Below are 52,596 nucleotides of genomic sequence, written 5' to 3' on the forward strand. Positions count from 1 at the left end.
GTAGATTTGCTGGGCATCGCTGAGGTTTTTCCTTTAAGTACAACTATTACAGTGCCCGTCGGAAGTATGCATTCATATAGTGGGCGCTTAAGGAGAGTTGTCAATTACGGGCATAATAACAACATACTCTGTAGCATTATTAAGGGGTATATTTGCAGGTGCAAAGTAAAATAACGTGTGCAATTTCCCTGGTTTAATTCTATGAGACATGGGTATGATGAATGTGTTGGTTTTTTTTACTCATTCTTATATTTTTTGTTTTATTTATTGTTTGTTTTTACCATTGTAGTGTTATTCTATGGAGTCATTTTGTGTTTATTTTTATTATTTTTTTTGATGTAGTTCTGTTGTCATTTTAGTGTATTTTTGTATAAATATTTAGTTTTGTGTATATTAAGTCATTTTCATATTTTTGTTGTTGTTTGGTGTATTTTTCTGTAATATATATTTTTTGGAGTCATTTTGAGTGTTTTTGGAGCATTTTGTATATTTTTGTGCATTTCTGTTGTTGTTTTGTGTAGTTCCTGTATAAATGTAGTGGCAGGTGTGTCGTGAGAGAAACTGCAGTAATCAGGTGACCTTCACTATGTTGCAACATGTAAACACTTAGATCTGACTCAGAGCGTAACACTACAGTCAATAACACCCTATGGACGGGTGTCGTGACACAGACTGTAACCGAACTAAATCGTGGTCTGTTATTCACGCAACACTCACATAACTGCACGCATGTCACGTAGATGGTGATCGATAGTGAAGCCCACCTGATCGATGTGTGTGTGTGTGTGTGTGTGTGTGTGAGAGAGAGAGAGAGAGAGACAGACTCTCTACCTGAGACTCTAATCACGCGCCGCGAAAAAATGTGCCGCTTTCAACACAGCAGCCATTGCCGTCAATAACTTCCGGGTGAGGTCTGTCCGGTCTAAATAGCGAACGGTCAAACTAACATGAAAATAAACGTTTCGAAATGTCATCACCAAATGAATAACAGTAAAGAAGTATTTTTCCTCAAAATAGAAGTCCACGGGTGCTGTGAAATAGATATAGATGGTGCGCTAGCGCCCCCTCACACCCTGAGGTCAAAAGTTGAATAGGTTTCATTTCGGGGCCGTCCAGAAGTGAAATAAAATTAAAATAAACATTTTGAAATGACCAAATTACTCCAAAATAACAGATACACACACTCGGGGTATTTGGAACCCGTCGACCGAGTTTCAGGTCCAAGTCGCACCGCGTCGGGGAGATATTTGTTCCACACACACACACACACGCACACACACACACACACACACACACACACACACACACACACACACACTAAAAAAACACAGAATATACAAGAACCACAGTACAGATAGAAAGAGAAAAAACCATGTTGGAAAAAAAGAGGGAAAAAAACGAATTATGTTGTGTTAACAGTTGAAATACAAAAATGTTTTCAACATGATCACCAATAGATATATATGGAAATTGCCGCATCAGGTTTTGTTGAAGAGGAAATGCAGCATCAGCCAGGAGCACATGTGGTACAGCGATTATAGTTCCTTGAAGGTTGGCTCCTACGTTTTAAAAGACGAGTCGACCACCTTCGCTGTCTTTTCCATCTCAGTATTAACAAACGACAACAATTTTCCTCTTCTTTGAGGAGAAATAGGAGAAGTAGACGCAGTCTCGCCGTCATGTTGTAAACAACGGCTACTTCTTCTACTGTACTTTTGTACCGTGGTTGGCGTGTGTTTGTAACACATTGCCCCCTGCAGTTTGGTAGCGGAAGCCGCTCAAAGTTTAAATGCAACATGCGTTGTTTCGTGCAATTCCGTGCGTCTCATTTCCGCGCAGCACGTCAATGCGTCAAGCAAGAAACAGCCTACACACACACACACACGCACACACACACACACACACACACACACACACACACACACACACACACACACACACACACACACACACACACACAGTGAACAAAATTGGGGAGTTACATACCATCTCAGACAGCGTCTGACTTCTAGAAACACTTTCGTTCTGAAAGCACTTCGACGAGTCGGTGCTTGTTGTGATGAATTGTCAAGACCAGTGTTGTGCTAGTTACTGAAAAAAAGTAACTAGTTATTGTTACTAGTTACTTCATTAACAAAGTAACTCATTTACTATTTTGATTACTTACACCAAAAAGTAATGCGTTACTGGAAAAAGTAACTTTTGAGTTACTTATTTATTTTGAGTCATTTGTGTCCGTACAGCTTCATATTAGTGCTGTAGTGAGTAATATAATAATCCACTGTTGATCAACTGCTATAAAACAATCATAAATGATGTGCATATAAAGCACAAAACAGCTGCTCCAAAATTAAAACAGTAATTTTTAAGCCTTAGCACAGTAATGTAAAGTAAGCTGTGCATATTCCAGGTGCACATTCTGCTGTTGAAAATGCTTATGAAAATAAATGTGGAAAAACAAATTCACAGCATTTTTCTCAGCTACACAATGCTAAACATATCAGGCTAATGAGCTGCTGTTAGCATTGACTCAGCAGCAGCGAGAGGCTGCATATTTACAACAACATGCCGTGCAATAGTTTGGCTGACCTGTCCCTGGATAACAGTCACAGTCCGTTAAAATCCAGTCACAGCGTTAGCTTAGCTTCACTGATGTATCTTTTGGAGACGAAAATAATGTGCATATTTCCACTCTGAGAAGCTCGTCCTGCTCTCGCATTGACTCGCCATGATTGGCGCATGTGATGTAAACAGAAACACGCTGACAATGCTTCTTCTTCTACTGTTTTACCGTGTTTGGCACGGCATCCCGCAAAAATATGTAGCGCCACTGTAAACAGGCGCTACATAGGATTACTATTGCAACAACACATCATCAGTAGGGTAAAACTAACCTGTCTCACGACGGACTTTGCAGCTAGCAAAGTAACGGACAAACGCACCATATTGTAATGGTAATGACGTTATTTCTTTAGAAATATATTGAGTTACAGTACTAGTTACTGTCAAAAGTGACATTGGTGCGGTAACGCGTTACCAGCCAACACTGGTCAAGACCCGCCTTACGATGGTTCTGATTGGCTTATTTATTGTGTGATGCCTGTCGTGGTTGGTTAGATTTAGGCACAAGGAGAAATGGATTGGTTATCAGTCAATCATTTACTCGAGCTACGGCAAGCCATGAGGACCAAAGTTCATTATCATGAAAAAAATAAAGAGTACTGAATGGGGAAATATAAGCGTGAAAAATGTCAAGTGTGGCATGTGGTGTGAGAATGCGTCAAATTGCGTGACTGTCACACTCAAAGCGTGAGGCTTGGCAGCTCTGCAACTAGTTAACTAGTCGAAAGCAGAGGGGTATTCCATAAAGCGGGTTATGTTCAAACTCTGAGTATGTTCAGGCTCAAATGAGGGAGACTGAGTATCCCATTCCTAAACGTGAGGTATGTTATGGCAATGTTATGGCAACAGGTATTATCAAAAAAACCCTGGGTTTTGATGCAGAGTTAGACATAAAAAACTTTATTGACTACTGCGTCACAACAGGCAAACAGAAGACAGAGAGACACTCTGTGCAGGAATATCAAACAGTGCCATCTATAGGTGAAATTACCACACTACAACACTCCCACTTAATTTTACACTGGTATTTGAAATCATTCAAATAATAATACAGAGCCAATGCTCTCCTTTGCTCACACACCAAAAAAAAAAAAAAACTTTTGTCATTGTGGCTTATAATTTTTTTTAAACCAAAAAAAACTTTAACATTCACATTTACCTTCAGGAAAACAATTTTGTTTACAGGGATTTTTTCCTGGAACTCTTTTACAATTACAATCACTTTTAAGAACATTTTTGTTTACAGCTATTTCACTGGATCTCTTTTAACAATTTTTCTTTTTTCCCTTTTATTACTTTGACCAGGCAGCGTTCGGCGTTCACCTGTCAAGCACAACCTCTTAAGAAGAAAAAAGACCACTCGCTTCTCTCAGTTTTTCAAACCTCTGTTTAGCCAAAGGCTTTGTCAAGATATCCGCTTTCATGTCATTTGTTGGACATTAACATAGCTCTATTTGTTCATTCTGTACACATTCACGGATGTAGTGGTAGCGAATGTCTATGTGTTTAGTTCTGGAGTGATCAACCGGATTCTTTGCGATTGCGATGGCTCCTTGGTTGTCTTCCATGATCACTGTGGGTGTGGCCTCCATTCCAAGATCACACAGTAAACGTCTCAGCTACCTTCTTGAGCAGCTTGACTGAGTGCGACATACTCAGCCTCAGCTGTTGAAAGTGCAACTGTTGCCTGCTTCTTGTTGAGCCAGCTCACGGCTCCTCCGTTTAGTAGGAACATGTTGCCTGTTGTCGATCATCCTGATCTCCAGCCCAGTCAGCATCTGAGAATTTGATCAAAGCTCCAATCTCTGACCGCTCATACTTCAGTACAAAGTTCACTGTCCCCTTTAAGTATCTGAATATCCTCTTCACAGCAGTCAGATGTGTAGCATTGGGATTTGCATTGAACTTTGATACAGCACTCACAGCTTGAGCTATGTCTGGTCGTGTGGCCATTGCAGCATACAGCAGACTTCCAACCATTGACTGATATTCTTGTTGCTGTACTGCCATATTTTTCAGTTTTACATTGACATCAGCAGGAGTTGCTACAGGATTTGCATTGTTCATTCCAAATTTTTTCAGAATGGCTTCTATATAATGCTTCTGATGGAGCAAGACACATTTATTTTCTTTGTCTTGAACCACTGAGATGCCCAGGATATAGGACAGCTCACCCATGTCTTTCATCTTGTAGTGCTCCTTGAGAGCAGTTTTCAGCTCTTTCATGCTCTCAGTTGACTCTGTAATCAAAATGAGATCATCCACGTAAACTGCGAGTATTTCAAGCTCTTTTCAAGCGAGTATTTCAAGCTCTTTTCTTGTTCTCACAAATACACAGTGCTTTGTTTGAAGTCTGTGAAAGCTTTGCTCCAGCAACGAGAAGACTGCTTCAGTCCATAGATTGATTTTTTTAGTTTACATACCAGATGTTCTTGCCCTGGTTTGATGTATCCCTCTGGCTGCTCCATGAAGATTTCTTCTTTTAGATGTCCATTGTGTTCTGCTAACTCTAATCAAACTTGTTGTCATTGATATTTTAGCCTTGAAAACACTTGTTTTAATTTTTTACCGTAGAGTTAAACGTACGAAGGTTAAGTAAAAAGCAATCTCGCCTCTTATAGGCAGTGTAATCTCCTTAAAAACTTCCTTTTGTCCTTAGCTTAGCTTAGCTTAAATTTAGCACCTATGGCTTCTCTCTCCTCCCCTCCGCTCTCCTGCCCGGTGTGTCAGATGTTTAGTTACTCCTCGTCCACCTTTAGGGACAATGGTAGTTGCATAAAGTGTAGCGTACTGTTAGATATGGAGGCGAGGATCAACAATCTGGAGAAGCGGTTCCGCACCCCTGATACCAAAACCAAAGCTAGCAAGCAGGACCTAGCCGGTGCGGACCGTGCTAGCTCTAGCTTAGCCTCCCCCCCGGCCAGCAATGAGTGGGTTACTGTCCGTGGTAAGCATAGTCGAAGTTCAAAAAGCCGCTCGGGACACCACCATGTTCACGTCTCAAACAGGTTCTCCCCCCTCCGTGAGGACAACACACTCACCGGGGAACAAACTCTGATAATTGGCGACTCCATAGTGAGAAACGTGAAGCTAGCGAAGTCAGCGGGCAACGTGAGGTGCATCCCAGGGGCCAGAGCGGGCGACATAGAATCAAATCTAAAGTTGCTGGCAAAGAGTAATCGTAAGTTTGATAGGATAGTCCTCCATGTCGGCACTAATGACTCCCGACGTCGTCAGTCGGAAGCAACCAAAGTGAACATTGAATCAGTTTTTGCTTATGCTAAAACAATGTCGGACTCCGTAATTTTCTCTGGTCCCTTACCAAATCTGACCAGTGATGACATGTATAGCCGCATGTCATCATTTAACCGCTGGCTATCGAGGTGGTGTCCAGAAAACGAGGTGGGCTTCATTGATAATTGGAGATCCTTCTGGGGAAAACCGAACCTGATAGGAAGAGATGGAATCCATCCTACTTTGGAGGGAGCATCTCTACTATCAGAAAACATGGCACAGTCACTGTTATGACATCTCATGAATGAGACCATGTTACAGAGGCGGAGTCCTCCACGCCCCTCTGCGCTTGCCTTAGGACAGTTTCCCTCCCATTGCTATTATGATAGCTGTGTTCATCGCCATGGCAACTGTTGTGATGGTGGTGAATATTATTTTATGGAGACGGTGTCTGTCCCCCGACCCATATTTCACAATGATTTTAACATAAAATCAAATAAAAGAGCTATCAATTATAAAAATCTGAAAAAAATTAAAATCTCAAATCTAGAAACACCAAAACATAAAACCATTAGATGTGCTCTATTAAATATTAGATCACTGAGATCCAAATCTCTACTAATAAATGACCTTATCTCAGAAAATAACTTTGATTTATTCTGTTTAACTGAAACATGGCTGTATCAAGATGAATATGTTAGTTTAAATGAAGCCACTCCTCCCAGTCATTTAAATACTCATATGCCACGAGACATAGGCCGTGGAGGTGGTGTAGCAGCTATTTATCATTCCTCTCTCCTAATCTATCCTAAACCAAAGGCCAATTACACTTCCTTTGAAAGCCTGGTTCTAAATTTATCTCATACCAAATCAAAAACCTGCCAGCCAGTCTTATTTGCGATAATTTACCGTCCTCCAGGCCCTTATTCTGAATTTCTATCAGAATTCTCTGAGTTTATATCAAACTTAGTCCTCAGTTCTGATAAAATACTGATAGTAGGAGATTTTAATATCTATGTGGACAAAGATAGTGATAGCCTGAGCTCAGCCTTTATGTCCCTAATAGACTCAGTTGGCTTTTTTCAAACTATTAATGAAGCTACTCATCGTTTAAATCATACTCTTGATCTTGTTCTAACATATGGCCTTGATATTAATGAACTAAAAGTCTACCCTGAAAATCCTCTGCTATCAGATCACTTTTTAATATCTTTTAACATCATCCTAGAGGATCTCGCACTGTGCAATAAAATAGTTACGAGTAGAAATCTGTCCAATAGTGCTGTGGCTAAATTTAAAGAGGCCATTCCTGCTGCCTTAAACTCAGTGCACCATCCAATAAATAACTATGATATTAATTATAACCCCTCTCAACTGGATTTGCTTGTCGATAGCTCTGCTAGTCTACTAAAATCCACCTTGGACTCAATTGCCCCATTGAGGGAAAAAACTATTAAACGTCAGAGGAAAGCTCCGTGGTTTAGCTCTGAAACTCACACACTCAAACAAACAACCCGTAAATTAGAGAGAATGTGGCGCTCCAATAAAACAGAGGAGTCACGAATACTCTGGCAAGAAAGTCATAGTAAATACATGACAGCCTTACGACATAGTCGATCTACATACTATTCCTCACTAATTGAAGAAAATAAAAATAATCCGAGCTACATTTTCAGCACTGTAGCCAGGCTAACACAAAGTTAGAGCTCTATTGAGCCTATGATTCCTCTAGCCCTCAGCTGTGAGGACTTTATGACATTTTTTAACGATAAAATTCATAAGATTAGAGATAAAATTAGCCACTCCCTGCCTTCACCGGGGCCTGCTGTACCATTAAATGTAAATAGGCCTAACCTAAACTGTTTCACACATATCAGACTTCAGGAACTTAACTCTATTATTTCATCCTCCAAACCATCGACCTGCCTTTCAGATCCGATCCCAACTAAGCTGTTTAAAGAAGTTGTTCCCCTGGTCTGCCCATCTTTGCTGGAGACAATAAATATATCCCTATCAATAGGCTACGTGCCACAGTCCTTTAAAGTAGCTGTAATCAAACCCCTTCTCAAAAAACCTACTCTTGATTCCAGCACTTTAGCAAACTACAGGCCTATATCTAATCTTCCTTTTATTTCAAAGATTCTTGAGAAAGTTGTGGCGGCTCAGCTCTGTGAATTTCTTCAAAACAACAGCCTGTTCGAGGACTTCCAGTCAGGTTTTAGAGCTCAACACAGCACAGAGACTGCTTTAGTTAAAGTAACTAATGATCTACCTGGGCTTCAGATGAAGGACGACTCTCAGTGCTGGTTTTATTAGATCTTAGTGCAGCTTTTGACACTATAGATCACTATATTCTACTAGAGAGATTAGGTAGGTACCAGTTTGTACACGTGAATAATAGGTCTTCTGTGTACACTAAAGTAAGCTACGGGGTTCCTCAGGGCTCTGTGCTAGGTCCAATCCTCTTCTGTATCTATATGCTCCCCCTTGGTAATGTTATGAGAAAATACTCTGTTAACTTTCACTGCTATGCTGATGATACCCAACTGTATGTATCAATGAAGCCAGGTGAGACAAATCAGCTATCTAAACTTGAGGCCTGTCTAAAGGACATTAGGGCCTGGATGGACCAAAATTTTCTTCTTCTCAACTCAGACAAGACTGAGGTCATTGTACTGGGCCCACGACACCTTACAGAAACCTATGCTAGCCTAACTGCCCTAGATGGCATTACTCTGGCACGAAGCACAACTGTTAGAAACCTTGGGGTTCTATTTGATCAGGATTTATCCTTCAACTCTCACATAAAACAAACTTCAAGAACTGCCTTCTTTCATCTCCGTAACATTGCTAAAATCAGATCTATCCTGTCTCAGGGCGACGCCGAAAAACTAGTCCATGCTTTTGTTACCTCTAGACTGGATTATTGTAATTCTCTTTTAGCAGGCTGCCCGAGCAAGTCGCTTAAGACATTTCAGCTGGTTCAAAATGCTGCCGCACGTGTACTGACTAAAACTAGGAGAAGAGATCACATTACTCCTGTATTAGCCTCTCTGCATTGGCTTCCCATAAAATATAGAATAGAATTCAAGATTCTTCTTCTCACTTATAAAGCCCTAAATGGACAGGCACCAGCCTATCTCAAGGAGCTTGTAGTGCCATACAATCCCCCCAGAACACTACGCTCTCAAAATGCTGGACTACTCGTTGTTCCATTTGTCTCTAAAAGTAGTATAGGAGGAAGAGCTTTCAGTTATCAGGCCCCACTTCTCTGGAACCATCTACCAACCACGGTTCGGGGGGCAGACACCCTCTCTATCTTTAAGGTTAGGCTCAAAACATTCCTCTTTGGTAAAGCTTTTAGTTAGGAACCAGCTCATAGCTCATAATTAAGATGCAATAGGCATAGACTGCCGGGGGGGGGGGTCTGGCATGCTCGGTTGGAGAGAGGTTGGAGAGGGCGTTAAGAGAGAGGTCATTTAGGCTAGAGAGGGACCGGAGAGGGTCCCATTCCTCTCTCAAACACTCCCTCTACGTATGCTTCTTCCCTTGTGTGTTTGCTCCTGTACTCCTTCTGGCTTTTGTCTTGCAGGTCCGTGGGATCCTTAGTGTGGAGTTACAGAGTCTCAGCAGCTCTGTCTCCACCCTCTCCTCTGCACACACCCAACACAGCATAACGTGGATGGCTGTTCATCATAGGAATGGGATCCACACAAGGTTCCTGCTGCTTAACAGAAGGTTTTCCTTGCCGCCATGATGAATTCATGTTGGGTGTGGGATACATATGTATGTGTATATACGTATATATGCATATGTGTGTATCCATAAAATGAAGAGTCCGTCCTTAAGACTGCTCTACTGTAAAGTGCCTTGAGATACCATTGGTTATGATTTGGCGCTATACAAATAAAGATTGATTGATTGATTGATTGATTGATTGATTGATTGATTGATTGATTGATTGAGGAATGCAGTGACAACATCCATCTGGTGCACATGTAGATTGTTTTGAATAGCAAAGGAAAGTAGTGTATGAATAGAGCTAAATCGTACTACTGGTGAGAAAGTCTCATCATAGTCAGCACCATACAACTGTGAGTAGCCCATGGCGACGAGTCTGCACTTAAATCTTTCCACTCGTCCATCACGATGATGCTTAACTTTAAACACCCATCTTGATCCTACTGCTTTTCTTTCTTTTCTTCCAAATCAGCCGCTTCCTGCCATTTCCTTTTATCAGGACTCATCATTGCTTCTTTCATTGTTAATGGCGCTGTCGTACGACACATATTGGCATGATGATCAACAATAACTATGTCAGCAAACTCATCATATCCAAATCTCCTTGGAAGCTTCCTGGTTCTGCCACTTGTTCTTACAGTGGCATCATTAATGACCTCACCTTGTGTATCACTCTCGGTTTCCATGGTTACCTGGTTGTCTGAGCAGGATACTTCTGATTCCTGACTCATGTCAAAGTCTGACTCGTTGAAAACAACATCACGACGAATTAGAACCCTCCTTTTCCTTTCATCATAAAGGCAATAGCCTTTAACATTGTTTGCATATCCCACAAAACGTATTTTTACAGCCTTTTTGTCCACCTTCCGTCTTTTTTCATCTGGGATTTGCGCATAAGCAGCACATCCAAACACCTTCATGTGACTCATGTCAGGTTTTTTTTCACACCATCTCTCGAAGGGTGTCTCCTTTTTCAGGACAGATGTGGGCAGTCTGTTCTGTATGTAAGCTGTTGTGGCTACAGCCTCTGCCCAGTAGGTCTTTGGCAACTTAGCATGTGAAAACATACTTCTTGCTGCTTCAACTAATGTCCTATTTTTTCTTTCTGCAACACCATTCTGTTGTGGCGAATGAGGTACAGTCATTTCATGCTGGATACCTTGAGCATTCAAATATTCTTGAAACTCCTTTGATGTGTACTCCCCACCATTGTCTGTTCTCAGCCTTTTAACTGTCTGTCCACACTCATTTGTGAATATTTTTTCAAATTCTTTAAATTTGTTCAGCACCTCATTCTTATGTTTCAAGAAATATACTTTGCAGCATCTAGAGTAATCATCAATGAAAGTCACAAAGTATTTTGTTCCACCTATTGATTCAGTCTGCATAGGACCACAGACATCACTATGAATCAACTGCATTCTGTGTTTGGAAGAATTCCTCCAATCGGCTTGTATGGTTTTTTATGCAGCTTGCCTTCCACACATCCTTCACAGAAAGGAACCACTGTTTCTACAGAGAGATCTACTCCATTCACCAGATCTTTGAGTTCCTTCAGCTTGGTGGTGTGACCGAGCCGTTGGTGCCACAGGCTGGCTGCTACCGATGCATTATGACAGACAAGAACACTTTTTTCAACATCCAACTGATACAGTCCATCTGCTCTTTGTGTTCCCATTCCCTGAAGAGCTCCATTTTTTCCACGTGTTTAGCAACGAGACTTCCTGAACTGCACTGTATTTCCTTTCTTGGTAGCTGCTCCCACTGAAAATAGATTCCCGGACAGCTTTGGAACATACAGCACATCATACATTTTGACATTTTTTACATCACTGGTTTTGAATGTCATTTTCATGTAAATGTTTCCTATTCCTAGGGCGTCAACTACTCTGCCGTCACAGAGTTTCACAGACTGCATTTTTTAAAATTCTTGGATCTCTTGAAGAATTTCTTTATTACACGTCATGTGCTTTGATGCGCCCGAATCAATCAACCATTCACTCTGTTGTGATCCGTCAATCAGATTTGCCTCATTAGTGACAAAAGCACTTTCATTTTCTGCATTGTCACACACCATGCTCTTAGCATGGTGTATTTTTCTGCTCCTCCTGACCTGGAGTTATTCTGCAGATTTCCTGGAAACTGCTGATGCACCAGCTGACGTAACAACACTGTAGCTTTCATTAGAATTCACCTGCTTTTGCTCTTCATTTATTAAAGCTTGTTGAACAAACTGCAGTGTCAGACTGTCAATCTTTGTTTCTAGTGCAGTGACAATGGTTGCATAACTTGGTGGTAAACTGCCTAAAAGTGTTACAGTTTGGTCTTCTTCGATTACAGCTCCTATTGCTGATAGCTGATCAGTGAGCGCTTTCATTTTCTTTAAATGTTCATTTAAGTGATCTCCTTCCTTCATTTCACATCGGAAATATTTTTTCTTCAGGAACAGTTTATTTGCTAACGTATCTCTCTCAAAATGAGCTTTCAACGTAGTCCATGCTTCTTTGGGAGACTGGCAGCTTGTTATAAGATACAAATGGGGTGTACTTACATTCAGCACTAGCATAGAGAATGCTCTCTCTCTCAGCTTGTGCATTGGCATTAGCATCTGCGGCTAACATATCCGTCTCCGTTAGCATACCCCATAGCCCTTTAGCTTTCAGCAAGTGCTCCATCTGAAACTTCCATGTCGCCCAGTTCTCCGGTCCGCTCAGCTTGTCTATAAACAGCTTCTCATCCATTGTGCAGTCCCACAACACTGTTTATTCCACACAGCTCTGTGTAAAGACAGCTTTTTTTAGCATCGACCTGGGCCCATAACCTGATGCAGAGTTAGACATAAAAAACTTTGACAACTGCGTCACAACAGACAAACAGAAGACAGAGACACACTCTGTGCAGGAATATCAAACAGTGCCATCTATAGGTGAAATTACCACACTACAACAGGTTTTACCTGGCTCCGCCCACCTGAACACCATTTCTGAACACTTTAATGAACCTTAACACTCTTCTCTGAAACACATTGGTAACATCACACACCATAGGCGTGCTCACGTCATTATTAAAGTTGTGTTGCTTTGTTTTTTGTGCAAACGGTAGTTTTCTTTATAACATTGTGGATGCAGAGCATTAAGTGTAAGACACTGAGAGGTTGATCTATATTAAAACATCTACTGACGTCTGTAGTAAAGTTCCCTCCTGCTCTTGGAAGCGATGGGTCTGGGGTTCGCGTCCCGCTTCAGTGTTTTTTTATGACATTTTTTAGGATGTCGAGATGACTGACGACAATATTACATTAAAAATCAATATAAATGATGCGATATCAAGCGGCAGCCACTGTCTTTATATCCAGTGTAACAGGAGGGCTCTCTATGCAGCCATCCTATGCAGCTGCCACGTCTCCTCAGACACATTTTATTCATATTATTCACCACTCGTCACGCCACTGAAGCAATAAAGTGATGAAGCGACCAAAAAGTGTGACTAATTACGGGTGATTTAAGCCACTCTTGTCACTGAAGACTGAACGCACCTTTAGAACAGGCTCATATTCCTCAAACACCAGCTTATTTCACCCATCTGGGTGAATAAATCACTCTCTTCCGGTTGGTTGCCATGGCTGCTCGAGTAAATCTCTTATCCATTGACGATGGCTTTTTTTTTTATCGCGCCCATGCACGTAAGTAACCCAAGGTTTACACACTCAGGGTTGATTGACCCACTCCATACCAGCTGTAATGGAATCAGATACTCAGAGTTTCCCATCGCTAGGTATGTGTTACCATTGCGGGATATGTTGACCCAGAGTTTATGGATAGACTCAGAGTTTGTTAACCCTCTTTTCTGGAATACCCCTCAGATGTCCGCTAGTATGCGGTTTTGTCCACTACTAGTTTACTAGTGCCAGTATTCCACTATGTTATTACTGAGACCAAAAACACTCCTGCTAGTTTAACTAGTTGACATTGAGGCACTTACTAGTTTACTTGTAAACTGTATGAGGCGTTACTAGTAAACTCGTACAGTAAATCTGTTCTCAATAGTGTGACTAGTTAACATTTTATCATTCACTAGTTTAGTAAACATTTCTGAGCCTCACTAGTTTACTCTTACTAGTTACCTAGAACACTAAAATAATTCTTCACTAGTACAACTAGTTGACATTATGAGTTTAATTAGTAAGACAAATTTTTATTAGTTAACTAGTAAGATGAAGACGTATCAACTAGTTTACTTGTTTAAATCCTTTAAAACAACTAGTTGACTAGTGCGCAATATGTAAATGAAGTGAGTGGGGTTTTAACAAAATCCTGGGTTCTGATTTGTTATTTTGAGAACCTATTGGAAGGCTTAGTCTTCACTTATTCCCCACTCCTCAATCATTTTAGATCCAACTAGTCTACTAGTAAAACAGTACTCATAAAAACAATGCAAGTGCAACTAGTGGACATATATTCTCTTACTACTTTACTAGTGAACATTTAGAGCCTCGCTAGTATGACTCATAAAGCTATCTTCAGTATAACTAGTGAACCTTGCTTTTACTAGTTAACTCAAACAGCATATCCTAAACTAGTAACTAGTAAGGATAAAAATAGTCAAACTAGTTGAACTAGTGGACATCTTGGTCTAATTAGACCTCACCAGTACAGGAAACTGAGCTTTGATATTAAAGATATCTAATATATGCTCATTCGGCTTTCCATACACAGAATAAATCCTTGAAATTAGCGAAATAAAAGGTAATCTAGATTTGTAGCATAGCACAAATTTTGGTGGTATGCTACAAATATGTATGTCTCTAGTTTTGTATGACTAGAAACATACTGTATACACAAAATGGGAACAAAATGAATCCAAAAAACCACACGAAACAACAAACTTAGAGCTTAATATGCATAGTACTCCAAAAAAAACCAAAAAATAAATAAATAAATAAATAAATCAAAAAACACAGAGACATAACTCAAAACAAATATACACAAAAATTTACATGAAAACTTAAAAAAAAAAACAAAAAAAACAAAATGGCAGACATACCAAACAAGAAATATACATAGAATAACGTGTAAAAAAAAAAAAAAAAAAAAAAAAAAACTATACAAAAAGGCACAAAACAACTGAGAAACCTGAAAATCAAATTTACATCATCTCTGAAAAAAAAAAGTTCAAATAATGGGGTTGTCACTCACGCATTCATAAAATTCTTGGGACCCGTTTGCAAAATCCTGGCTCTGTCCAGGCTAACACAGGCTGTATTGAAGACGTTTTGCCCTCTAAACCTTAATCAGAGTCTGAAGATATTCAACACTGAATATTGTGTTTGTAAAACTTGTATGTTTAAAGGAACAAACCCATATATATTTATTTTGTAACCGTCCCAAAAAAACATTTTGGGGGAGTTTCAACTAAGATATTATTCTATATAACTTGTGATCCAGAATAATTTTTTAATACAGTACAGCAAATAATAGAGGATTGAGATAACCTGCATTCAGCTATGTTTATAGGCTTAAGGTATATTACTTTGATAAAATATGTAAAGAATGAAGACTTTATGTGGTAAATGAGGTCATTCTATAACAGTCTGGACATGGTATGACTTTATTTTAACGCGGTACATTTTGTAACTCACCAGTCCATCAAAAAAAGGGAAAATAATCCCAGCATCATGCGTTTGCTTAAACAATGGGATTTATAGATTGCCACACACAGCAGGAATGCACCTTGTTCTTATTTACATGCTTTGAAAATCTTGTCACACGTTCTGCAAAGTGTCTATAAAAAAAGGGGCGGAGCAACATGCACATCACTGACAGTACAGACGCTCTGCAGGAGGTCAGTCCACCGCCTGGAGTCCTGCATGGAACTGTTCAGCTTCAGTGATTGTTGTTGCTTAATAACGGCTCAAGCGGAAAAATAATTCACCAAATGTATAAAGATGAGGGGAATGAATGAGAGCTGTAAATAAAATGTATCCACTTCATAAAAACACTGACACACAAACAAAGAATGACTAGTTCACATTAACAGTGTGTGTCTGCTAATTAATGCTAACTTTTGTTTTTAGCTTCAAAAGTTTCCTTTCCTCCCTCTGAGAAACACATGTAGGACTCACAGTGCCGACGCCATCATCCAGTTTGAGTAGAAAAGCCAAAGCTAATGTGAAGCCTCTTCCATCGTGAGAGCGCTAATGCTAACACTGTAAAGTGTGATCATTCAGAATCACACAACTTGTGCCTGCATGATCAGAAGACTGGTAGCTCATCCCTACTATCACAAAGGCACTCGTGTCTCCATGACGATGACAAAGATGATCAATAAGAGGTCAAACAGCACTGACCGTGGTCAGAACAAAACTGTTCAATGGCTTTCATACGAGAAAGAGAGTTTGAACATCATCTCACTGAGCATCAAGGAAAACTTCATACTTAGCGAATAAGCCTAATGCTAATACCTTAGCAGGACACAAACAGGGAGAATCTCAGAGAGCAGCTTCAAAGATCAGGAAACAGATGTGCTCCACATCACTGCATACAGTACATCTGCAGCTCCAGCACTGCTCGGGGAGTGTGTGTGTGTGTGTGTGTGTGTGTAACCATCAGAAGGAGTGAAGTGTCAGTATTTGACGGTGCAGCCAAACCAGGACATGAAAACAAAGTAAAAAATAATAGAACATTTAATTTACCCTTTCATGTGTTACAATAAACAATTTCCACAGGCCCACAAAGAAAACGACAAACAACAACAACCACGTCACCATGCCCCTCCCACCATGATGTGTTCAACCCCCAAAGGATGTCACTGACTGCAGGGAGGAGACAAAAACAGAACTTAAAGGAACACACCACCATCCTTTGGCCTGCACACACACACACACACACTCGCACCTTACTGCTCTTCCTCACACTGCCAGGAGGGGACGCTATTGCACCATCAACCACCCTTGTTCCTGCTGCAGACAAGCCAGTGCTTGTTGGACATCAATAAAAAATAGATATAAAAAAAGTGACAAAAACAGGTTGGAGGCCGACGCAGATGCATGGCTCAGTCGATTTTGACCGCAGCGTAGATTTTCCTGATGAACATGTAGGCGGCGTAGAAACCAATGGTGCCCGTCAGTAGCCAGAAGGACAGAACCATGAGCGCCGTGTAGCCGAAGTACAGCAGAGACGGAATGAACTCCACGATGTCCAGCTGACACAATTCAACACACAAAAAAGTGACACGATTCAACACAAATAATAAACCAGAACACGAGCAGGAGGAAGTCAAGCTGAAATAATTTCATCTACTCCACATATTACTCTCAAGTGTGATTAGATTCAAGAATGAAACAAACTTTGTCGCATCCAAACTATTCTTATATTGTATTTTAGTTTAGATCAAACATATAATTTAAAAAAAAAAACCAAATGCCAAAAACCCAGAAAGTGAGAAAGAAATATACAAAATGACAATAAATACATAAAACCACAAAAAAACAGAAACTGAAAAATATATTAAAAATGACAAAAAAAAAAAAAAGCACAAAAAACAAATTGTACAAAATGAAAACAAAAATACATAAAATAACACACAAAGTCTTTGTTGATTCTTCTGTTAATGTTCTGATTGGTCATTATTCTAATGCCGGTACGTACCTTGTTTATAAAGTAGAAAATGGCGTAAATCAGGACGTAGAACGCAGAGCCTCCGGAAACCAGGAATGATCTCCACCACCACCTGTAGTCCTGATCCAACACAAAACATCAACCGTTACACAATGTCCCGCCTAGTGTCAAAACACAAAGCAGATCTGTGCAGATCTTGGGAATATTCCAAAATATTAACTTTTCATGGGAATTATTTATTGGAATGAACCAAAAATTGGGAGTAATTTAAAATATTGTATTTTAAAACAAATACCATAAATATTAGCATCCATGACAATGCAATTAAAAACATTTCATTAAACAGATGTTTTTATAATTGGTGGCTGCATCCAACATGGTTGCATATATCTGTTTTCAGATATAATGTGAACACATTGATGTTACTTTTCTTTAAACACAAATCAAACTTCGGCAGCTATTAGATGGGAGGGTTTTAAAGCATATATAAGAGGGCAAATGATTAGTTCCACTAGTCCAAAACAAACAAATGTCAACATAGAATGAATGACTTAGACTCCAAAATTAGGGAATTAATGAAGGCGTCTATTCTGGCCTAGTGATTAAGTACGCTGGCCTTGTAATCAGAGGGATCCCGGTTCAAACCTCACCTGGGCCATCACTGTGGGATGTTGAGCAAGTCCCTTAACCCTGAACAGCTCCCCAGACGCCGCAAAATGGCTGCCGACTGCTCCCCAGGGATGGGTTAAATTGCAGAGGACAAATTTCAATATGTATGTGTCACAACATATATACATGACAAATAAAGGTTTAAAGCCCAGTTTAAATTAATTTAATTTATATAGTTAGAAAGAAAGCTTCCGAGTTTGATAACATCGGAAGGATGTTTTTGGATTTTGTTAGAAGTGGTGATATTGAAGAGACACTGGAGATGTAAGGTCATTATGAAAGTACCACATTTATTATGAGGAATGCAATTTGAATATTTTATGCTATTCTTTTCAGGTGATCTTTTGTTTTTATATGTTTTCATGTTAACTTTTTTTATTTCATTTTTTACTTATTTTTTCTTATTGTTATTTATTTTTATTCCTTATTTGATCATTACTGTTGATACTGCCATGTGTTCGTGTTGGGGGACTATTCAACTGTGTCGGTATATTGTAATATATGTTCAATGTATAAATGGATAAAGCAATAAATACATGTTTAAAAATTTAAATAATAAATAAAATAATTAAAAAACAACATTTCAACTGGAGTTGCATAGGAATTTTCAAAATTGGGAATTCTACATGGGAAAAAGTTGGGAAGTTCAAAAATTAAAGCCAAACAGGGCTCCACACAAACTTTTCCAGTGGTGGCACAAAATTTGGTCGTACCCTTTTTTTTTTAGCGGGGAGGGGGTTACAGCATAGCCATGCATGCTGATGAATAGTTGACCTAACTGGCGTACCGTAGTTTTGTATGAAGCAACTCAAGATATGCTATTTGCAAAATGTTAACCTAACAGTAGTATAACCAACTTAGCATCTGCATTGCTTCACCCTATGGATTCTTTTAAAGAATGAATAGAGGTGTTAAGCACAATGGCAAGCTATGAGCGGGTCATTTATAGAGTGACAGGGAAGGAGGACATATTTAAGGAGATATGGGACCCATTCCTGTTATAGGATGGAAATGGAAATTTAATTTTACCTTGATGATAATGTGTTTGAATCAGATGCATGAAGCGAGAGTCAGGGTGTTGTTTTTTTTTTGTGTTTGTTTGTCTGCTGTCTGGCCTGAGTGAGGTTTTTTTGTCAGATACTTTAAGTTTGTACCTGTTTCTATATACATGTATATAAGTGAGGAATAATTCTTTAAAAATATGAAGTAAAATCCAAAACTCAGACCAAAAACACTGCTGCTACAGAAAGAGCAGGAAAAAAGAACACAGGCAGGAAACTGCTGACACTGTTAATGCATAAAAGTGTGAGATTATACAAAATTAATCCATCAGATGATACAGTGCTCTGTTTCACTTTTATTACATCCCAGAAGGGTTTCAGATGTCGTCACTCAATTTATCACACACACACTGAGATGAGAGCGCATTGTGTGTTCCTGCTGATGCTGTCAGCGTCACTATAGCTGTGCATATGTATGTATGAATGAAAGATTGAATGATCAGGGTGGGTAGAGCGCTGGCTGGTGGAGCCTGGAAGTCGGTGATACGGATGGATCATGCATTCTAGGTAGGGTTGTAACGATTCACTCAACTACCGATACAATTCAATTCACAATACGATTCTCTCATTATTTATTTTACAAAATGATACTGTAGACAAATGACTGAAAAATAATTTTTTTTTCTTCGAAAATAAAAATAAAAATACTGTACTTTGTATTGTTTTTTTATCTTTCATTGTCAAATGAATCCCTTGATAAACTATGCAAAACAATGCAATTTAATTTAATTAAAAATAATTCCTGAATAAAATAAATAAATAAATAAATACAAATTCATTTAAATTCTGGCTCAGCAGTAAAATGTGCAAAACTGCATAATAGTTCCTTTTCTTTTTAAAAGTGCAAAGGAAAATGTATTTTGTGAGTTAACAATTGAACTTCAAAACAAATCTGATATCTACTAAATAATACAAATAAACAAACTATGGCTTTCATTCTCCCTCTCTTGTTTCTCCCTTTCCTCTCTGTGCCTCTCTTACCTTGTCCTTTCTTTCTCACTTCTTTCATTTTGTCTTGGGAATGCCAAAATGCTTCCACACTTCTGATTTAAAACATGGTGGTGCATCCTGAATTTCAAATTCTTAATAGATAGCACTCTTTACTGTATAAAAAAATAAAAAATAATCTTTTTTTTCTTTAAACTAGTAAGTAATACTTAGTGCCTGTCGTAAGTATGCATTCAAATAGTGAGAGGAGCTTAAGTAGAGTTGTCAATTATGGCCAAATGAGTATGTGTTTTGAAGGTTGGATGTACAAAGAGATGTACATACTCTGTTACTGTTATAAAGGGGTATATTTGCGGGTGCAAAATAAAATAGTGTGTGCGATTTACCTGGTTTAATTCTATGGGACATGGGCATGATAAATGTGTTTGTTTTTTTTTTTACTCTTTTATATTTTTTTCGTTTGGTGTATTTTTCTGTAATGAAAAATACACCAAAATACACTGTATTTTTGTATCTCTGTTGTGTTTTTGTGCATTTTTTCTGTAATTATAGTTTTTGTTGCCATTGCAGTGTAATACTGGAGTCATTTTGTGTATTTTTTGGTGTAGTTTTGTGCATTTCTGTTGTCATTTGGTGTATAAATATTTATTTTTTTGTGTATTTTGAGTCATTTTCAAATTTTTTGTTGTTTGGTGTATTTTTCTGTAATGTTTGTTTTTTGGAGTCATTTTGTGTGTTTTGGAGTCTTTTTGTATATTTTTGGGCATTTCTGTTGTTTTGTGTACTTTATGTATAAATATTGTTTAGTTTTTTGTTTTATTTTACTCATTTAGTATATTTTAATTATAAATATTGTGTGCGCGCGCGACATGCACATAATCCGTCAGGTTGTTGAGTGATTTAAAAAAACAAGAGAGAGAGAGACCCGAAAGTACCACGAAAAATAAACATTTTGCAACAACAAAATCGCAACTCTCTCTCTCTAAACGGCTCTGTGTGTGTACACTATGTGTGTGTGTTTACATTGTAGCTGCTGGCATCTTACCCCTTAACAAAAAGAAGAATCTTTCACCCTTGCGCAGAACAATAATCATAGTGGAGCTGTGTTGTGTACCCATCCGCTCACAAAAAAAAAAGTTACATTCCTCTGTCTGAAGAAGCAGATAGTTTGTGATATTGTCAGCTAATGCTAGTATATCATTGCGAGCATGGCTGCTCAGACGCTCCCCCCCGTTTCCGGTCTAAACTATCTTCCTCTCTCTGACTCGTGTGTTTGCAGTCCGTTTCTGCTTGCGCAGTCCCCTCACACACTGAGGTCAAAAGCTGAATAGGTTTCACTTGCCGTGCCGTCCAGAAGTGAAAAAAAAAATTAAAATAAACATTTAGCCCAGTAAGATGTTAGCCAGCGATTATATCCCAGAAGTTAGCGTGATAGGAGGAAATCTAGCTTTGTAGTATAGGCCCTTAAAGTATGACCTTTAGCTTACCTCTGCACAGAGCTGAAAATAAACCATCACAATGCTGATCTGAGAGCAGGAAACCACCAAGATGATGAAGACCAGGAAGAGGAAGCCAAACAGGTAATAGAACTGATTCTCCCAGATTGCCTGTTGGTGGATGAGACGTGCAGCTGTACTGGACATGGGAATAAAAAACAAACCAAACTTGTCCTAAAATTATCATGCTTACACTGAAAATGAAGAAAAGCTCGATAAACATGGCACCAAACGGTAAAATCCCAGCCATCAGGATCCTGGAGGACAGAAAGAACAGGAGAGTCCATCACTGACCAAAAACATACAAAGCTCGAACACAGCAGTGCAACACTTACCCAACAAACTTGTTCATGTACCAGCGCTGCTCCGGGACCTGCCGAGGGATCTGATTGGTCCGTACAGGGTTATCATACGGCTGTTTACGGAAGCCAAAATAATAGCCCAGGTAGACCAGAGGCATGGAGATCCCAAACCACATACACAACAGGGCCAGCATCGTGGTGAAAGGAACCTGACGGCACAGACAGAGCAGAAGGAAATCAACCATCACTGCTCTGCTTTTATACACACGTGTGCAATCAATCAATACACAATACTGATCATTACCCACAATTCAAAGCTTTGTCCATTTGGACACATTCCTGCTTTTTAACTAATCCTTATTTGTATTGATAACACAGAAATGAGCAACAGGCGATCCTCGCTCTAGTTTTGTTCCCCCAAAGTAAACGCAAAAAAAATTACTCCAAAACACACAAAAGAACAGCAACTATTCACAAAGTTCCAACCAAATTACACAAAAGACTCCAGAAATACAAAATGTCAACAAAGACACACAAAATTAGTCAAAAAAAACACAAAACGACCACAAAAATACAAAAAAGAAACACACAAAATGAGGGTGAACAACATTTTTTTAAATCATAAATATGCAAAATAACACCAAAAACTAAATATATCCAAAAAAAAAAAAAAAAAAAACACCCCACACAAAATGAGAAAAAAAAATACAAAATGATTTTTAAAAATACAAAAAATTACAAAAACTATGCAGTGATGATGGGCCCTCGCACCTGCCACGCCCGCCGAGGCACGAGGCGACTCCTTCCTACCAGCTGGGTTCAAAGTCAAACTTCATTCCGTATGGCACGAAGTTTGGTAGCGGAGTGGGGAATTTGTCTCCCGTCTGTGTAGTGCTGGCGAAAATGATTATGTTTCATAAAATGTCCTTATGCTCTAGAACAGGGGTTTTCAAAGTGTGGGGCTTGCCTCCGCTGGGGGGTGCCAAAGTTCTTCATGGGAGGCGGGGAGTGCAAGAAAAAAATAACCCTAAGAAATTGTGGTAATTTTCCTCAGAAAATGCAGAAGAAGAAAGGGGGGTCTCTTTCTCCTCAGCTCAAGTGGTTAAGGCAGTGGCTCTCAACCTTTTAAACCCCCAAAACAAAGGTGCCAGAAACCGGTGACCCCCACTGTACCTGAAGGTGGTTGAACACAAACATGAACATTGAAAAACAGTCATGTAGAGACAAAGCCATCTATAAAGGGGAGAGCTTCTTGGGGCGCATCCACAAAGTCAGCAGAATGATGGTCCATTATTCTATTAATCTGTGATAACCACATGTATTTATTTATTTATCTGAATAATATCCACTGTTATCCAGGAAGTTTATTATTATTTGCGCCATAGCATATAGTCATCTTAAAGATGTAGTTATTTCTTTATTTTTCTGTATTCTGTAAAGCAGCTTTGAGTCCCAAAAAAAGCACTATATAAAATTGATGCATTATTATTGATATAAAAAATAAGCATGAAATATGGTGAAAAGATGTTAAAAGTGACAATAATGGGTTAACATATGTGACACTAGGTGGTAAAAGTGGTGGAAAGGGTTTATAATTGCCGAAAATGTTTTGAAAATTGAAAAAATGTGCAGAAGAGGCATTGAGATTTCAGAAAGAAGTGGCAGAAATGGGAGTAATGTAGCAAAACTGCATTAAAAGGATCAAAAATATGACAATAAAAAGTAAACATAAGCAGAAACGGGCTCATATTGTCAGAAAAATATTCTGTTTCTTGAAAGCATTTGGCGACCCCCTCCCAGTGTCTTGCAACCCCAAATGGGGTCCCGACCCCAAGGTTAAGAACCCCTGGGTTAAGGTGTTCTGTCTATGGTGGATTTCTCAAGCATCTGACCACAGGTGTAAGTGTGCATAGGTGTGTGGGAGTGTGATCATTATGGTTCTGTCTCAATTATCAATTAAATTCAAAAAAGCTTACAAACATCTTTACATTGCGAAAGCAAGTGCGAAATTGAACTATGTACACACAAAGACATTAAAGAAGCACTATAAACATTATGCAAAAATAATAAATGTAAAAAAAAAAAAGCAACATTCATGTAATAACATTTATGTCTCCCTGTTTGTCTCCGTGTCCCTGTTCTCTGTCTATCTTGGGTCTGTGTTGCTTCATGTGTGAAGGCCTGTGGGTGTGTGTGTGTAACCTGACACCGGGGTATAATCAGCCACACAAGCATTCCCTTTGAAAAATGTAGCATAACTGCTGGGAATATTTTGACCAAACTTTGCTAAGTTAGGGTCAAGTACCTAATTAACAACATTTTAAAACTTCATTAATTTAATGAACCAATGAGGGATTAAATTCTTTTTAGCTGTGCTTGAGAAGACAGGAGCTAATTGATTTAGATCGTTCAAATGTTGTTGGTAAGCTACTAATCAGGGCCATAAGCATGTAAAATGGCGTAGTTGTTGCATAAAGCATTTATAGGAAATATGATTACTATTGGCCAAGAACAAACACGTATGACATATCTGTAAAAAGTTAGTGACGGATGTCTTTGTAGACCATAAGCTGCAGTGTATGAAATGTCGGCCATAGAAAAATTACGTAGAGACAGGTTTGAGCCTGCTGGGACCTTCCAGTGATTATTTGTGTGTGGAAAAACATCTCATGCTCACAAGTAGGTAGCACTGTTATACTTATTGGTCTGTGTTAGTTGTGTAAAGTGATCATTTGTGTGAAGTTTCAGATCGATAAGAACGTGCACAGTAAAGACATTACAAATTTACCGTTTCAGGGGTTAAAATGGCGACCTTGACCAGAGTTGAAGGCTTGTCACGCCCACACTGTGTGAGATATGGAAATACCTTCAAGACGTATTGACTTCTCATCAGTCCTTTAGTAATGTGCAAAAGTTTCAGGTTTCTATGATGATAGCTAGAGGCTAAGATGCGAGTCCATTAAATTGGATTAAAGATTAATTTTGATACAAAATAACAGGTTTCTGAACATGGTTTCAAGAGACTTTTTTGCATCCTAATGGTTTCTATAAGCCTGTAAAGTTTGGGACGTCTAATGCAAGTAGGCGCAAAGGGCTGTTCTTTTAAACAGTTGAAGGGGGAGCTAGAGAGCCAATTTTGAAAAATGAATTACAAAAATGTTCTGAAATTTTAGGTTTTGGTACCCTTAACATACATGGCATGTTTGGTCACTTAAAATTTCTAACTACTCCAATTGAGACATTCCATTTTTTGGCGAATAGCACTCTGCCACAAGAAAAACTCATTATCTTCCTGACATATGATCATCCACTTGTCCAGAGCATTTCTGAACACATGTGGGAAGATTGAGTTGAAAACTGTCAACACAATGCATAGTAAAATGAAAAAAAGAGCTTAATTTCATGTCATTTCTTTCCCTTTAGACCTAACAATGTGGTAAAAATTCACAGTTTTAACAGTGATTTGTCTCCAACTTGTCAAAAACGTTCAAGATTTAAAGTAGAAATTATGAACGCTCTAGAAGGAGTTTGTTTTCAAAGATGATGTGATTTCACCAAAAATCTTGAAAAAGTGCCAAATTTGGCCCGCTAAATTCAAAATTGCAGACTTCCCGTTGAAGTTAGGTTATAGGTTTAAATGACATTTTTGCTAGTCACGGTCCACTGCATATACCTACCCAATGCCATCCAGCTAGTTCCAAACAGAGAAAAGTTACAAACTCTAGGTGGCGCTAACGAATCCCAAAATGCATCAGATAAGTACACATTAAATTTTTCGCCAAACTATATATCGTCCTGCCAAATTTAATAAAACTGAGGAAGAAGAAGAGCCCTAACTAATTAAAAAAGCACATGAAACGACAAAAATACAGTAAATAACTCCAAAAAACTACAAATTACAAAAAACCCACACAAAATGATTAAAATAAAATAAATCAAAATTAGAGAAAAACATGACAAAAACACACCCAAATGACCATAAAAATGCTAAAAAAAAATAACAAATACCCACACAATGTAAGAAAAATATACAAAATGATTAAAATAAAATACAGAAAAACAATACAAAACAAATTGTGCAAATATAAAAAACTAAAAATATGCAAAATGACTCAAAAAATGTATCCAAAAAACACAAAAAATGACACAAAAAACACTTAATGACTCCAGTAGACCACAGAAAGCGACACACAAAATGAGAGAAAAACAAAAAAAATATTTTTAAAAGAAAATGCAGTAAATGACAGAATATGCCAAATGACAAAAATAAAAATTTGTGAGAACAACAAACACTCAAAAGGAGAGAAAATAATATAAAGTGACAACAGAAACACACACAATGCCTTTGTTGCTTCCTGTGTTAATGATCTGATTGGTCATTATTCTAAATGCTGACATCAGTGTTGATTAGGTATGTAACGATTAATCGTAAGGCAGTTAAAAATCGATTCATAGGTATCACGGATGATATCGATTTTCTGACAATTGAATCGCAGTACTTTTTTTAACCAGCAGAAGGCGCTATCCGGAAGTGTTGGCGGCAGGCGGAGTCTGCTAATACTTTCTTTCTGGCTGCCTTCTACTCTTAAATATGTTCATAAATGATTCATTACCCCTTTAGCACCGAAAGAATATCTGTAATATTACTTGAATATCTGTAAAAGTCACGTTTTTCTATTAGCTCTGTCTGCTAGCATATCTCTTCTTCACTGCAAGATATCTGCATGCCAACCAACCACTGGGTTACCAGCGCCCTCTGCTGGTCCAAACAAATATGACGTAAATCAGTGCAATGACGGTTTTTTTTTAAAGTCCAATTGTTAAGGCACAAAATACATTTTCAGTTGCACTTTTAAAAGAAAAAGAACTATTATGCAGCTTTGCATTGTTTATTATAGAACCAGAATTTAAATTAATAGGCTTCATTTTCATTTGTATTATTCATTTATTTATTTAATTCAAGATTTATTTTTAGTTAAATTGCATGGTTTTGAATAGTTTATCAAGGAATTCTTTTGACAATGAAAAATAAATGGAAAATAATACAGTATTTTCTAGTTTTTTTCCCAAAAAAAAAATTTGTCTACAGTTTCATTTTGTAAATGAAAAAATTGTGAGAGAATCGTATCGTGAACCCAGTATCGTGAATCGAATCGTATTGGGAGTTGAGTGAATCGTTACATCCCTAGTGTTGATCATTTCAGATCAAACAGGTGATAGTAGATGGTGATAAAAGTTGTCCATCTCTGTTGTATAATATTCTCATTTCGGTCAATAAATAAAAAATAAAAGAAATAATAGTGCTACTCCAAAATTAAACTCTGACTTCACAGAATGCACCAATGAATGTTTTATGAGTTAGGGGATTAATAACATTGTTTTGATGGGATTAATGGGACATTTAAAGGAAGTGTGACTTACAGCTCCAGAGGAATGCTCTCCCCAAATGAAACAGTTCAGGATGAAGCAGATTCCAAACACAACAGCAGGGTATAAGGTGGCTGTCTGCAGAGGAAGCATAACAGAAAGAACACAGAAGTTCAACACACACATGCACCCACGATCAAATAGACAGTAAAACAGAGACTCACGCAAAACGCTCCTTTCTTCCATCGATGGCCCTTCAGCGTACGATAGAGTCGACCAGCAAAGTAGCCACCGAACACACTACGAAAAGAAAACCATAGAGTTAAATACAGAAACATAGAGGGAAGCTGAAATGTACATCAGTGATGTTGCTAGGTATGCGTCCTGCATCCCTGATGCATAAAAATCTGAAAGGACGCAGTAAATCCACTATCCATGCATCCCAGTAACGCACCTCATTTTTCCCATGAAAAACAACACATTGTGAACAACAACTTATGTTTAAAATCACAGTAACTAGCACTAGCCAGTTACGGTAATGCGGATTTCATTTCAAAATGACCGCTTATTAAGTGCACCCCCCCACCCCCGAAAGCTCGGTCGTGTAGAACGTGATCAGCTTTAATCATCTTCCCCTGCTCAGTGTTTGAACTGTTGTTCCTGGTTAAGTAAGAATAACTCAGTCCGTGTTGTCCTTTAGTTCTTTTTAGTCCAGCCTTTTGTCCGTGTCTATAGGTACACATTCACAGTCAGCAAGCTACCTCAAGTACAAACGTTTCAGTGGGAACTTCCGGTTTACAAAATAAAAGTCCATTGGAGCAACGTTATTAGAATGTTACATTCGAACAACATCAAACAACAATTTTAAAGTTCTATGGCTCACACAGACAAATATTAAATTATCTTTATTAATCAAGTTTACCTGTTCGTTCTCTTGAGGACAATTTTAATATGTAAAAAATTGAAATCAAGGAATTTACTCCCCCCCAAAAAAGACTAACGCCCACAACAAAAATATTAAAACTAATCTTTTCATGGAAAAGGAAGACTAACAACGTAACCAAGACATGAAAAACAAATTGGATGATATTTGGTGTGTTTCACAGCTTACGATGACACATTATCATAAGAGATGCTAACAGAAAGCTAACAAGAGTAAGGTTACATTTTATGGGCTTGTTTATTTCAGGCTCAGTAATTGTGATTAATTGTAATTGAACTTATGTAATTGTGAATGTAAATGTAATTGACTTTCAGGGAAAATAATAATCGTAATTTGAATTGTAATTGGACAAAAATGGCAATCAACGTAATTGTAGAGGAGTTATGTAATTGAACATGAATAACTGAAGACAATTGTATTTGAAAATTGTAATTGACCCCAAACCCGTTTCCAACCAGCCAATCAAAGATTTCCCATTAAAACTTCATAGTTTATCATAAAATCCAAACAAAGTGGTGCCACTCACCCCATAAACATGAAGAGGAAACAGGCCGTGGTCATCAGGGCTCCTCTACTGGATGGAGACAACATTCCTAGCATGGCAACAACTTAACACACACAAATTAATAAGGTGAACACTTCATCATAACTTCTGCAGGTTTTTAACATCAGCTATCAGTTAGAGGAAAACCTGTTGCTGAGGACCAGGAACACAAGTCACTTCCTGCAAGAGACCATTATGTCGGTGTTTTGAAAGAGATGTACATTGTGATTATTAGTACACAATATTATCAGCACATTATCAATATCTGCCGATATTGCAACAAAAATCAATGGTGGCCAAATGCTTCCTCTCTGTGCGTGAGTTGATGACTTTACGCTGTGATGATTCTCTGAAACAGTCATCACAATGGATCGCGTAGGGTCATTTTCTTTGGGTTTGGGCATCAGCTTTAGTTAGCGGCAGCTCATCCAGCACTTTTGGCAGCAGCTGTTTAATAAAAGCCACCATGTCTTTCCCCTCGCTTCTTTCGGGGACCTGGTACAGGTCCTCACATCGTTCCATGAGTTCTGCCTTACGCTGTAATAGGAAGCCAATAGCTTTTACGTGGGCTATGGTGGTCTCCGTCATTGTTATACGCCTAGCAGGCCTGTTAGCATCAGTTGTTTCAGTCGATTTCTCTTCTCCATCTTTGTTTCTAAATTGATATCTAGAGAGCCCTTGCAATCTGTCAGATTTGGAGCAGTTTTGTAAAGAAGAGTGGGCAAATGTTGCCACATCAAGACGTGCCATACTGATACTGATACTCTTACCCAAAAAGACTGAGTGCTGTAATAAAAGCCAAAGGTGCTGCAACAAAGTTAGTTTAAGGGTGTACATATTTATGCAAACAGTTTTAAGTTTTTTATTTTTCCCCTTTGAAGGTTTCAGTTTGTTTTTCAATTACATTGTACAGGTTATAGATCACGACAAAGGTGGAAAAAGCTGTGAAATTATTTATCTTGGTGTCATTTTTTTACATCACAAAAACCTGGCATTTGAACAGGGGTGTGTAGACTTTTTATATCCACTGTAGTTTGCTTGACAGACTAGCCAGTGGGTTCAGATTCTTTTTTTTCTTTTAGATGCACTGAGGAAATTTGACAATGTCATAGATTACTCTGCTGGCAGGAAGACCAGGAGAATAAACTTGTAAGGCTGGACTGAAGATTGGATGGTGCTTCTTTAGCTTGTGTTGGTTAATGCTGCTTTATAAAGTACCACCAAAAACTGCAATTGTTGAAGTTGATGTGTGTTCATTACTGCAGTTTTAGTATTTTATTGTTAAATCAGGAAGTTTTGATCTTTTCACAAAATTTGATTTTCTACAAGAAAACATTTTAGCATTTTAACAAGTTCTTAAATGAAAAGATTTGTAATCAAAGATACTCACAGATGACAATGAGGATCATGCAGAAGAGCTGGATCCCTGAGCCCAGCAGAGAGCTGAGGACCATGGGATAGCGAGGAGGTCGGAACACATCTCCGTGGACGTTCTTCCATCCCGACTCCTCCATGGTGTCCTCCTGAACAAAGAGCGGTACAACACTGATTTCTGATTCATCAGCGCTCTAAGTTCTATAATGAAGCTCTCTTACAATGTCATCGTCTCTGTTGTAGTTGGCGATGTCTTTCCTCAAAGTCCTGATGATGATCATACTAAGAATACCTGAGAAACAAAAAGCTATCAGAGCTAACGTCCCCACTTTCCAACCATCTGATATTCGCTTTGAAATAAAAAACGTTTTGGAACTAAAAAGTGGATTAGATATCAGCAACACAAAAAAGGAACCTTGCTCCAATCTTTGATTTGTTTATTATTCGAGATATTATGTTCAAGGCATCCTTTTTTCTTCTTTTACTGTGGATTGTTTTTTGTCTGCTTTCAATGCAGGCTGAACAAATGTTGAGCCATACACACGTCAGTATGCATACAATGTATATCGTTAGAATTGTATTTAATAATCAGTACGCTTTGGGTTACGGTTATTTGGAAAAAATATTGATTCACGATGTACTGTATGTTTGGTTTTGTTTTTTGACGATATCTAATATCTATATTTTTCCACAGAATTCTTTTTTAATTAAACATGTCTGCGTATTAAAACAAATGTCAGTCCGACTATCCTGTATGAAGGGTATTAATGTTTGTATTTTTTTAAAAGGAAAATAATGGCATTAAAATTGCAATACTTAATACTGTTAATAAGGGTGTAACGATTCATCCATTGATCAATGAATCAATTTATAGTGCTACGATCCAAATACATTGATCTGTGCTCGACAAGTTGGCTATCCTGATAACACTAATCGATCTAAAATAGGGATGTAATGATTCACTCAACTCCCGATACGATTCACGATTTATTTTAAATGGGACTGTACACAAATGACTGAAAAATATTCCTTTATTTTTTTGGAAAAATACTGTACTATTTTCTTTTTATTTTTCATTGTCAAAAGAATCCCATGATAAACTATTCAAAACAATGCAATTTAACTAAAAATAAATCTTGAATGAAATAAATAAAGGAATAATACAAATGAAGAAGAAGCCTATTAATTTAAATTCTGGTTCTATAGTAAACAATGCAAAACTGCATAATAGTTCTTTTTCTTTTTAAAAGTGCTACTGAAAATGTATTTTGTGCCTTACTGTATTTACGTCAGATATTTGTTGGGACCAGCAGAGGGCGCTGGTAACCCAGTGGTCGGTTGGCATGCAGTAATTCTTGCAGTGAAGAAGAGATGCTATGCGCTAGCAGACAAAGCTAATAGAAAAACGTGACTCTTACAGATATTCATGTAATATTACAGATTATTTCGGTGCTAAAGGGGTAAGGAATCATTTATAAACATGTTTAAGAGTAGAAGGCGGCCAGAAAGAAAGTAGTAGCAGATTCCACCCGCCGCCAAAACTTCTGGACAAGAAAAGGATACATAAAAAAAGTACTGCGATTCAATTTTCACAATAACGATGTGAACCGTAATACCTATTAATCGATTTTTAACTGATTTACGATTAATCATTACATCCCTAATCTAAAATAGTTCTAAAAGGTAATCGATCGAGACGTTCGGGTATGATCCAGCTCACGACGACATCAGAAACAATTAGCTCCTGATCAACACTCAATAAATCTCCCCAAATGCAATACCCAAATGCAATTAATAGATCTGAAATAGAGATACAAAGGGGATGGAGAATAAGACTGACCATAACTACTAAAATCCTGGCACACCACCTTAACCGATAGAGAACTACTGGGGAAACATGAATGAATCAGACGGATTCAGATGCAGGAGCACGTGGAAGCTAAAGCGACAGATATGAGCAGGTCTGAAAGATTGTCAAGGAAATTCTAGACTTTGAAAGCAAACTAAAGACGGAGCAAACCACATTTAAAGAAGAACTTAAGAAGGAAATTAAGGAAAAACTCAAGGACTTTATGAAAAATGTTGACCAAAAGCTCATGGCAACAGCAAAAGAATTGGCAATGAAAACTACCAGATTGAATGGAGCCAAATAGAGGGGGGCCGACGTGGAAAGCTGGAACATGGAGGTAAAAAGGATGCTTTACTTCAAGCACTAAACCAACAGAGGATACCGCAGGACAGGCTGACAGACAAAGAAGGGAGAAACCGGCGGAATATACGCATCTTTGGCCAGAAAGAAGGGACTGAGGGCAACTGAGCCGCACAATTCATTGAAGGGCTCCTTAAAGCGGAGCTGTCCTTGCCAGCAGAAACAGACCTGCAAATTCAGCAGGCACACCAAGCTCTAGTACAGATACCTGATATTCTCAATAATTTATTCTCTGAATAAGTTTTGGTTCAAATCTAACCTGTTCTACTTCACAAATGTCTCTGTTAGTGCTTAAGAAAACAAAGGAGAACATGCAACATATGAGGACAAACAGAAAACTACAAAGATGGAAGACAACATGGAGAAACAGCTGCATCAAAACCCCTTGTCTGAAATCGCATCGCCTGCACCCAGTGTCTCACTCTCAGCTGAATTTAAAACCTTGGATTTTGTTGACCGGAAAGGACAACTGGTTGATTGGGTTGAAAGTGAAACCAAGGGAAAAACCCGAGAAGTTATCTGTTCGGCTTGAAGTTGGTATTGAGTCTTCCTAGAGCCCGCAAACTGGCAGCATGGAGAGCAGCATGCTTTCCTAAACTCAGAATTCTCCCAGCTTCCTACCACCTGTGTGTGTGCAGGAGCTGGTGGGTTGTCAGATTTATCTTGTGACTAACTTAGAATTAAAGATAATTAGAAAGAACCCTGTCTTCTTTCCTTGGAAGGTAGAAGGTTAGCTCGTTAGCGTTAGCTCTGCAGAAAGCCTCATGATAACCATGTTAAACATGTTTCATGTTATAAAAAAAAAGTATCAAGTTCAACAACTGCTCATTTAACCTGAACAAATGTTGGTTGCACTTAATTTTTGATATTAATATTGTATTATTTTATATTGAAAAAACAAGCAGAAGAGTCAGGTATACTTAATATGTATTTTTATTGAAAATGTATTGAGTTGGACTTTATTCAAATAAAATGTGAATACATTTGACATTAAATGTTTATGTCCACAATTAATTTAAAGACAATTCCCTTACAAGAAACACCAGGAATCTAGGAAATCTCACTTGCTTTGTCCAGTATCCAGGTACTTATACACTGGTTACATGATTAATTTAGCTAAAAAGTTACTAAATCGATTTCAAGTCACTGAATTAAGGATGCACGGATTTCTGCAAGTTTTCTTATCCAGCTCCACAAAGGTCTGAAAGCCAGCCACTGTCCGCTTCTGCTGTGAAATGACCGACAAGCCCCCCCACCAGGTCATGTGTCCATGCATCTGCTACACATTAGTGATGGTGAAATGAGGCCTCATGAAGCATCATAACACTTTAACCAATAGGTTCGAGAAATGGTTTATTTCTTTACGCTTCATATGCACACAAAATCACCTACAAAACCACCTAAAAATTGTTATGGCTCTCGGGCATGATTATAAATTACTATCTATCCCTCCATCCATTTTTTGAGCCGCTTCTTCTCGTTTTCAGGGTTGCAGGGTCTGCAAATGCTTTTATCCATCTCTCAATGGGCGTTAGGCAGGAGTACATCATGGACAGGGCGCCAGTCCACCGCATTCATTTTAAATTCTTATCATTTTCGCAAAAGTGTCTGACTGGATTTGAACTCTGCCCCTCAAGGGCTTAAGCCCTGTTCTGACCGCTAGATCACGATTTCCCTGAAACGCTCAAGCATGTTATTTTTGTCAATTCAAAAAGATGGACATTTGAAAGCGCTTACATTAGGAAGATGTCACTGAATATGCATGAGTAACTTGGAGTGTGATGGGGAGATTTCAATCAGAAATACAGTGCTGAATGAGATGTACAATGGGATAAATGAAGATAATTTGACACGGTGAAAACCCAGGCACATTACACTTACAGTATGTAAAAAAGTGTCCGGAAAACGTACCCATAGTCCCGCGTAGAAAGAACAGGCTGGCACTCTCACACACACGCACGCACATCAGTTGTGTGTGTGTGTTGTAGCTGTTAGCATCTTAACACCAAATTACTCCAAAATAACGGATGCACACCATTATCTGGAAGCCGTTGAAAAGGTTTCAGGTCGAACAGACGCATAACGAACTTTCTTGCTTTTATAGATAGATGTGTAAACTAACTCCAATTGAAAGGTAGCTATCGATTGTACTGACATGGATTATTCTTACTGCTCCTTCAATTATTTATAATCACGTCATATAAAGATGTAGGAATGAGAGCAGCATTAACGTCACCCAATTGATCCCTGATGGGACCCTCAGGGATCAATGGTTTTCTGAATCTGAGCAGGTTTACAAAGTTTTGATCAACCTAATTTAAATAACCTAATTTTAATTATCCTAATGATATTATTTCAAATGATTCGACAAATATAGACTCTAGAAGCATCAGTTATTTCACCACTAGGGGCTAGAATATTAGAAGCCATCAAGTTATCATGAATCTATTGAGTGTATGAGTGTATTGAGTGTATGAGACTCCCTGGAATCAGTCTCGTCCACAACAACACACAACTTGCTCCCACAGATCTTCTGTAGCACTGATGAAATGTTGTTCATAATAAACACGCTGAGCAGGTGAAGCTGACGGAGGCTGCTCAGCCCCTCCCTCCCTGTTTTTAGCTTCACCAGAAACGGGTATAGCTTCACAGACACAAAAGTTAAGCGGAAGTGCTCGGCTCTGTATTTAGGAGTGCAAGATCAGTTGCATAATTTTTTTTTGGCAATTTAGTCTGTGTTGCGGGTGGCCGATTCGACATGTTGAGCTTGAGCGGGAGGGTTGCAAGGCAGGGGAATGAATGAACGGGCCTTCATGATGACAGCGTATCATTCATATCATGTCACTTTCAGTGGATTCAATTTTTATTGGTCAATTAATTAATCCCTAAAGTGAAAGATATAGGGCTCTAAATACCTGAAGCATCTGAGTGTTTTCCCGGTCAAGTGAAACCAGTCTAGTCCACTCCTGTAACATGTCCCAAGCTATGCGCTTGGGACATTAATTAGTATGCCGTGGAGTAATATGTAGAAATCACATCAGTTTGCGTATGGTAGATAGATGTGTGGATTGTGGAATGGATCTAGCCTCCAGCGTGCAAGAAGCAGCAAACAGCCTCTGACATTGTTTGAAACATAAACTACAAGACAGACACGAGACGTAAAAAAGGCATCAACTTCCCTGTAATGCAAAGACTGAAGGTAGTTTTCCACAGTTTTAGTCTGTGCAGAAGGAATAGCTTTAACAGTTTTATTGATGCACTCAATTTCAATCACACATTAGGAACATTCAATGCTAGATTTTGCTCAGTCTAGTTTAATTATGTAATTAATGTTCATCAAAGCTTGTAGGATGTGGAATTACCTGAGAGGAAGAAGACAACCACCACTGAGTTGACAATGGAGAACCAGTGAATCTGCACATCGCTCATGGTCAAGTAAGTGTCCCAGCGCGACGCCCACTTAACCTTGCTTTCCTGTGCAGGAGTGAAAAGGCCATCAGCTGACCGTTATTCGCTCTATTATGTTAAATCTCCCATCCAAAACGAGGCATAACAAGAATGGTTCGTGACAGGGTTGGTTTCAATTACCTTTTTCCATTAAAAGTATTTCTTCAATTATCCATGTTCAATTACAACTCAATTGGTGAATACGGTGACCAACATTTTTTCCAATTAGGATAAAAACTATTTTTTTTCCCCTTGAAAGTCAATTGCAATTATGTTCTTCATTCTTAAAGTTCAATTACAATTAGTCACAATTACTGAGCCTTAGATAAATAACCCTATAAAACCTAACCATCCTCTTGTGTTAGCATCTCTTATGATAACAGGTTGGTTTTGACCCATGTCTTAAATCAGTCGTAAAATACACTAAAAAATATTATCTATCATCCATCTTGATTTTCACCTCTTGGTTACCTTGTTAGTTATCCATGAAAATATTGGTATTAATAATTTTGGTGTGGACGTCTGAGCCAGGTAAACTTGATATGAAACATATTTTAATGATTGTTAACTAAGCATGTGTAAACCTTAGAACTGTAACATGTTTCATTAAATTGTAATTGACAGTCATAATAGAATTCTCATGCCAATTACAATTATAAAGTCAATTATCTAGACTGAACTCAATAACAATTCAATAACAATTTAACAGCAACATTTTTTCAATTACATCATAATTGTAATTAATGATCAATACATGATTACAATTATAATTGACCCCAACCCTGGTTTGTGAGACGTGTGAAGTCACTGACCTCCCAGCGAACCGAGTAGGTAAAGAGAACCTCGTTGTCTTTGCTTGGATTGATCTCCTGAGCAGCAGAACCACTGGCCTCAGGCAGGATGCACACCATCTCCTTTTCCACAGCCTTTAAATCTAACAAGTCATCGGGAAAAGTGTAGAAAATGGAACAATTATTTGTCTCTATGGAAATGTATTGCCTTCCTTTTGGAATGTAATTAAAAAAAAATGAAAGGAAAGACCAACCCTCGACTTTGACACTCTGCGGTACGACTTCAAACCTAACCACTCTGTAGTTGTGAGTTTCGCTCTCCTCCAGCTTTTCTTTGTGGAAGTACAGAATGAAGGAGAGATGGTTGTGCAGATAAATCTGTGAAAGGAGAAAAGAGGAGTAACTTCTTTAGTCTTTTGTGCTCTGACAGTAAAATACTTACCTTATTGTTGTCGACAAAGCCCAGCCTGTAGCCATGCTCATACTGAATATCCTTTACAACATCTCTCTTCTGCTCCTCTTCAGCTCCTGCTTCCCTGTTGGGGTAAAACTCTAATCTGGTGGCAACAGGAAGGTTGTCTGCGATCCTGAAAACAAACACACATAACGAAGAGTGGGCTTAAGAGTAAGAAGTGTGCGTGATTTCACAGCAGACTAACTCCCAATTTCCACTGGTTACGGGTCCGCTGCATTACGTCTCCCCCATTCCAGCGGAGCTGATACGTTTCACGTTAGTCTATGTGTTCATTTCCGCCGGGTCCGGTGGGTTGCGTATCCGCTCCATCCCAGTTCCGACAGTCCGGAGCCCTCCGGCAGAAATACGCAGGACTTCTATTTCTGACAGATGCTGGAGCACGACGCATCAACTCAGCACAGAGCAAATATAGCAAAACAGGAAGTTAAGCACATACTCAACATTAAAACATCTGGTTACTTTTCAAAATAAAACACTTCAGATCATATTCCAAGAAACGACATCACCAAAACATCATAATGGGCGGGGCCAGGCCCGGAAACAACAGGTAAGAAGTTTTCAGAAGTCATTGACGACACCATGGATGAGGAGAAGCTCATCCTTGAGGTGGACAACCACAAAATAATTTATGTCACCCATCCTTTTTATAAGAATAATCATAAGAAAAATAATGCATGGAATGCCATATCGCAGCTGTGGGTGTGGATGGCGAGTTAATAATTTTCTTCAGTACTGATGTAATGCTATTTGTGTAGATACATACATATTTTGCAGGTATTTTAGGTGATAATATGAAATTTCATGATGTGTAATTTAAACATATCTATGATGTTACTTGACATTGAAATTCAACTGCTTTAAGTTTTAAGTTTAAGTTTCTATAGAGTGGTTTCAGTGGGGGGATGTCTTTTACTTTGCCTTGTTTATCTGTTTGTTGTTGCATTTATAACATACCTTTAACTTTCTCGCGCAATTATGTAAATATCGCAAGAATTCCTCGGTCTCGTGATGTTAGTCGCCCGACCGAACTGCGCCATGGTGCACTCAAAACGCAACTGGTTGGGATTGCCGGACAGCGGAGCAAACCGGATCGGAGCTGTAACACAGCGGAGACGTATCTAGTGGAAATTCGGGGTAAGGAGAAGAGGCACTCACAGGTGGACGTAATACTCATCCTGGATGCGTTCAGCCACCAGCTTGCTCTCTGTGATGCTCAGAGATTTCTTGTTGCACACCATCTCACATTGTTTGTCTTTGTTCACCTTAACGTTGTAAAGTGTATTAACGATACGATCCCCACGCAAAACCTCACCTACAAACAATCAAAGGTAAAGGAAACGTGAGTAGAAAAGGCATTTATAATGAAAATAAGAGGATCTCTTACCCAGGTTCTCCCCTTTGTACACAACATGTTGTGGTTTGCAGAAAGGCAAGGAGTAGTATTCATAAGGCAGCTGTGTGCGGGAGCTCGTCAACTTCACAGCCTGAAATGCAGACACAGATGTGTTTAACTACTGAAGCTACTGTGCTCTGACAGACATACTGAACTCATTTTTAAAAATTAATTTGAAAGAATTGTTGGTGTTTAGTTCCAATATGAACACACAATAAAAGGTCAGTGTGTGTCTGTGTGCCTACATTTGTATAATAATTTGGGGTTAATGATGGGGTGCACAATATGCTAGGGGTGTAATGAAATAGTGAATTTTAATAATCCCAATGAAGAGGAAAAAACATGTAACCAATCTTTGTTGATGAAAAACCATTTAATGCAAATGTTGGAGACACGTCTGAAGTTCTCCCTACTCAGCCTGCTACACATCGTCCACATGAACAAACACAAATTGCACCTGAGATGCGTGAAAACATCACTGTTTTCACTCCCTGCACCAGTTCAACCTCTGCTTAGGAGAAGCTTCAGTGCTCAGATGTGTTAAAATAAGGACACGTTGGTCTGTTTTTAGACAAGCTGACTGTGGTGTTTGCTCGCTACACACAACAGACTTATGAGTCGACGGAGCATCCACAATCTCTAAGTTGTCCTCCATTTTGGAAACACTGCAGCGTGTAAGCTGCTATGGGAAGCAGGAGGGTCAAATGTCATTACGCCCCTTCGCGTTCTCGAAACTTTTATTGTCATGTTCATAATTCCATGATAACTTTTATTGTAAGATGTATAGAACAGGAGATATGAAATGTGCCGACACTCTTTCAGTTTGGGACCAATTTGGTCCCATTGACTCTATTATAACCACATATTTTGGATATACTGTTATCCTGACATGTCAAAGCGGTTTTCCCAAAAATATCTAATAAATCTAAGCCTCTACTTCAAAGTACAGGGAAAACAAGTTTTAGGTGGGATGACCCAGCCCAAGACACCAGGGTCAGCAGAGCATTATTACATAGAGTTTCAATGGAGGACATTTATTTTTACTGCAAATACATGGCAATAAAAAGCTGAAAACCATACAAATGGTCTTGATGTGTTGGGATACACATAAGAGTGGCATGAATGTGGTTAAAAATATATATTTTGTGTATGTGTGTGTTAAGGCGTGTGTAAAAGTCAAATAACAAAAGGCAAAATTAACTGGTTCATGAGGAGTTTATGACAAAAAGAATAAAACATTAAATATATAAAAATGTAATTAAAAACTTTAGATTTATGGTTAGGTCTGTAGTTCTGACGAGAGAAAAGTGGGAAAAATATGTATATATGACATACATGTAAAGGGTAAGGGTACCGTTGTGGTACTTATGGTCAAACAGTGTAGGTTTTTTCAATAAATGCTCATAGCTCTAAAAGTAATAATGGCTCAAAATCAATGTTCGCCGCTGGTGTGTTGTGTTTTTTTCCGTTTCAACTACCAAGGTAAATTCCTTGTACTGTTCTAAACTGTACCTGGAGGATACAATCCTTTCTGATTCTCAACATCAGTGTACCTATCAATTATTGACCTACTCAAGTCTGTAATAACTTCATATCAAATGTTCCACTTTGCAGCATATTTTTTAAAAACATGCATATTTTGTGTTTTTGTCATTGAAAAAAAATGGTGTTTTAATGACAGAAAGGGCATGAAAACATAAAAAATACAGAACTATAATTAAAACTTTATATCTAGATCAATGGTTAGGTCTGGAATTGTTGAAAAGAACTGCTGTAAAAAAAATGGGAAAAAATATTTATATATGACAATTTTACGACAGTTTTATGAAGGGTACCGTTTTGGTACCTAAGTTCAAAGAGTAACTTTTTTAAAGGTTCCCCCATGGGTTAAAGCAGCCAAGGACAATAAAAACATTTTTATAACATGGATAAAGACAACTTTCAGTTTGTGGAAACAACAAAAAAGTTTTTTGGGGTCACACTGGCATCATTAGTGGATAAGAAAAACTTTTGGATGAAATGCAGGAAAGGTTTTTAAAAATAGTGAATTATCATCCCTAGCAGCTTTAAAAAGAAGCAGTAAGAATAATCCATGTCGGTACAACTTATATCTAAAATTTAATTGCGTCTTACTTTATTTTTGACATGGGTTTTTTTTATTTATTAGTATTAACTTTGTTTTCTCACAGGAGTTAAAAACTAATACTTTTGAAAAAAAAAAAAATACTTTTTTTTCCAAAAGTATTAGTATTTCTAAAAAAACGGAAAACACGGAATTTGGAAAAAAAGACAACAGATTTTATAGGGCCCTAAAATATCTGCCAAACCATTCACAAACAAAGCAGTGTAATCCTTTCAAGATCCACAGAATTTATTGAACTGTCAAGAGAAAAGTCAGCCAACATGTGAAATGGTGAGTAAATACTGTTTTTCAGGATGGCTTCCAACCTGTTCCATTCACGTTTTCAGTAATTTTTGGATCAGATTCGAAGAGACAGTGACTGATCATCATCACCTTAATTTCTACTGCATCACCCTCGTGAAAGTCCTGAGGAGCCACTCCAGGCACATAGAAGGTCCAGACCATGGGCAACGAGGACGACAACAGCAGCAAGGCCCACCACGTTTCCTGCAACACACGCTGATGGCATTAAGTGTTTTTCTGACAAACAAGGACTCACACCAAGCCATGGACCATTTACATCATGGGGCAGGTTAGGATGTGTAGGACGTGTAAAACACAGCAGATAAGGAAACACATATGGCTGAAGCCTCCAATTTTCTGGGATTGCAGAAAACAAAACCCAAAAAAAAAAAAAAAATTTCACATTCTGAAATGGGAAAAAGTAATAACACTTCTTTCAAAAAAAAATTTCTTTTTTTTTTTTTTTTTTAAATCAGGTCCCAAAATCTCACAGAAATGTCCTACATGAATGTTTTAGGACAATATCAGACGTTTACACTATTTTTCACCTGAAAACAAACGACTGAATGTCTAGAAAAATGTCCATTTAAAAGTTTGCGCGACATGTTACGGTTCGACTAGTGATCTTGTTATCCTGTGACTAAAAGTGAATGCAGAAATTCATCTGAAGTGTATTTTTAATGTGTTGGTTCAAATTATTATAACTGTATTCAAATGTGAAAAGGCTCTGGTACAAAGAGAGCTGATGGTGAATTAGCTGAACTGGTGATCAGTTTACCTGGTTACACGTCATGGCAGAAGCATATCTAATCACATGGCTACAAAACGTGGAGGGTGATTTTCGGGTTGAAGGTAATAATTTTCAATTGAATGGGATTTTTCCTGTTAAATGGATGGCTGAGGGGCTAGCAGTATGGCTAACATTGCTCTAGCGAAAATCTTGCATGATTTCAGTGTAATCACCCCCTTTAAAAAAAACATCTGAATAATCTAAATATAAAATTAATAACAGTAGTTGACTCTTAATCCTATGTATCATGTTTGGCATGATTTCAGGGAGTTTACTAGAAAGTGAAGTATCTGAACAGGAGGAGATGATGAAACAGACACAGATGTGACGTGGAAATGAGTAAAACCCTGAAACAGAATTCATGAAATTTTGAAATAATAATATTAGTTAGTTACCTCACTGATTTTAGAGATGACACCAGCATATTTCACTGGATACATAATATTCATCTTTGCATGCAAGGATTTCTATTCAAAAATTGTTACACTGCGCAGCCCTGCACCTACAGCTCATTGACACGCGCTGTCCCCTAAAAGGAAATTAAATTATTAAAAATATGTGTGACATTTTTCACCAGTGACTTTGTAATAAATCACAATCACAAAATAATTTTAATCTGCAGCCATTTTCCTTCTATCACATATGTAAATGTTTTAAAAGTGCACAGTCATATCGCTTTGTTAAAACATGTTTTAGAGTCATCTTTAAATTAGATTTTTGAATGTTCCATCTTTGTCCAAAGTCCTACGGTTTTTCCTTAAAGATATCACACACACACACACAACAATGGTGTTCTTTCGATGAGATCAGATATCCCTCATCGAGCTGATGTTAAATCACTTCTAAACCACTGGAGCACAGACGCGACTCCGTCAGTTTCTAAACTCTGCTCCTTCAATCGGATTAATGTGTCCGGCAGAAGTACAAAAGATGGTCATAATCCAGTCTTTACAGTCCGATGTGATTATTATTAATTGATTTGGAGAAGTCTATGATAACTAAGTCTGAGCAGGAGTCTCATTCAGTGCGGCTGTGCTCTTGCTGTCTTTACTTCCTCTTTGCAAAATAACTCCCAGGAAGACCCGCCGCCATTGACAGCTGCAGACAACTGAGGTTAACGATTAAACTTCTAAACCATCGCCAATAGAATGACAGAAGAATGTGTTTAGCCGTTTAAAGAGCAGGTCCGGTTTTACATCCGTCCAAAGAGCTACTGCTGAGTGCTATTCAAGCTAGGTAGCGTTAGCACGATAACTAAGAACATTTAAACAGCGGCTACATCTTTAAATCACATACAAACATATGGAGGAATGGAGATCAACTTTAATTGTGACCCAATAACAGAGTAAAACCTGGATTGTTCTGTCAAAGAAGACAAAACGCAGTTTACTGGGAAGAAAAAGAGTTGGCCTCACACTTACTTTAGCCGCGGCAGCCATTTTGAATACGTGTCATTGGTGACGTTCCGGAAGTAAACAGCTGGCGTTTTTGCGTGTTTTTTTTTTTTTTTTTTTTTTTTTTTTGCGGGGGAGTATTTTGTTTTCAACCTATTTTGTTTTAATTTTATATTTTACAGTAACGATACAAATAACACATTTTATTTTACATCAGGGTACAAAGGCACAATAACACAATCTGTCACTTACTGGAGAAGTAAATATGTAGAATAAACCATAAAGAAATAAAAGGACCTATGCCACATGATGTCACAGGTCACGTGACATACGCCCCCTCGCCATGTTGGAAGAGTAGGAACATGTTGAAACCATAGACTGCATAGCAAAGCAGAGAGTCCACAGTCATGGTTAACTTTTTTCAGAATACCAGCTGTGAGAACCACCCAAGGGGAAAAAACCGAGGAACTTTCCCGTGAAAGGAGGATGGCCTGGCTAGCAGCTCTGTGCAGGGCTGGCCTGAAATGAACAAGCCTGTATCAGTACAGGATCTACTCCGATCATTTTGTCACTGGTAAAACACTCATGTCAAATAAATAATATATATTTAATATTTTTTTATATAATTGTAGCATGTTGTTACCCTGATGAAGGTCCTTAAAGCTTGGGAAATTGTTTTACTTGCATTGATCCAAGTGTGCAGATCGATTTTTCACACAAATTTAGATAATCAATGAAATAGCGCAGATTCTGAAAAACCAGCATTGCATAAAGCAGCTTCCTCACAAATCCAGCTACAAACAAACTAGTTGTAAGCTTTCAGTCTTTTAAAACTTTCCATGTGTTCCATTGTGTATGAGCTAGATGTAAAGACGAGGTACAGTGTCGGCGTCATGGGGGGGCATTCGCGGGCAGTGCCCCACCAGTTATTACAATTTAAGGTTAGCCACAGGCGCAAGTTATTGCACAATGTGATTTATTTTTAGGTTAACAAATAAATAGGATAAAAACACATCCTAATTTTATTTGAAGTTAATGCCATTATCCATCACTACCCTCTGAAAGAAATAATAATTATTTTATTAAGTTTTTGAAAGCTATCGGGAGCCATTGCTAAAGAGCCAAAGAGCCACATGAGGCTCCAGAGCTGCAGGTTGCAGACCCCTGGTCTATGGTTTGCTCTGTTGATTCACGTGATGTCACTCACATCGCTGCATTGTAACAAAGCAAGAGCGCTAAATTCTGATGGAGAGCAGGAAGTGAAGCTTGAGAATCTGCCATCTGAAATAATCAAAATGGTCATGTTTTGTGGAATTTACAGCTGCTCCAATCGTTCTAACCGAGAAAAGGAAAAGAGTATCGAAGATTGTCATTCACAAAGGTGACAGATGACTCTAGAGACCAGTTCGTCAGAGTTATGTTAGCGGGCTAACTTAGTTTTTGTGGCTGTGTTTATATAGCATTAGGAATCCGTGTACCCTTCGTTCTTTGGCTATTCCATTTTAAAACCAAATCAAAATAACAAATAAACAGTGTGGTTATTTTGTTTTTCTAATTTAAAATCAAAACAGAAATACAGAAAAACCAAAAACCAGATAAGCAGCATTTTTCTGTTTATTTATTTATTTTTTTAAACTTCTTCTGTTTGTGTGATATTTATGGAGAAATTAGAGTGAGAACTGAAGTTCGCTGCATCTGGTTTCCCTCCCCAGGTCCTGGACCAGGTCTCCTCACACAATAGGGCTGTTTAGGATTTATTCCAGCAGTTTTCTGGTCCTGCTCATGTTTACATTCTCTCTGTGGATGTTCTAGCTCTTAAAAAGCAGCTCACGCTGTAGTTTTGTTTTGCGGTGTTACAATCCAAAGAGTATCAAAATAAACTGGTGACTGGCTATTAACTGTGAGGCTGATGTGATGAACAATAGATGTTAGAACTTCTACCATTTGACACTTTTGCAAAAAAGGTAGTTAAAACATTTTGCACGTTATAAATGCCGCGAACAGCAGCCGTCAACACACACAGAAGTATATCATAAGAAATGAGGGGCACCAGTAGATTCATTACACCACCTCTGGTTCCACCCATGTACATGTTTTTTTGTTTTGATTTATTAATGTATTAATAACATTTCAATTCATCAGTAATGTGAGTTTTGCATTGCATCTTTTTATGTCCGGACCGGGAGCAGATGTCCGCCCAGTCACCAGTTTAACTGGATACTATTTGGACCATAACACTGTTTGGTAAAGTTGGCAGATATTCTCAGATTCGGACTTCCAGCATCAATAACTCTTTAACAAAACGTCATCAACACACAAATTACGCCTCTGCCATCGGTGTGAGGTGGACAACATGATACAAGATCATTTCATCAAAAGCAGCAGAGTAAAAGTCCGTCTGTCGGTCATTCTGTGTGGTGAGAATAAAACATGAATCTCTCGTCCTAGTTTCCCTTAAATATCCAAATATCACACAAACAGAACCAGATTTAATTTTAAAACAGAAAAATGCTGCTTGTTTGGTTTTTCCATTTTTCTGTTTCTGGTTTTAAATGGATAAAATCAAAAAATCAACCCGATTTTTCAATTTGGTTTTGAAACAAAATAACCAAAGAATGAAAGGTAAATGGATTCATTAGGTTGTCGTTAAATGCTACTATTATTTACCTTCTTTCTCTCACCCCTGCTGCTGCACACATAAAGCTGAACACCAGCAGGTACATCCGTATGAGCCGAGTTCTTCCAAGATGGCGCTGGGTCAATGCGCTGTGACGTCAGTTGCAAGGGTCTATACGCTACATACAGACAGAACTGAAAAACGCACACTGCGATAACGTCATCCAGGCTTTCCATTTCCTTGGTCGCGTTATCCGAGCTTCAAAATAATGCTGCACGTCTATTTTAGCATGAATGCTAAACGCTTGTTGGGGACGGTGCTGGATTCTTGATTAATTCGTGAAACTCATACAATACATTTCAATGTTATAAATAGAATACCATCATGTTTTTGTGTGTTTAGTTTTTGTTTTAAAATGTACTGTTTTTAAGGCTCATTAAAATATAGATATAGGCGGTAAAGGGGCCAATATACAAAAATAATATAAAAATCAAATACAGAATGTCAAGACAAAAACCACTACAGTGTTGTAGCGGGACACTCTATCACTGTGATAAATTTAATGAAATTTTACTGTAGAGTATTAAAATAATCTTAAGTTAAAAGTGACCAAAAATCGTCAATTAAAGAAATACTGTATATGATTAAAAAAAAAAATATATATATATATATATATATAAAATCAAAGGTGGGATAGCTATCCACAGAAGGTTTCCGGGCTCCTATCTGACTGGCCCGAGTGTGTGCTAACACCCACTGTCCTGTTGTGGCTTCCCTAACCCCTGTGTGAATGTGTGTGGTTAGTGAATGTATGAGGTGCAATTAAAAGAAAGGGGATGGGGGACCCACCCAACCTTTGTGGATATATCTGTATGTGGTGCATTAGCTCCGGAGGGAAGAGGGTAGTGGTTTTTTTCTCTCTGGCGGGTGGTGTTGAGGTGTGTTTAAAATTGGAGGGATTGGCAGGGCAGTTTAAGAGGGGAATGCTGCCCCCAGGGATGCATCGAGCAGCACAGCAGGAAACCCACCCCGTGGCACACCCCAAACTATACCGGCCCAACAGAGCACGGCTGCTACTCCCCCACTCCCCAAGAACAGCGGGGAACCAGCCACACCTGCTTTTCCATCCCTGATTCGGACAGTCTGACCTGTCCTGTTGAAGTCCACCTGTCCAAGTTTTTCATTGTTTAAACCATATAACTGTCCGTGTAATTGCTCACTAACGTGCTGTTTCACTAGAGTAGGTATTGAGCTCAACCCATTCAATACTCCATCTGGAAAACTGCAGATTCTCTGTGGTAACGTGCATGGAAGTTAAGCTCTGACCACTCGGTTCGAAGGTAAACAATGATTTTTGTTGAAAAAAAAAGACAGCCCAATTGTAGATAATACTTTATTTTACTTACTCACTCGTAGTTTGGAGCTTTACAATGGCTATGGAGTTTGGTTATCAGCGTTTCAAACATTTCACGGGAACACACACACACACACACACACACCATATTTATTTATAATAAAAAATATCCTGAATGAGTAAAATAAAACAAAAAACTAAACAATATTTATACAAAAAGTACACAAAATAAATGACACCAAAAAACATAAATTACAGAAAAATACACTTCAAAATGTTGTTTTCACCCGGAAGTTATTGATGGGCAATGGCTGCTGTGTTGAAAGCTGCACATTTCTCCACAGCGTGGGAGAGAGAACCAACGGAGGAGATGAGAGTCCTAGGTAGAGAGACACACACACACACACACACACACACACACACACACACACACACACACACACACACACACACACACACACACACACTATGACTCCAAAAAACATACATTACAGAAAAAAATATAAGAATGAGTATAAAACAAACACATTTATCTAGCGCGTGTCCCATAGAATTATACCAGGGAAATCACATACGCTATTTTACTTTGCACCCCCAAATATACCCGTTTATAACACTACAGAGAACAGAGTATGTACACCTCTTTGTACATCCAACTTTCAAACACACTAATTTGGCCATTGTGTTGGCAATTGTGTTCAAAATTATTCAACCCCTACTGCAATAAAGTGTTTTAGCAAGTCTGACATTTATTTTATATCTTGTTTATAATCTGATCAATTAAGGACTTGTAAAATAGACAAATACAACTTAGATTACAACATTTTTTTTTTGTAATATACTAACCAATGTCCTTTCTGTGATTACCTCATTGACAAAATTATTCAACCCCTTAGTCACATACATATTTAGTACTTAGTACAGCACCCTTTGGCAATAATAACATTCTTCAGACGTAAAACATAGCTTGACACAAGTTTCTTGCAGCGATCTACAGGTACCTTAGCCCATTATTCATGGTCGAAGGTCTCTAGTTCATTGACATTCTTGGGCTTGCATGCTGCAACTGCCTTCTACAGGTCCCACCAGAGATTTTCTATGCGATTTAAGTCAGGCGATTGTGATGGCCACTCCAGAATCTTCCAGCCGTTCGTCTGCAACCAAGCTATGGTAGATTCTGGAGGTATGTTTGGGATTGTTGTCCTGTTGGAATGTCCAACATCTCCCAAGCTTCAGCTTTGTCACTGACTGCATGACATTTAAACCCAAGATTTTCTTGTATAGATAATTGAATTCATGGTACCTTGCACACGCTGGAGATTCCCTGTACTTGAAGAAGTGAAACAGCCCCAGAGCATGACTGACCCCCCACCATGCTTCACAGTAGCCAAGGTGTTGTTTTCTTTATAGGCCTCATTTTTCCTCCTTCAGACATATTGTTGATCCATAGACCCAAATAGTTCCAATTTTGTCTCGTCGCTCCAGACAACAGTATCCCAAAACCTTTGTGGCTTGTCCACGTGATTTTTGGCATACTGGAGTTGACTCTGGAGTCAGCAGGGGGGTGCCCCTAGTAGTTCTGACACGGGTGCCTTAATTTTGCAACGTGTGCCTTATTGTCTGGGCCGAAACCTGAGTACCTCCGTCTGACAAGTCCTGTCGCAGTTCCTCAGCTATCTCCCGGGGATTTTCCCCACCTTTCGCTTCAGGTACTGGACAGCAGTTGCCGACAATATCTTCTTTCTGGCACGCCCAGGTAGCTTTTCCACTGTGCTTTTAGCTTTAAACTTGCAAATGATGCTTCCAATTGTGTCTCGTGAAATATTCAACATATTTGCTATCTTTTTATATCCATATCTTTGCTTATGAACAGAAATTAGCTCCTCTCTTGACTTCTTTGACCATTCCCTGGACTTCACCATGTTGCAAAGACACCATTAACTGTCTAGAAGGAGCCGAGTATCGCAGGCCTTTTAAATCTGCTTAATTGTTGCTCGTTATGGTTCTGTTCACATCCACAGGTGTTTTTAACACCTGATTGAAATCTCCGTTCTAAAAAGTGGTCTTTTAGCGGGTTGAATCTTTAGGGGGTTGAATAATTTTGTCAGTGAGGAAATCACAAAAAGGACATTTGTTGGTATATAACAAAAAATATTATAGTCATTTAAGTTGTGTTTGTTTATTTTACAAGCCCTTATTTGATCTGATTATAAACAAGATAAAGAATAAATTTCAAACTTGCTAAAACACTTCACTGTAGTGGGAGTTGAATAATATTGAACACAACTGTACTCATTTGCCCATAATTGACAACTCTACTTAAGCTCCTCCCACTATATGAATACATACTTCTGACGGACACTGTACTAGTCTACTAATACAAGCAAGAAAGGTCTGTGTGTGTGTGCGGATTGCGTTCAACCTGAAACTTTGTCCACGGCTTCCAAATACCCCAAGTGTGTGCATCTGTGATTTTGGAGTAATTTGGTGTTGCAAAACGTTCAGCTCCTTCTCTGTAGTGAGCGCGGTATTGAGCGAACTACTTCCAGTTTCGGGTCATATGACATCACTGCAGTTTGTTTGGGTTTAATATCAAATAATTTTTTAAAATATTGAAACGTTTTTGTACTGCTAAAAGTTATTTAAGTTAATATTTCATAATTACTTAAAATTATCCCCAATTATCCCTGTGATCCCAAACTTCCTTTAAGTTGCAGGTCACGGAGTTCACTTCCTCCCCCGTCTCCATCACTGTACCATGCTATCTGTCGTGCCTCAAAAATGGGAGCTCTTTCAATACAGTAGGTCCGTTGAAACTGTCAGCCACTGGTGAGACAAGTTTCCTATTGTTTTAACTATATAACTGTCCGTGCAATGCAAGGCAAGGCAAGGCAAATTTATTTGTATAGCGCATTTCATACACAAGGCAACTCAATGTGCTTTACATGATAAAACATTCAATTGTTTAAAATCAATAAGAACATTAAAAATAATCAGTAAAATCAATTAAAATCATCAGTAAAATCAATTAAAATCATCAGTAAAATCATCAACAAAAATCTCTCAATCATATGCAGTAGAGAAAAAAGTGCCTTTAACTTTGATTTAAAAATGTTCACATGTGATGCTGACTTGGCTCTGCTGGCAGTTTGTTCCACTTCTTTGTAGCATAACAACTAAATGCAGCATCACCATGTTTACTGTGAACTCTGGGCTCCACTATCTGGCCTGTGTCCATAGATCTGAGAGACCTGCTGGGTTCATACCTGACTAACATGTCACTGATGTATTCTGGACCAAACCCATTCACAGATTTATACACCAGCAGCAGAACTTTAAAGTCTATTCTGAGGCTGACTGGGAGCCAGTGTAAAGACTTTAAAACTGGAATAATGTGCTCTGACCTCTTTGTTCTGGTTAAGACCCGAGCTGCAGCGTTCTGAACCAGCTGTAGCTGTTTGATGCTCTTTTGGAGGATTCCTGTCAGAAGACCATTACAATAGTCCAGTCTGCTGGAGATAAAAACATAGACCAGTTTCTCCTGGTCTTTCTGAGCCATTAAACCTTTCACTCTGGAGATGTTCTTTAGGTGGTAGAAGGCTGTTTTTGTGATAGATTTGATCTGACTGCTGAATGTAAGATCTGAGTCAATCAGAACACCAAGGTTTTTGACTTGGTCTTTAGCTTTTAAAGATCAAGACTCAAGATACTTGCTGACAGCAGTCCTCTTTTCCTTGTTACCAAAGACAATCACCTCCATCTTGTCATGGTTTAGTTGAAGGAAGTTTTCACTCATCCAGCAGTTTACTTTTTCTAAACAGTCACACAACACCTCAATGGGACCATAGTCATTTGGGTTCAGTGATAGATATAGTTGTGTCATCTGCGTAGCTCTGATAATCAACCTTACAGTTCTGTAAAATTTGTCTTAAAGGAAGCATATATAGGCTAAACAGAAGGGGTCTAAGAACAGAGCCCTGAGGAACCCCACAGGACATTGGTAATCTGTCAGATTCAAAGTTTCCAATGCTTACAAAATAGCTTCGCTCCTCCAAGTATGACTTAAAGCATTGCATTACTTTTCCATTTAGTCCAACCCATGTTTGCAATCTGTGCAACAAAATTGTATGATCTACAGTGTCAAATGCAGCACTTAGATCCAATAGAATGAGAACAGATACTTTTCCTGAATCAGTGTTCAACCTTATGTCATTGAACACTTTGATCAGAGCAGTTTCAGTGCTGTGATGAGAACGAAAACCTGACTGAAATTTATCAAATATTTTGTTGAATGTTAAGAATTGACTCAGTTGGTTGAAGACCACCTTCTCAATGATCTTGGCCATGAATGGAAGGTTGCTGATTGATCTATAGTTAGCCAGTATAGAGGCATCCAGTGTTCTCTTTTTTAACAGAGGTTTCACAGCAGCTACTTTCAGGGATTTTGGTATGGTGCCTGATTGGAATGAGCAGTTAATTATCTGACACAAATCAGTGACAATTGACTTTACAACAGTTTTAAAGAAGTTTGAGGGTATTGTGTCAAGGCCACACGTTGATGGATTCAGCTGCTGAACAGTCTCCTCTATTGTTTTTGGATTCACTGTAATAAACTCTAACATTGTAGTTGACTCATCCCTCAGTGGTTGAAGCTGTTCAAGCGTTTTGTGATTTTGCTGGTTTGTTCTGATGTTTGACCTTATTGATTGTATTTTTTCATTGAAATATACAGCAAATTCATTGCATTTTCCAGCTGACAGTAATTCAGGGGCTATCTGATCTGGGGGCTTGTGAGCTTTTCAATTACATCAACAGCAGAGATATCAACACCTTTAGAGATAACCAGATCCAAAGTGTGACCTTGAGTGTGTGTCGGACCAGTCACATGTTGTGTAAGACCAAAAGTATCCATTAAAGCATACAGTTCTTTGGCAGTATTGTCCATGTTATTGTCTACATGAATATTTAAGTCACCTGTTATTATTAAAAAGTTGTATTCAGTGCATACAACTGACAGAAGTTCAGCAAACTCATCCATGAATTCTCCAGAATATTTTGGGGGTCTATAAACGACTAAAAACAGAACTCTTGAATCACCCTTCAGTAAGAACGACATATATTCAAAGGAGATCAAATCACCAAATGTTATTTCTTTGCACTGAAATATTGATTTAAAAATGGCAGCACCTCCACCACCTTTCCTGCAAGTACGACACTTATTGAAATAAATAAAGTCTTGTGGTGCACTTTCATTGAGAATAGTATTACTGATACCATCATTCAACCATGTTTCATTAGGAAATAAAAAGTCTAAGTGATGTGTCAAAATAATATCATTAATTAGTAGTGACTTGTTAACAAGAGATCTAACGTTAAGAAGAGCTAATTTTAAAGACTTTACTGGAGACACTGGTGGACTTTTTGGATGAAAAGTTATCATTGTCAAATTTTTATCTCTATAAAGCTTTTGCTTTTCTTTAATTTCACAATTTTACCTGTGTTACCTGTCACCACAGGAATTAAAGAAGCTGCATTAACTCCATAAGGCCCTGACTTTTTCTGGTTGTTCCTAAAAATAGAGCTATTGCAGTCCTGACCCAGCACACATCAGACCTGTGTCGCTCTAATTTGAACACAGCTGGCCTGAGGAGAAGAGTGGGCCTGGTATCGTCGAGGAGGGATGGGTGATGCAGATTGGTTCTTTAGAGGAGATAAGATGGGACCATGGTGGGGTAAAGGGTGGGGTGTCAGTCTTGTGCCAGCCAGAACCAGCTCGTTCATCTG

At 38.5% G+C, this 52,596-nt stretch overlaps 1 protein-coding gene across 1 annotated transcript; it reads right to left on the minus strand.

Moving 5' to 3' along the window:
* Window positions 1-16,261: 16,261 nt before the first annotated feature.
* On the minus strand, window positions 16,262-42,914 carry tm9sf4 (transmembrane 9 superfamily protein member 4). Its single transcript, XM_028452760.1, has 18 exons — window positions 42,869-42,914; window positions 40,748-40,861; window positions 38,224-38,323; window positions 37,995-38,151; window positions 36,807-36,951; window positions 36,619-36,742; window positions 36,386-36,507; window positions 35,489-35,600; window positions 30,139-30,209; window positions 29,934-30,066; window positions 28,526-28,607; window positions 27,281-27,356; window positions 27,111-27,194; window positions 21,723-21,898; window positions 21,581-21,644; window positions 21,379-21,498; window positions 17,244-17,333; window positions 16,262-16,797 (listed from the first exon to the last, which is right to left on the minus strand). Exons 1-18 carry the CDS (start codon window positions 42,884-42,886, stop codon window positions 16,648-16,650), a joined length of 1,938 nt encoding a protein of 645 aa, XP_028308561.1. The 5' UTR covers window positions 42,887-42,914; the 3' UTR covers window positions 16,262-16,647.
* Between the last annotated feature and the right edge of the window lie 9,682 nt (window positions 42,915-52,596).

The sequence above is a fragment of the Gouania willdenowi genome, chromosome 7 (genome assembly GCF_900634775.1).
Source record: "Gouania willdenowi chromosome 7, fGouWil2.1, whole genome shotgun sequence".
Lineage (NCBI taxonomy): Eukaryota > Metazoa > Chordata > Actinopteri > Blenniiformes > Gobiesocidae > Gouania > Gouania willdenowi.

What these genes read in the sequence shown, in the direction of transcription:
- tm9sf4 (XM_028452760.1), bottom strand. An exon ending in GGTTGTCTTCTTCCTCTCAG is followed by an intron (nt 30,210 to 35,488) that starts GTAATTCCACAT and finishes TTTGTTTCTCAG; the next exon opens with GTATTCTTAGTATGATCATC. An exon ending in AGCTTTTCTTCATTTTCAGT is followed by an intron (nt 21,499 to 21,580) that starts GTAAGCATGATA and finishes ATCCACCAACAG; the next exon opens with GCAATCTGGGAGAATCAGTT.